The following is a 68,859-nucleotide window of genomic DNA, read 5'->3' as shown; positions in this document are numbered from 1 at the left end:
CTCCCTGCACCCCCTCAGTGCTCCCCTCACCCACCAACTCCTGCCCCAGGCTTGGCCCCAGGTCCTGCCCCGTCCTTGTATGATGCCAGCGGCAGCAGCAGCAGCCAAGGGTGCGAGGCCCACGCGCTCATCAGGGCCTCCACCCCCGGCCAGACACACCCGAGGGAGACTCCGACCCCCAGCTGCAGGAGGGCCGCTCGTGGTGTCTCAGACGCGGGGTTTGACCCCCAGTCTGACGGTGGCGTCTCTCAGGGCCCCGCCTTCACCCAAGGCCTGTCCCCAGGGCTGCCGGGAGGCCCTGAGACCCGGCTGCCAGAGCATCGCGGCCTGGGCCTGCATCCCTGTGCCCCCAGAGCTGGGTGAGCCCTGTGGCTGGGGCAGCACAGCAGGCGCGGCTGGGCGAAAAAGCCCCCTCTGAACCAGCTTCCTGCCCCCCCTGACCAGCGTGAGGGGCTCTCGGCAGGCCGGCCCTCGGTCTCCGGGCCTGGGCAGCATCGCAGCCTTCAACACATCTGACTCCAGAGCTGCAGGCGAGGGGCTGGCTCGGGCCTTGGCCCAGCTGCCTGCAGCCTGGCCCTTCTCACGCCTCGGGCTCTGGACCAGGGCGCACTGTGGGTCCACGCCAAGTGGGTCACAGGCCAAGTGCAGAAGGGCAGTGCCCAGGCTGGGAAAGCCCGCGGGGTCAGCGGGCCACGTGGCCGCCCTCCCTCACGGTCGTCTGAACAGCAGGTTGCGCGGACGCGGGAGCTTGTGGGGCTCATTCATGGGGGACTTGGTTTCTCCCTTCGCACACCCTGTGCCCTCAAGGAAGGGTGTCAAGGCAGGATGGGGGTGGTGACAGGGCCAGACCCCCAGTGCCCCTTCCAGCCGCAGCGTGTGCCCACCCCGTCTGGCCGGGGAAGGCCGCCCCTGCTGCGGGGAGACAGCTGAGTGATGAAGCTGGCAAGTGGGGGGTGAAGGGACGTCTCAAGGGTGGTAAAAGTGGCGGAGGGGTCCCCCCAGGCCAGGAGGGGGCAGGGGCCGCCCTTGGACAGAGTCCTTGTTTGGTCTTTAAATGGTGATTCTTCACACACACCCCCACCCCACCCCACCCCATGGAAGCACAACGTGCTGATTGCAGAGATTCTGGAGACAGAGAAAAGGGTCAGGAGCACGGGACTGGCCTGTCATCCTCCCCGCGCCGCGGGGCCGGCGGGTGTGGGGGGGTAGGTGGGGGGGGAGGGCATTCTCTCTCTGTCCCAAGCTCAACTTGGAAGAGCAGAAAGCAGTCAAGTTGGGGTGGGGGGGGAACAGCAAGGGTTTAAATACAAGAAGTTGGGCCTCCCCGGTGGCGCAGCGGTTGAGCACTGGGTTGCGAAGCTGCCCGCAGCCTCTGCGGCGCTGGTTCGATCCCCGGCCGCCGGCAAGGGTCCCGCATGGCGCGCAGACCTCTCCTGCCGCCCGCTGCTCCCCTCAGCAGTGTGCTTCGGTCCTTCTGCCTGCTCTGCTCCCCGCTCTGGCTCTGGTGAATCCTCTCACCCTCCCGCGCTTCTGACTGTACCCAGTGCTTGTATAAATAAATAAATGTATCTTAAATAAATAAATAAATTCATACATACATACAAGAAGTTGGGGACTCCCTGGTGGCGCAAGGAGTTAAGACGCAGCACTATGAAGCTGTCTGCAGCCTCTGTAGCACGAGCTCCATCCCCAGCCAGGGAGATTCCCACAGGGCACAGCAGACCTCGCCTGTCTCCCTGCTGTTCCCCTCAGCAGTGGATTTCAGTGGATCCACCTGCTCTGTTCCCCACTCTGTCTCTGGTGAGTCTTCTCACCCCCTGTACCTCTGGCCTGTCCCCCAGTTCTTGAATGCATAAATAAATAAATCTTTAAAAATAAATGAATAAATACAAGTCTCCTGGAGAAGCTTCTTGAAGTCTTGAAACAGGGCACCTAGTCGGGGGTCTCCAGGCTGCTGTGGAGTTCAAAGGAAGGACCTGGGGACGGAGGTAGGGCACTAGGGGCTGGGGGTGGGGGTGGAATGCTGTCCTGGAACCCCGGGGGAGCTTCTGCGGGCTCCTAACTTGGGGAGGGACATGATCACACTTCATGTTTGACAGGCACAGGAGAAATACTGTAGCGTTGCAAACAGCTCTCCTCAGCCGCCTAAATCCCTGGCATTAGTGATTCATTCTGTGGGATTCTGCCCCCCTCCCCCTCCAGCCTCTTTTTAAAACATAAATGCTTCTGGCTGTCAACACACTAACTCCTTCCCGTGGACGCCTGGCCAGATCACTTTTATCCTGACTTCTCTTAATCTCCACCTCCCCAAAGAGCCTGTACCCTCAGGGCGCAAAATCTCTCAGTTGCCCTCCCCCTCTAGCCTCCCCCTCCTGCCTCCCCTACACAGTCTCCGCCAGACCCACCGACTTCCCAGCCTCCCATCTGCCTCTCCCCTCCCAGCGCCCCCAGAGGATGCTCTGTCTTCCAGGTCTGACCGCTGAACTGTGGCTTCCCAGCTTCTGGCCTTGACCCTGACCCTGCAGACCCGGCGCCCTCCCTCCCACCCACCCCCAGCCTGTGCCATCTCTCATTGCCCTTTCTCTGGCTTTCTTTACACGGCTCACCTGTTAGGGGTGGGTGCCCTGGCTCTGTTGGCATCCTTACCTGCCCCAGGTGAGCTCAGTCTTGCCCTCACACCTCTGAGCTCCTGCAGGCTCAAAACACAGGGGACACCCTGGGGGCAGCCTGGGGAAGGCTGGTCATCAGTGCACGGGTCCGGGAGAGTGGGCCAGAAGAGGCACCACAGGGACGGGAGTTTGACCTTGGTAGCCACCAAGTGGGCAGGGAACAGCAGGAGTAGCTGCTCAGGGGCAGGAAGCCCCAACCTGGCTTAGAAGAGGCCTGTAGGAGTGAGGGCAGGAGCTGGGGTTGAGGACACCCCCTTTTGTAGTGAGCCCATCGGCAGCTATGCCCCAGGGACCCTGGGATCTTCCTGGTATTTTCCAGCCTCTCCTCTTGGGGTCCCTCAGCTCCTTAGGACCAGGTCCCCAATGGGGAGACGCCGTCAAAGGGCAGGCCCCAGGAATGTGGACGGGCCTGGCCTTGTAGCTTCAAAAATGTTTCCCTGCACCCTATGACCGGTGGTATAGTGCCTCCCTGACGTTGTGACGCTGGGCATCAACAACTTAAAGCCAAGAAAGCACACACAGGCCTGCCCTGGACGCTGGTGGGGTCCTCAGGGGGCGGACAGCGCAGAGAAGCCCGAGGGGCAGCGTGGACCACGTCCAGTGCAGGGCGACGTGGTGTTTTCACTCCACCACGCTCCCCAGTAGGGGCAGCAAGTGGGCTCTGTGGCCAGCTGGTCTCTAGGCGCCCCCTCGACCCCATGGGGCACGTCGCGCAGCCACAAGGAACCACGCAACCCTGCCAGGGCTCTCCCCCAATAAATCTTTATTTATGGACACAGAAAGCTGGCGGTTGTGTCATTTTCATGTGTGGCGAAATATTTGTCTCTTTCTCCATTAAAAAACCCGAGAACTGGCATCTCCCTGGTGGCGCAGGGGTTAAAGACAGCGCTATCAAGCTGTCCGCAGCCACAGCAGCTCAAGTTCCCTGGCCAGGGAGCTACCCAGATGGCCCGGCAGACCTCTCCTGCCTCCCCGCTGCTCCCCTCAGCAGTGGATTTCGTCAGTCTGCCTGTTCTGCTCCCCACTCTGTCTCTGGTGAATCCTCTCACCCCCCGCACCTCTGGCCTGTACCCCAGCTCTTGTATGCATAAATAAGTAAATCTTAAAAAAAATGGGGAGAGCCACTCAGGCCTCACACAGAGGGGTGGGGGGAGGGCTGGACATGGTGAGGGGCGAGGGCCGGGGTGGGCGCGGAGGGTGAGGGCGGCGGTGAGCTGCTCTTTAGCAAAGGACAAACACATTCCAGCCGCACTCAGCTGGAGGCACCTCTAGAAGCAGCATGTCCCCGGGAACACAGACCGGCCCGGCTGTCTCATGTAGGGAACGGCCAAAGGAGAAAACCGAAGAAACACAGGCCCTAAAGGTGGGGGCGCTCTGGGAGGGAGGGCGGGTGACCCTGGCAGGCCCGGGGCTCGGGCGCCAGCCTCCTGCGCTCACACTTTGATGACCCTCCTGTCCTCCCCGGACATGCTCCCGTTTCATCACTTTGAAAGAGAAAGCGATGAAAACACGGGGTTGGTGGCGGCTGAACCCCAACCTGACCAGCATTTATCATCCGCCAGAAAGGGGGGGGGGCCGCCTGGGGCGCCCCGCTCTGCTGAGAGCTGTCCTCGCCAGGCCAGGCGAACTCTCACCGCCTGTCTGCCCTGGCCTGGCCTCCCCGCCTCTTTCATGGCCTGGCCGCGGCCTCGCCGCTGCATCCCCTGTCCACGCGGCATTCCCCCTGCCCCGCCTCCAGCCCAGGGGCTTCCCCTCCGCGCTGCCAGGAAGCTCTTTCTGGGGATTAAACAAGGATGAAACGCTGGGCTGGACCTGACCGAGGCCAGAGCTGCAGGAAGGGAGGCAGGAAGCCTCAGGCTGGAAAAGGCCAGGCTCCGGGGCAGCTTTAGGACGACAAAGCCGAGCAGCTCCGTCCAGGGTAAACGGGGAGGGTGGCAAGCCGCCTGGGTGACCCTCGTGTTCTCTGAGCTAGGGGCCGTGGCTTATTCACCTTCAGGGCCTTGAGTGCCTAGACTGGCCGGCCTCCTTGGCTGTTTGAGAAAGAAACACAACCCAGAGTTCTGGAAAGGCCAGGAAGAGAAAGGAGGCTGACATTTGTGGAGAACATGGAGGCTCACATAGGATGCGTCATTTGCCTAGAAGGAGCAGGACTTGCCCTGGTCTGCCTGCCCCAGAAGTGGCTGCAGCCTGGCCCCGTGCCGCCTAGGGCAGGAGGGCGGCTGCTCCCAGGACAGCTGGGTTTGGATGACTCGCCTCTGGGGGAGAGCTGTTGCCCGTGAGACGCCAAGAGGCTGTTGGACTGTGTGAGAAAAGTAGGATTTGCTCCAGAGAGCGGAGGAGAGTAGGCCCAGGTCCTGGCTCACCACAGGAGGAGGGGCAGAGGCCGAGAGCCCACCCAGGGCTAGAGGCTGCCGGGAAAGTCGGCGTGACCCGGCCGTGAAGGGTGAGCGGGCAGCCACAGCTGGAGTTGGCTCTGCTGGGCTGGCAGGTGGATGCCCAAGTGCTGGGCACTCCGCAGACATGCAGGATGGGCCTCTGGGCAGCAAGGCCAGTTGAGGTCCAGCAACATAAGACCCAGCCCAGGGCCCCCGGACGAGTGGCTGAGATTCCAGCCCTGCCGGTGCTCCTGGCCTGCACCTGCCCGCATCACACTGTGGCCCCAGAGCCACAGACACATTGTCTCTGGGCTTCAGTGACCACACGCCGATGTCTCCAGGGACAGAGGGGCACAGTCGGGCCCTGGTTTGCAGCCGGTGGCACCAGGTTGGCGGCTGCAGTTGGGAGCTTTGGGAGATGAGAGGGCGGGTTTCCTTCCACCAAACCCTCAAACTCAGGGCAGCCTGGTGGGGAAGGGCAACAGAGAGCCAGGTGCCCACCGGGCAGAATGAGGAATGGGGTGCTGCTTGCTGCTCCAAGGGGTTGTGGGAGGCCACAAGGGCATTTTCCCTCTTGTGAAAGAGCGGTTTCTCCTTTTCTACAACGTTTGCTGCAATACTGGGGAAATCTGTTGTTTGTTTGCAGTTGAAACTGTTACAAAAGCACTTTCCATAGCAGCACCCCAAAATGTCTCTTGTACTCGGTGACGCATGCGCTGGGTTGTTTATGGGGAGGAGGGACCACCACACAAAGAGGGGAAATTCAGTTAAAATTCCCAAGTGTGACTTCAGACGTCACCAACAAGCCAACACCCACATTTGCAAAGTGCATCTCTGGCGGGGGGCTTGAGGGGGCACCAGCCAAGAGGTGCATGCGAATGAGGCTTGGCCACCTGGTCTGTGGGGGTGCCACCAATGGTGGGGAAGTCTCAGTGAAGAAAGGTGAGAGGAGGGCCTCCCTGGTGGCTCAAGGGGTTAAGATGCAACCTGCGAAGCTGTCTGCAGCCGCTGCAGCACGAGTTCGATCCCCAGCCAGGGAACTACCCACATGGCGCAGCAGACCTCTCCTGTCTCCCCGCTGCTCCCCTCAGCAGTGTACTTCAGTCAGACAGTCTGCCTGTTCTGCTCCCCACGCTGTCTCTGGGGAATCTTCTCACCCCCACACCTCTGGCCCATACCCCAGCTCTTGTATGCATAAATAAATAAATCTTTTAAAAAAGAAAAAGCAAGAAAGGTGGGAGGAGCCCCAGAGCCACTGCCAAGGGCAAGCTAGCGGCCTCCGGTCCTCCATTTCCCTGTTCTTAGCTGGTGCCAAGGGGTGCCTGGGAGGAAGCTGGGGAGACTGTCTCCCGTTCAAGCTGATCGGAGATGTTTCTGCGCTGGCACAGCTGCGGGGACAGGCTCCCGGGGTACAGAGGGTCAGCCCTGCCGGGGAGAGACTGAGTTGAGTCGGGGACCCCAGCATGAGCAGCCCTGGCAAGGGACCCTCCTGGGGGGACACGTCCCTGGATGAACTCACCCCAGGGCCTGGCTCGGACTCGGACCGCCCCACTCTTGGGGGCCTGGGGCCTGGGCAGGGGTGGCGGTGACCCCCTGCGACGGCCTGGCTGCCTTTGTAAAGCAACAAGGTGACTCTGGCTGTATTTCAGGAATCGGGTGGGGCCACCCGTCCTGGTGACAGTGACCCACGGCTGGGTGCTCTGTGGTCAGCGCAGGCTCCCTCCCGGGCTCCCCCTCTCCCAGAGGACACTGTTTGGCAGGTTCAAGGCGGAGGGTCCACCCTGAGGCTCCCTGCGGCCCCTGCCCCCACCCACGACCCCTTGGGCAGCCCCGCTGGAAGGGGGCTGTGGAGGCAGCATGGGGAGCATTGCCCCCACCCCTTCAAAAGCCACCTCCCAGCGAGGCATCGGCTAACCATCTCGGGCTCCCTGAAGGCTTCCCCTGTGAAGTCTGCAGTGCTCGAGTGGCAACCAGCAAATCCCCCGAGGCCGCCGGGAATTAGCCGTGCAGATGAAAGGCGCCGGTGCGGGAGCAGAGGAAGCCGGCGGGGGAGACGCCTACCTGCCAGCTGCGGGGGCCGGGCGAGCAGGAGCAAGGCCAGCAGCCGGGCGGCCAGGGCGGCCAGGGCGGCCAGGCGGAGGCTGGGCGGGCGCGAGGGCCCTGGCGGGGACCACCGCCTCCGAGGCCCGCCGTCCATCCGGGCCGCCGTCCGCGTCCCTCCTTCCTCGTTAGCTCCGGGAGGGGCCGGCCGGCCTGAGCTGGCAGCCGCAGTTCCCCTCCGAGTCCCCACCCAGCTCCTCCCTGGCTGCCCTCTGCTTCCTCCAGGCCTCACTGGACCTCCCCGCGTCACCTGGACTTTCCGCTCCTCAAGCTGTGAAACCGCCTCAGGCAGGTGGGGGCCTGGGCCACGAGCAGCCAGGAGAGCAGCAGGGGGGGCCTGGCCTCCCCCCCCCCAGGGCTGATGGGCTCTTCCCTCCCGGACCCTTCCAGAAGACGCGGGGCCACAGCGGGCCCCAGGCTCAGCACCGTGACAACAGGGCCCGGTTTCACTGTTGCCCTCGGAAAGGCTCCTGAACGGCCACATCACACGAACTTCCCCTCAGAAACGGCCCAGGGCCTCTTGATCTCGCTCCTCCAAGAACAGGGTCTGGGGGGGCTGTGAACCCGCCTGGAGCTGCGGGCAGGGGCGGGGCCTGGGGGAGCGGGGCAGGCCGTGAGGGGAGGGCAGGGACCACCGCTCCCAGGGGCCAGCGAGGCCCAGCGGATCCTTGTCCTGCCGCCCACCCGCCTCGCATGCCCCCCTCCCCGCAGCTCCCTAAACCCCAGCTCCCCCAGGAGACCCGCAAACTGCTCCCCCACCTGGCCCAAGCTTCAGCGCAGGGCGCAGCTACCTGCTGCCCGGCGGGGAGGGGGGCGGGCAGAGGCGGCAGGCGTGCAGGGGTGGAAAGGGAGGCGGGCACGGGCCTCCTTTCTCCACCAGCGCCCACGAACCCTCCAGATACACGTCGTTCCCCCGATTTTGCAAAGGAGCCATCGAGGCCCAGAAGAGGCCTCTGCGCCCGGCCGGGATGGGCGCGGGGGTGCGAGGTGCGGCCAAACCAGCCACCGAGAGCTGCCCGAGACCCCCCCCCCCCCGCCGGGCGGGAGGGCCGGTGCCAGGGGTCACCCCGCGTCTCCCTGCGCCTTGCACTTGAACAACGAGGGCCGGAAGGCCAGGCGAGGGCTGCTCTGGAGAGACACCTCCCGGGGCGGGGGCGGCGGGACCCGGTATCGACTGCGCATCCGTCACCGTCACCGGGATCCACGATCGCATCGGTCACCGCGGACACATCATCTGCCTCGCGCTGTTCCCTGCTCCTGGCGGGCCGCTCGGCTGAGCACCTCGATGCCAAGGTGATAGACGGCGCGCTGACGTCTCCGCGCAGAGGGCGCCTCGGAGGAGTCGGTCTGCGCCTCTCAGAGTCTTTTTACGACTGGCACTGAGGTGAGTGCCAAGGTGCCCGGGAGGAGGCGCAGCCACCCCGCTGCTGCGGCCCTGCCCTCGGCTCCAAGCCGGGCTCCGAAGCCCCTGCTCCAGACCCGCGCCCGGGGGGCTCCGCCGCCCCCAGGTCAGCGCCGGACACCGCCAGAGGCCTCGAGCGAGCCTGGCGCTGGCACAGTCCGTGCTCAGCGGCTCCTGGCAGGGCTGGGCGGTGAGTGCACCCGGGAGTGGACGACGGGGGACAGCCCCGAAGGGGGTGCTTGACTGTGTTTGGCCCGCAGCAGGCGCCCGGCGTTGGGGTGGCGGGTCTGGGTGGGTGCTGGGGGGCCCTGGGGCTGTAGAGCAGGGGTGAGGCTGGGACGGAGGGGGGCGGGTCCTGGGACAGTGGGTTTGTGAACCGCCCCTCGAAGCCTCACGATGCCCAGGGAGCTGCAGGGCGGAGCCTCGGTGGGTGTCAGTGGGGCCCGGGACGTGCGGTCAGGGCCTTGGAACCAACGCAAGCGCAGCTCAGCCAGAAACCGTTCCAGCAAAACCACCCCTCGCGCTCACCCGAGGGCTGCAGGCGGACAACCCGCCAGGCGCGTCTGCATCGACCTCCCTTCCCTCCCTGGCGGGAGCTTCAGACCAGCAGGTGAGAGCAGAGGCCACAGCTCTGCTGGCCTCCCCAGGGGGCAGCTACCCCAGGGCAGTTTTCACCCAAGGTCACAGCCACGCAATGTGCCCGGGGAAGGGGCCCTCGGACGACCCGGCCTCTGCGTTCCCAAGCACCAGTCCAGCCTCTGGCCTCCGCCCAGCGACAGCAAAGAGGGAGGCCGAGGAAGGAGGGGGTGCTCAGGAGGGCTTCCTGGAGGAAGTGGCCACCCTGAGGAGGAGAAATGGGGGCGCAGGTGTCCCCTGCAGTGCAGAGACGCCTGTCCACACAAAGACTAATGCTGCCCAGGCCGACCACAATCGCTGCCTCAGCCTGGCCCCACATACCCTCATTAAGCGCCTACTGTGTGCTGGGAAGTGGGGGCATAAAACATAAGGTGTAGCTTTGCCCCCAGGTGGCTCCCACTCGGGGAAGGAAACCGACCCCCAACAGGCCTTCTCAGAGCCCCGAGCGAGCCGTCCAGGGGCAGGGCCAGCGGGAGGCCACTGGCCGCCACCCTGGCTCCTTCCTTCTCGGCTGCTCCGTGGCTCCTGTCCAGGCCGCACTGCCTCACAGGAAGCAGAAGTGTGGTGGGAAGGGGCCGCTCCCCTCTTCCCCAGCTGCTGCTGGAGTCACTTCCTTCCTCCCCACAGACGCTGGCCCCAAGAGGGGCCCCCAGTTGGAGGAACCCCTCAGAGCAACCCTGCCTGGAGCCCGAGAAGGGTCATGTCCTGGGGTTCTCTGGGTCCCCCTGCCTGGGGCCCAGGGCCAGGCAGCTCATTTCCCTCCATCCTCTCCTTCAAGTGCCCCCACGTGGAGGCCCCCCCCCCCGCGTTGGTCTGGTTTGCCTCGAGTCCCCCTTTCTGCACCAGCGTCTTCCAAGGGCGGTGGCCCCAGCTCTGGAATGGACTGACCACGAGGCCCCCAACCGTGAGCGGGGCTGGCGATGGCAGACCGCCTCCCGCAAGCCCACCTGGGCCCCATGCCCTGCGCCCTGTCCACCAGAAGGCCGGCGGCGGAGCAGCGAGCCCCTTCTCAGCCCAAGCTGCCCTGTGCTTGCGCCCGCTTCATGCCAATCTCAGCCCTAAAGGCTCCCAAGTCTCGGCTGCTCCGGTCCTCACAGACGCCCCCGAGGGCAGTGTGCCTGGGAGACCAGAAGCCGGGGGTCGGAGGGGGTGGGCACCTGCCCAGGCAGCACGGTGGGTAGGTGAACAAGGACTTGACCTCGGCCAGCAGGGCTGAGCCATAGCCAAGGGAGTGGCCAGTCGCGAGGGGTCCCCCTGCGAGTGCTGACGGGGGAGGCGGCAAGAGCTGGGCCCCTCCCCGGCCCCCGCCCCGCTGAAAACAATCCTGAAAATCCAGGGAAAAACAAAGGAGGCGTCATTGACTGCACGTTCGCCCTGCGCTGCGGCCTTGTTAGACGCGAACCTTGGCGCAGCTGTGTCCCTGGAGAGGCCAGGCGGCTAATTCCTGGGGTCCTTGGGTGCCAAGTGCCAGGGCCTCCGAGGTCCTGCGGGAGGGCCCACCCCCCTCTCGCCACCGGCAGGACAGTCCCCAGGTTGGCCTGTGTCGCTGGCGCCACCTGGTGGTAGCTGAGGGAAGACCCTCGCCTGGGCTGGCTGGCCCTCCGGCTCCCTCCAGGCCTCTTGGGCGCCCAGGGGGCCCCTGAGCAGTCAGCGCAGGGCTCGGGTGGCAGCGTGACCAGGCGATGGGGGCAGGCGGCACCAGGCATGTGCGGTGGGCAGGGGGCGTGGAACTGGGGGCAGGGTATGGCGGCACAGGACCCCCACATTCCTGTCTAAGGTGCACAGGGGCCTCCTGCAGGGCAGGCCCGCTCTGCGCTCCCCGCTGCCCCCTGGGAACAGCCGTGAGCTCCCGGGAACCCGCGCCAGCGCCTGTTATTGGCCGCCAGCAAAGCAGCCCGGGCTTTGCAGTGACAACTGGAGACTTTCCCAGCAGGCTCCCCACCGTGTTCACAGGGAGTTCAGCCAATTAAGGAAACAATTAGCCTCCCCTGGGCTAATCCATGTGTTGTCACCCCACACAGTGCTGTGGCTGTGTGGGACAGAGGCCTCAGTCTCCTGCAGGGGTGGTGCTTGGGGGCGGCTCCACTAAATAGGCAGGTTCCTGGCCCCACCCGATTTTTTGAGGCTTTGGGTGGCCAGGGGCTCTTCGCGCTAACAACTCTGGTTCTCACACTCCCAGGGCAGTTCCTGAAGGGCGGGGCCAGGGTGATGGGGCCTGGGGACTGGGCCTGGAGGGGGTTCTGTGCATCCTGCGCCTTCCCCTCTCCTGCCTCCCTGGAAGACCAGCCTGGAGTCCTGGGAATCTAGACACAGCCCCTCAGTTTGCACCTGAACTCGACTCCTAAGCCAAGGGAGGCGCACAGGGCCCCCCCCATGTACACTATGGGAATGAAACACTCAGACAGATTTGAGGTGAAGGAAAGCAGTTTGCAGAGAATAAAATGTGGTTGAAATAAGATGTTGGCCTTAAACCCTTACAGGCCTGTTTCATGGAGGCCTCCTGAGGAGGGGTGGGGCTCACAAGGGACAAGGGCCCAGCAAGGGGAGTTGAGGCCTGTCTAGAGCCGGAGGAGGAGTGGTTACAGGTGAAAAAACTGTGGGAGGGGCCGCAGCAGGAGGTGGGGTGGGCGGAGGAGAGACCCTCTGAGAAACCTGCCGCACCTGCCAGCAGGGAGCCCTGTCTGCCCGGAGCTGGGCCCTGTGGGGGTGCAGAGGTGGTGACAGGAGCAGGCCGCCTGCTCAGGGGTGCTCCCCAGGCCCCTCCCGCGGTGGGGCCTCCTTCCCAGGAAGGCTCTCCTCTCCCCGTCTCTGCCTGCAGGTTCTCTCACTTTCTCTTCCATTGCCCTGTTGCTGGGTCAGCTCCCTCACGCCAGGTCTGGGGAGACTGGATGGAAGTCAGAGGGCCTGTGTTCACAGCCAGCAAACACCGGGGCCACCACCTCTAATTCCTACAGGAGTCCCAAGTCCCCGCCATGACCCTCAGAGATCTTTGGTTCACTCATTCATTCATTCAACAAACCTCTCCAGAGCAGTGCTCTGGGCCAGGCCCTGTCACGGGTGCCCTCCCTCTGGGGCAGAGCCTGACAACATCTAAGTCAAACCCAGTGGGCTCCCAGCATGAAGGGGACAAAGCCCAGAGCAGCTGAGCCCGCCACGGAAGCCAAGGCCACTGCACTCACCGGCCTCCATGAGAAACTTCTGGAGTGTGAGAGGGCCTGCAGGAGGGCTGGGGCTGCAGGTGGGAGCTGAGAAGCGGAGGCCAGAGAGGGGTCAGCGGAGTCAGGCCCAAGCCTCCCTCCCCGCATCCTTCTCTGTAGGTGAATAAAACGGTTTATTTTCCTGCTAACAGGACCTTGCAGCTCTGGTGGGTCGCGCTGTGGGGGTTTTCAGCCACACTCGGACTTACGCAGCTTTCGGTCGGCCCTGGAGGCCTGGCCTCCTGGAGGACAGTTTCTGAGCGAAGGCTTCCCCCGGGCGCGGGCTGTTCGGAAGTGAGGAGACTTCCCGCATCAAGGGAGGGAACCCGGAGCTGCGCCAGTGCCCCCTCCCCGCCGAGGGGACAAGCCCGGCGTCGTGGGCCCGTGATCCCCGCGCGAGCTGATGGGGTCTGTCCTCCGTGGGGATCGGGAAAGGGCGGCCATTTGGCCGCAGCCTCCCCCGGGGAGCCCCCGCCCCACTGGGGCCAAAGGGAAATCTCCTGCCGCTCTCCCGTGACCTGGATGAACGTGTCCCTGAGCAGCGGCCCCGGCCCGGGGTCCTGCCTGGCCCTGCTCTTGTCACTTGTCATGTCCCCTCCTTCCCTCCATGCCTCTCTGCCTCGGAGCCGCTCACACGCCTGGGGGGATGCGCCTGGGGGGATGCACCTGGGGGATGCACCTGGGGGGATGCACCTGGGGGATGCACCTGGGGGGATGCACCTGGGGGATGCCCCTGGGGGGATGCCCCTGGGGGATGCACCTGGGGGATGCCCCTGGGGGGATGCACCTGGGGGGATGCACCTGGGGGATGCACCTGGGGGGATGCCCCTGGGGGATGCCCCTGGGGGGATGCACCTGGGGGATGCACCTGGGGGATGCCCCTGGGGGGATGCACCTGGGGGATGCACCTGGGGGGATGCACCTGGGGGATGCACCTGGGGGGATGCACCTGGGGGATGCACCTGGGGGATGCACCTGGGGGATGCCCCTGGGGGGATGCACCTGGGGGGATGCGTGCTGCAGGACACGCGGGCTTCAGGACGGAGCTGGCTTCAGCACGGGCGGTCCCCTCCCCCCACCCCCGACACCCCCTGCTCCACTTCTATCCCTTGGGCCCAGGTGGTCTCCCCGCTGGGCCTGGCCCGTGTCTGGGGGTGGGGTGGGGGACAGGGGACACCCGAAACACCCCTGCTGGGCTCTGGGCTCCTGCCAGCCTCCTGGCCCCTGCCTGGCGGGTGCGAGCGAGTCCGCGGGCAGCAGATGAGGAAACCGAGACTCGGAGAAAGGAGGTGACGAGGCTAAGGCCGCCCAGCCGGCCAGGACAGAGCGCCGCCTGCTCGCTCGTGGCCGCTGGCAGCTTCGGGCTGTGCGATCAGGGCCTGGGCTGTGAGTTCCCGGCTTCTGGTCTCCCCCAGCCGCTCCCTCACCTGTGCCACCTGCGGCCAACGACACCTGCACCCTTGCCGGGGCCTCGGGAGGAGGGAGGGAGGGGCGCCCCCGTAGGAGGAACTTGAACACAGCAAATTCATAACAGAGAAATGACTTTCCTTACAAACTTCTAGAAAGCGGATCTCAGATTCTGCAAATGCAGACCGCAGGCGTCTTGGGGGAGACTTGGCGGACATGGAGGGAATCACAAACGCTTGGGGTGGCCTCAGGTGGGGCGCAGAAGCGCTCGGGAAACAAGACCCCGCTGAGCCCCCCCTCCGCCCCGCCGCGGGCAGGCCCGTGTCACAGACTTCACTGAGTCACCCCAGGGACGCAGTGGTGTGCGCAGCTCGGGGGGGAGGGGCAGGAAGGACAGTGGAGCTGCAGGGACAGGCAGGAAAGGCGTCGCGAGGTCACATGCAGGAGGCTGGTGTCGGGAGGGAGGGTGGGGCGCCACAGTAGGCTCCTCCTCTGCCCCCGCCCAGGATTTCCAGGCAGGTGTCTCCTTCCACAGGTGAAGGCAGGGGATTGTGACGCATAGCCACCCCTTATCCAGGTCAAGACCCCGCACCTGCCTTCCAGACCCTCCCCACAGAGTCCTGCATCTCCCTGGGGCCCAGGCAGGCCTCACGGGACAGTAGCCCGTGGGAACACAGCCCACCCCACCCTGGCAGATGCCCCCAGAGAGGCCCCTAATTCCTTTGAGTCCCTCATTTCCTCCTAGCTAGAGTGGGGCTGACCAGCTGCACCCCCCCCCATACCCTGGGAAGCTCTCCTTCCCCTGGGGATGGGGTCTGCCCCCCCGACATGGGCCATCTTTCTAGTAACCCATAATGCTGACTAATATTTGCTTCCCACAAGGCAAGGTCCTGCTGGGCCCTGGGGACACCCACTGAGGCAGCCCGTGGGAGAGGGATGTGGGGAGAGGAGCTGTCTGGGGACACCCCTCCCTGTCCCTCCCTCCCTCCCAACCCAGCCCTTGCATCACTGCCTTTGTCTGCTGGTGCTTTGGATTTTGTAAAAGGTTTTCTGGGTTCTGGGGCCCCCTCCATGAGGAAGCTGCAGCGCGCAGCAGGAGCAACAGAGACTGGCTGAGGGGCTGCAGCAGGAAAAGATCAGGAAGGAGCGGAGAGCGAGCTGGGAGGCCCCAGGGGGCCGGCAGGCATTTCTGCTTACCTCCCAGCACCTGCCCACAGGCGACGCTCCTCTCTTGGGAGAACCCGCGGGACAGGCGAGCCAGCTGGGATCTCAGGGCGCAGCGGCGGACCAAGCACCCCTCTTCTCTACAAACCGCCGGGTTCGGCAGAGGATGTTGGGGTTGGGGGCGGGGAACACGCTCATTGAAAAAACAACCGCCTAAACTAGGTGTGACGCGAGAAATAACTTCCCGGGGCGAGGAGACTAGAGCCACAGGCCACACATTTCAGAAGACGGACAAATGCGTCAGGAACGCGGCCCCAGGCGGCCCTGATCGCCCCTTTGTCCAGCGAGGACTCTGCGGTGCGTGTTCTGGAACGAGGACACAGGTGGACTGTTAACTTCCTACCTGTTCAAATTCAGGGCAGGCCACCTTCTCTCATGCAGGGACTATTACGACCTCCCCAATGGGTGGCGACACCTAGGTTGACCCCTGGGTGCAGGGTCTGTGCTGCCTTTTGTCATCTTTGTTGAGGTGGGTATTTTATCTCCAAGCTGCAAGCAACTGAAGTCATTTTCCACTGTGTTCATTGGATTCATCTTCTTCATGGGTGGGAATGTTCTGGAAGTCATCATTCACCCAGGTACCCCAATAACTGAGCCACACGTGGGTGTAACTGTGAGCCACATGAAGGAGCCCATCATCCCAAACTAAATACACCCAAATCCACTTTCTTTTTTTTTTTAAAGTTAAAGATGTATTTATTTATACAAGAGCTGGGGTACAGACCAGAGGCGCAGGAGGGTGAGGGAATTCACCAGAGACAGAGCGGGGAGCAGAACAGGCAGAACGACCAAAAACACTGCTGAGGGGAGCAACAGGCGCGACAGGAGAGGTCTGCTGCGCCATGTGGGTTTTCCCCCACCGGCCGGGAATTGGCCAGGATTGAACCTGTGCTGCAGGGGCTGCGGACAGCTTCACAGCGCTGTGCTCAACCCGCTGCGCCACGGGGGAGGCCCTCCAAATCCACTTTCTCCAAACGACCAGGGCCAGGCGAAACCTCCCACCGGCAGGCGAGGTGCGAAGCAAGGGAAAGAGATGTATTGAGGCTGAAATGTCTCACCTTCTTCAATATCACAGAACTCTGTCAGCACGTGAACATGTGGCAATCCAGTGTCTGAAAAATAAACAAAGGCTTCGTGTTTACTGAGGCACTAACTGAGCAGGCAGGGCAGCTGCGCCATAACCTGGCTGTTCCTGAGAAAGTGCTGGGAAGAGGATGCAGCAGGCAGACTGGCTGTTGATGGCCCCCAGACAGCACAGCTTTCCAAACGCGCCTTCCAGCCAGGGGTGGCCTCTGCCTCAAGGAGCCTGGATTTGAAAAAAGAGATCTGGGTTGAAGGCCCAGCCCTGTTCTGGTCCTGGTCCCTGTGGGGATGAAGTGAGGGTGAAGGTAAAGGTGAGGGTGAGGATGAGGTAAGGATGAGGTGAAATGAAGGTCAGGTGAGGGTGAGGTGAGGTGAGGATGAGCTGAGGTGAGGCTGAGGTGAGGGTGAGGTGAAATTAAGGTCAGGTGAGGGTGAGGGTAAAGGTGAGGGGAGGATGAGGTAAGGGTGAGGTGAGATGAGGGTGAGGAGGAGGTGAGGGGGAGGATGAGGTGAGGTGAGGTGAGGATGAGGTGAGGGTGAGGTGAAATTAAGGTCAAGTGAGGGTGAGGGTAAAGGTGAGGGGAGGATGAGGTGAGGGTGAGGTAAAATGAAGGTCAGGTAAGGGTGAGGTGAGGTGAGGTGAGGTGAGGATGAGGTGAGGGTGAGGGTAAAAGTGAGGTGAGGATGAGGTGAGGTGAGGCTGAGGCTGAGGTGAGGGTGAGGTGAAATTAAGGTCAGGTAATGGTGAGGGTAAAGGTGAGGGGAGGATGAGGTAAGGTGAAGGTGAGGATGAGGTAAGGGTGAGGTAAAATTAAGGTCAGATGAGAATGAGGTGAGGTGAGGTGAGGGTGAAGGTGAGGTTGAGGTGAAGTGAGGATGAGGTGAGGGTGAGGTGAGGGTGAAAATGAGGTGAGGGTGAGATGAGGAGGAGGATGAGGTGAGGGTGAGGTGAAGATGAGGTGAAGGTGAGGGTGAGGTGAGGGTGAAAATAAGGTGAGGTGAAGGTGAGGGTGAGTTGAGGAGGAGGATGAGGTGAGGATAAGGTGAGATGAGGGTGAGGAGGAGGTGAGGGGGAGGATGAGGTGAGGGTGAGGTGAGGTGAGGAGGAGGTGAGGGTGAGGTGAAATGAAGGTCAGGTGAGGTGAGGTCAGGTAAGGGTGAGGTGAGGTGAGCTAAGGGTGAGATGAGAGGGAGGATGAGGTGAGGGGGAGGATGAGATGAGGGGGAGGATGAGGTGAGGGTGAGGTGAGGTGAGGATGAAGTGAGGGTGAGGTGAAATGAAGGGCAGGTGAGGGTGAGGGTGAGGGTGAGGTTAGGTGAGCTGAGGGTGAGGTGAGGGTGAGGATGAGGTGAGATGAGGGTGAGGATCAGGTGTGGTGAGGGGGAGGTGAGGGGGAGGTGAGAGGGAGGGTCATTCCCTACCCCTGCACACAGGCTGATGAGGAGAGGGGAGCAGAGCAGAGAGAGCCTGTGAGGTCCTGCCTGGGAGAGGCTCTCTCCTATGGAGGCAGCTGCCCTTTTCTGGGGAATGCTGCCATTTGGGGTTCTGCTAAGAAGACCCAGAGCCTGGCTGGTGAGCTCTTCCACCGCTGCAGCCCAGAGAAGGGATGGTGTTTTTGAACGAGGTTCTGAGCCAGACCTCAAGCTGGGCTGTGGCTTGGCAGCAAGCCGGCCCCCTGAAGCCCCGTGGCCCTGGACCCCTCAGCCCTTGCGCAGGCTGCCATCAGCCGCCAGGCTCCCAGCAGGAGGGACAGGCCTCATTTCTCTTCCTCGGGTTTGATGGATGAGGGAGACTCCTCTCCAGCTGTCAGAACTCCAGCCCACACTTTGCCTCCAACCCATCAAGCAGGACCCCCCCCCTTCATCCTGGCATCAAAGGACTGTTTGATCAGCTTCTCATCCATTTTCTGAAAATGTGGTGAATGAGCTTGTTCTGAATCTTTCAGGACTCTGTGTGGCGCGCCCTGGCAATACAGCAGTGTGGCCTGAATCTAAGGTCGGGTGCCTGCCCCAGCCTCTGCTGGTCCCCAAAGGCCCCCACCCTGCCCTGGTCCCCAGCGTCACTGTGAGGGAAGGAGGGTCGGGCCCGAGGCTCCTGGGAGCAGGACCAAAGCCTCAGCCTGTCCTCAGGGTTCTCCCAGCAGGAGGGTGGGGGGGCCCATGGTGGAGAGGAAGGGGACGCCTCTGTGCCATGCCCTGGACCCTGCAGCCCCAGGCTCAGCCTTCCTGACCGCAGCCCGATGGAGGGCTGGGGGGCACTCTGCCACCTCCTTTGGCGGCACACCCCAGGTTTACAAAGCCTTTTCCCAACCTTTTTCTCCCATGAACACGGAACCCTATGGGGTAGAGCTCCCCACGTCTCCAGAGAAGGGGACCAGGGCCCAAGGCACTGTGCCATGTCCATGGGTGAGGGGCCATGGGTGCGTCAACCAATGGAGAAGGCCAAACCCCTGTGTGGGACCTTAGGGGTCAGCCCCGGTGGAGGGGGGGGGGCCTGGCAAGCAGGGCTGCGGGTCGCGGGAGTAGATCCTGGCCCAGGGCTCAGGATGGAATCCCTGAGATCCCAGGGGTGCGGAAGGAGACAGAACGGAGCAGGGCAGAAACCAAGGACTCCGAGAGGGTTGCAAGGGGGCTTTTTTAAAAATAAAAAGATTTATTTATTTATGCACACACACAAGAGCTGGGGTACAGGCCAGAGGTGTGGGGATGAGAGGATTCACCAGAGACAGAGTGGAGAACAGAACAGGCAGACTGTCTGACTGAAGTACACTGCTGAGGGGAGCAGCGGGCGCCACAGGGGAGGTCTGCTGCGCCATGTGGGTTGCTCCCTGGCTGGGGATAGAACTCACGCTGCAGAGGCTGCGAATTGCTTCACAGTGCTGTGCTGTGCTTAACCCCTTGAGCCACCAGGGAGGCCCCAAGGGGGCTTTTCAGGAAGGGTGACTGCAGCTGTGAGGCTTGTGCCCTGTCAGCTCAGGCCGCCTCCCTTGACCCCTTCCCCTGGCAGAGCGGGCAGGGGGAGAGGCAGACCCGGAGTCAGGGGGCACTGCAGAGCCCTCCCCCCATGACCACGCAGGCTCGAGCCTCCCGAGCTGAGAGGGTTGAGTCCTCTTCCCAGAAGACTCACGCTAGCATTAACCGGGCTCCGCGTCAGTGGCCCTAGTTAGCAACAGGGTCTGCGGCTATGTCGCTCCTGTCACCTCAGGATGAAATAAATCCAGTGTCTTGTGTCCTTATGAGCGGAGGGGACACAGACGCAGGAAAGCCGTGAAAGTGGCGTCGCAGACCAGGAGCTCCTGGGCCCCGGGCCTGGGAGAGCCTCCCTGGAGCAGACCTGCCCAGCCCTGCTGCCCTCAGAGGGAGGGCGAGGCCTTCAGTGTCTGGTGCTTTAAGCCGCCAGTTTGCGGTACTTGGTCATGGGCCCCAGGAAACCCACAGGCTGCAAACAGGACATAAAGGCTGGGGGGTGCGGGGGCAGGGGGAGCGGCCGGGAAGTCCCGCTCCAGCGTGCGGCCTCCACACCTCCTCGGCCACAGCAGTCCCTCTGGCCCCCAGCCCACCCTGCGGCGGTTCTCCCTGCTCCCGCCTCACCCCCTCTCACTTCATGTCCACTTCTGGTCGCCAGTGCCCGGGGCTGCAAGCGCGCTGCAGGCCTCTCTTCCGAAAACACGAAAAACCACAAAAGCCTGGCTCAGCGGTACTTTTCCAGAATCGAGCCATTTCTCAGACACTCCTTTTAGCAAAATTCCTTGAAAGAAGGTCCTTATTGGCTGTTCCCCCCGCACCCTGCCCATTCTCTCCCAATCCCATTCCCGTCAGCTGGAGGCCCCCCCAAATGCTCTTCTCCAGGCCCAGCGACCTTCGTGTTCGTCCGCAGCCCTGTCCCAGACTGCACCCCGCCATCAGCCACATTTTGCCACACACCCCCTTCTCCCAGGAATCAGCAGGGGACCCACCGCCCGACAACCAGAGGCCCCCTGGGCTCAGGGCAGGTGCTTCTGAGGAGGCTGCTGGGCTGAACCCAGCCCTGCCACCTCCTGGCTCTGGGACCCTGAGGGGGCTGCAAAGCCCCCCTCTGCCTCATTTTTCTCACCTGTAAAGTGGAGACAGTAGAGATCATGACAACCCTCTTGCGACTGTCAAGCAAGTCAAGTATGTGTAGGCGGCACCTTCTGAACCGGCTCGGTGATCCTGCCTCCTGGTGGTCACACCTGTGCCACCCTGGCCTCCAGGGTGGCCTGGATCTGCTACCCACCGCCAAGCACCAGCATGTGGTAGACTCGATGGGGCGTTGTGTCGGAGATTAGGCTGCAAGAGATGGAGACGTGCTGAGCCTCTCCTCCTCCCTGCCCCACCCACCTCCCTTCCCTTTAATACCCCATGTGCTTAAGCAGAGGGGAATCCTTCGGGGATAAAAATAGGTCCTGGGAAACTTCGTGGCTTGGACATCACATTGCTCAGTCAGGACAGCGGGCTAAAGGGAGACTGAGGCACACAGGAGGGGTTGGCCGGGGTGTGCACCACGTGGGCGGTGCCTGCCTTACACGGAAAGAGGGGGGAACCCCCTGCCCGTCTCGTCTGGATGCTGGGCCTCGTCTTCCATCGGGGTGGCAAGTGAAGCCTGGCCACTGGCTCTGGAAGGTCTAGCAGCTACGGGGCTGCCCATGCCGGCGGGCGTAGGGACTCGTCTCTGTACCTCAGTGCTATTAAAAGCTGAGTGCAGACCTCGGGTGGTTTCCTAAGAGCTAAACAGTAAATGACCCAGAAATATTTAAAGAATTTGCTTGACGGGTCTTGCTGGTCCTTTGCGTCCCGCAAAGGTAGCGAAGTGATGCTCTCCCCTCGTTCCTGTCGAGGGGATCCTTGAGAGAGGCGCCAAGAGAGGTTTGGAGGAGATGAGGCCCCTTCTACCAGAGCAGGCCCCTCCCGCCCCGGCGCGGATGGCGGCCAGGCAGGACGTCCCGGGCCACGAGGTTTCCCAGCCGTCCCCGCCCCGGTGAGGCGTTGGGAGGACCCAGCAGCGGGGCGCGAAGGGTGACGCACGTCACTCCCAGCCACTGCCCTTGAGAGGCACGTTCTCCCCCCTCTGCCGTGCCATGGAGGCAGATGGCGAGGACAAAGCCCTGGAAGTTGTGGCACCGAAAGAAGGACACCCCCGAGCCCCCCAGCCCCCGGGTCCCCGAGCCCCCAAGTCCCAAGCGGGGACAGCTGCCGCCACCCACACCGCCGCGGGGTCTGCCATGAGGGCGAAACGTGCGTTTTGTGTTAAAGCGTGAATCGTTGAGGGTCGTGGCGCCGGCTGGCAGGTCCCGGCCTCTCGCCTGGAAACCCAGCAGAGCGTCGAGCAAGACGCCGCCTCGCAACCCAGGACAGGGGGCCCGGGAGGCGCCTCAGGTGGGCGCTTTTATCTGAAATCGATTCATGGGGATTAAAGGCCTTATGTTTCCTGCCTTGTGACATCGCTGGCACCAAGAACATTAAGTAAATAAATTAACAGGAGAACGGTTGGCCCAGGCCTGATCCAGAATCCCCCTCAGCAGCCCGCGGGGGCGACCCGGGAGCCCCAGCCCCAGCCCCGGCGGCCGGGCTCTCCTGAGCGTCGCCAAGACCCGCGTCCCGAGGAAGAGCAGCCCCCGCCGTGTGGCCCAGACCGTGTCTGCCGCCTCCTGCCCGTGACGGGCGCTCAGACACTCGGGCCAGGAGGGCGGCAGCACCCGGTGTCGGGCCTCCAGCAGCGGCCCCGGCCCAGGACGGGCCCGAACGTGCCCCAAACCCCCTCCCAACGCCCCCCAACCCCCTCAACACCCCCCAAACCCCCAACACCACCCCCCGCGCCCCCCCTGCTCCCAGCGCAAGGCCAACCTGCTCTTGTCTCCGTTCCCGCCAGTCCCGGGCTGTGGGGGCGTCCCTGGCCCGCTCTCGCCAACAGCAAGGCAGCGGTTCCATGTGTAAACGTTAAATATCTTCCCAATCAACCCAAATGAGGGTGTGTTGCCCCCCTTGTCCCCCCCTCGGCACCTCCCCTCAAATTAACGCTATTAAATTCGAGCGCCATTAAATCCTACCTGGTTCGTGGCCCCGATAGGTAGAAGGATCACCCGCGGCCCCGAAGAAGGGACTGGTCTGTCAGCGGAGCTTTGCTCCCCACCCTGCCCCCTACCCCCGCCCCCTTATTCATTCCTGGCGTGGGGAGATCCCGAAGGCCAGAGCCATGTCATCAGCCCGTGGAAGTCTCCAAGGCCAGCCTCCCCGCCAGGCCCTCCGCTCCCAGGAACAGGCGGCCCGTGGCTTCCCCTTCTGTGAGGTCAGAGGCGAGGCGCGCACAGGAGCCGCGGACTCCGCTCTGAGTTTGGGGTTCAGAAGCTGAACTGTGCTAGTCTCATTGCCTCAGGCTGGCTCAGAAAGGAGGGGCGAGGGCGAGGGCAAGAGGGGCTCCCCAGGCGCTCCCTGGCTGCCTGCAGGTTCCCTGCCTCCAGCAGCGTCTGCCCTCAGTGTTTTCACTGCTCCTGCTGGGCCCGGGCGCTTCTGCCCTCCCCACCCCGCCCTGCCAGGCTCTCTGGCTCCCCAGCTCCTCCTCTGATAGAGCTGTCAGTTTTTATTGCTGATGGGAGAAATCATTTCCCTGCTAGCTGAATGCTAATTGGCCCCATCCCCTCTCGTTCAGCAGCTAGCGCTCAGCTCCCTGCTTCCCACCCCACCCCCAGGGAAAGGTACCTTAGGAGAGAAGCATTCCAGAAAGACAAGGGAGGTGGTTCTGGCAGACTGCTAATTGCTAAATCAGAGGTTCAGGAGAAGCTAAAGAGGAGCGCCGGGGGAGGGCCAGGGGAGTGCCACGAAGCCGCGCCTGGGTGATTCTGCATGAGCTTGTGCCCGCGACATGCTCGTGGGCAGGGCTCCTACAAGCCGAAGAGAGGTCAAGTTCAGAGGGGGACCCACGCAGCCAGCTGGTTCTCCCTGAGCATCTCCAGGCTGCCTGAGCATCTCCGGGCTGCCAGGCACTAAGGCCAGACCTGGAGGGCAGAGTGATGGAGTTGCAGGCGGGGAGACACACCCACAGCCTGGAGCCCCGAGCATGGCGTGGCCAGAGCCGCACAGGGGTTCTCCAGGCAGGGCTCACAGAAGTCAGAGAGCCTTCCTGGAGGAAGCCAGGGGGCACTCAGCTGTGTGGGGAGCCAGGGGTCGGCAGCAGGGACACCTGGCAAGTCCCACAGGCCTGGAGCGGGTCCGGGTCACGGGGAGGGCCAGGCCACAGCAGGGGCACGGTGGAAAGCAGTGTGTGCTTAAAAGAAAGAAACTTTTGGAGGTTTCATTTATCCGCCCCACTCTAAATGTCTGGTGGCTCCTCGGCATCTACAGAGCTGCGCGCCCCTTGGCGTCGCCTGACTCTCCAGCGGGCGCATCGGAAGCTCGGGAACTGGGTGCTTGATAGGCGCCGGCCTGGCCACTGACAGCCACCCCAGTTTCGCAGCAGAACAGAAGGGGCTTTGGAACAACAAGCCTGGCCCCTCGTGGAACCCAGAACTAGAAGCGGGACGAGCAGCACCTGCGCGTGGGGCTGGGGCTTGTGGCGCGACAGGGTGAGATTTATGCCGTCTTAGTAGGCGTGTCCCTGACAGAAGGACTGGAACACTCGGGCCATTTTTTTTGCTGGCTGGCTACTTAGTGGCAGTGACACAAATCGGTATTTAGGGTGAATGTTGCCTATTTACAAAGAAAAATGGACAGAGAGTTCACATCGCTGCAAAAAAATCAGAATTCTGAAACCAGAAACAGCACCGAGCACCAGCCGGTTATTTCATGGGGCAAACCCCAGGGCGGGTCAGCCCCAAATAAAAGGCTGGACTCTGTCCTCAAGGCCCTGCAGGGGCGGAGGTGCAGTCACTGCGAATCTTAAGGGTAGGGCAGGTGACTTGTCCAAAGCCAAGGACCAGAGAGGGCAGGCTGCACGCCTGCAGGGGCTCTGGGGCAGACGGATCTGATCTGAACAGGATGCTGTGATGACTGCATTATTTTCCTTTTTTTTTTTAAATTTCAAGTAAGAAACAAGGATAAACATAAATCAAACCAGCTTTCACCACAAAAGGGTGTCAGTTCTGCCAAAATCATGCCTACAGTCATGTGAAAAGCCCCTCCCTACAGACAGATAGAACCAATTGAACAAACTGCGAATGCAAGGCCCAGTTAGCAGCAAGAAAGAGCGTCTCTAGGGGCCAGAACAAAGCTAAATGCCAGAGTGGTGATCACCGGATTCGACCCCACAGCAGCGGGGCCCGGGGGTCCGGGGGTGGGGGGCAGAGAGAGGTGGGAGGGTAATCACTGCCAGTAACCTGGGCCTCAGTGTGAGCTTCCACACTGAGATGAGATGCTGAGACAGGAGATAAGAGCCTCAGCTGATAGGAGGCAGAGGGCTGAAACTGTGACTTCTTGCAAAGCCAGACTCCTGTAAGGGCTGATCTCTCATTGAAAAGGTGTGCAAGGAATAAAATCTATCCCCTGGCACAGGGAGATAACAAAGAAGCTTGTCTATTACAGTTTGTGCATAGGCCAGTGAGGATTTAAAAAGGATCCTCTGAAAAATTCGTGCCTCAAGCTTGTGACTTGAGTGGGCTTGAGGTCCAGATTTATATTGCATGCAGGGTCTGGGATTATGTCAAGTGAAAAAAAATTGGTCTGAGGCTGATAACCCTGAGTGATGCAGTAAAGCAGATGCAAAATGACTCTGGAGGGGCCCGCTTTCAGCTCAGGTAGCAGGAAATTCCCACGGGAAAACAAGCTCCTTCAAAGACGAGCTCATAATATCCAATCCCTCTATATACAGAGGAAGAGGCCATCCTGGACCCCTCAGCAGGCACCACGGACCGGAGGGTTAGAGCCCTCAGACTTGAGGCAACAGAACAGCAGGCCAAATTGCTGGTAAGAATGTTTGTGATAATTGAAGGACAAAATGAAAATTCAAACTTTCAAGAAAATAACACTATAAAAACAAGAATAGACAGACGTGAACAATATCTATGGATGAAGTGACAGGGTGTCTGAGATTTGCCTTAAAAGAATCTCATGGTGGGGACCTGGGGAAGGAATGTGGATCAAACAAGACAGATATATGCTAGCAACTGTTGAAGGTGACTTAAAATATATTGTCTCGAATTTTGCATACATTTGAAATGCTCCAAAATAAAAGTGAAAACAAAACAAAACCAATCTCCAAACAGAACTTCTGGAAATAACAATATAAATAATGAAACTTAAAACTCAGGACAGTTTTATGGCAGATTGGACACCGACAAAGAGAGAATTGATGAATTGGAAGATATAAAGAAATATGTAGACTGCAGTGGAGAGAGAGAGATACATGAAAACTTTACAAGAGCGATCATGAGTCACAGAAGATGGAACAGAAAGGTACATTGCTCATTTAACAGGATTTCAAAAAGATTCTAGAGCAAAGGGAAAGGCGGTATTTAAAGAAATAATGGCTGAGCAGTTTTGAGAATTGATAGAAGAACCTAAATGCTTGGCTTCAAAAAGCCCTAAGCAATAGGTAAGAACAGATTCACACGTAGGCACACAAGATAGAAACTCTAAGACACAAAAGACAAAAATATGACTATAAAGGCAACCAGACTACCTACAGAGGCAACAATTATACTGACAGAAGACAGCTCAACAGCAACTAAAAGCTCAGAAGACAACTAAGTAATATTTTCAAAGTGCTGAGGGGAAATAATTGTCAACCCACACTCCCATGTTTAGCTAAGCTATTCTTCTAGGATGAGAGCAAGAGAAGGATATTTTCAAATCAAGGCAGAGACAATTTACCTCGCTCAGACTCTCTCTAAAGGTGCTAATAAAGGATGTACTTCAGGAAAGAAGAAATTCAACCCAGAGGGAGGAAGTGACATTTGGAAACAATAAATTGCATTTATCAAGTGCTTGCAGCGACCAGGCATGTCCTCTGCTCTCCCCTTGGTTCACGTAATCTTCATAACCGCCCCAAGAACTGGGCGCTGTTATTATCACACCCCCTTGACAGGCGAGGAATACGAGCACAGGAGGTGAAGAGCTTGCCCAAGGCCCAGATCCAGGCGCGGGAGAGTTCCAGAGTCAGCAAAATCATCTCACCGGAGTCAAAGTGTTTCCAGATCCCGACAGATCTTAAACCTCAGGTTTCAGAAATGAGACATTGGAATCCCCAGGAATTCTTCAAATCAAAAGTCATTCTTAAAATACTTCCAGTGTTATTCATACTTTCCACCTAATAACCTAAAAAATATATTTAACAGGGCCTCCCTGGTGGCGCAGCGGTTGAGCACTGGGTTGCAAAGCTGCCCGCAGCCTCTGCAGCGCCAGTTCGATCCCCGGCTGCTCCCCGGCCACCGGAGGAGGGTCCCGCATGGCGCGCAGACCTCTCCTGCCGCCCGCTGCTCCCCTCAGCAGTGTGCTTCGGTCCTTCTGCCTGCTCTGCTCCCCGCTCCGGCTCTGGTGAATTCTCTCACCCTCCTGCTTCTGACTGTACCCAGTGCTTGTATAAATAAATAAATAAATAAATCTTAAAAAAAAAAAAAGAGTAAAAAAAAAATTTAAAAAAAATTTAACAAATAAGAAATATGCGACTATACAGGTGAGTGCAGATACCAAAAAGATGTAGAAGAATCCAAACCCTGAATCCACACAAGTCGTGATGACGACAGTCAGGTGGGGGTCTGAATGCACTCTGCCATAGGGGTGTCGGGACAAACTGTTTTACAAATGGGATGGAATAAAATTGGATTCCTCCTTTAAGCAGATTAAAAATCAATAAACTGGGCCTCCCTGGTGACACAAGGGGTTAAGCACTGCACCATGAAGCAATTCACAGCCTCTGCAGCACGAGATTGATCCCTGGCCTGTCAGGGAGCAACCCACATGGTGCAGCAGACCTCTCCTGACTTGCCCGCTGCTCCCCTCAGCAGTGTATTTCAGTAGATCTGCCTGTTCTGTTCCCCACTCTGTCTCTGGTGAATCCTCTCACCCCCTGCATCTCTGGCCTCTACCCCAGCTCTTGTATGCATAAATAAATAAATCTTTAAAAATAAATAAATAAAATTTTTAAAAAATCAACAAACTGGGGCTTCCCTGGTGGCACAGGGGTTAAATCTCAGTGCTCTCAAGTTATTGCCAGTCACTGAGGCCTGAGCTCCATCCCCAGCCAGGGGGCAGACCTCTCCTGTCTCCCCGCTGCTCCCCTCAGCAGTGCATTTCAGTCGATCTGCCTGTTCTGCTCCCCACTCTGTCTCTGGTGAATCCTCTCACCACCCACACCTCTGGCCTACATCCCAGCTTGTATGTGCATAAGTAAATAAAAATTAATCTTTTTAAAAAAAGAATTTTCACAGCAGCACTGCAAGTAATAAAGGAAAGTGGGATAAGCTCAGTGTCCTCTGCATGGAGACAAAGAATGCATCGTGGTCCCCAAATAGGCTATAGAGCAGCAAAAATAAACTGCCACGACGTGCAGCTAAGAGCTAAGTCTCCAAAACAAAAATTGCAAAAATTGCAGGGGATCCCTCCATGCGACCATTTTCATTAGGTGAGTAAACACCATGTATGGCTCGGGGAGGTGACACTTAACGAAGCGCACTATTAAATAAGGAGGTTTGTTACATGCAATAACAGGAACAGGATAGAATAAGTCTGAATTTTTATACACCCAACAACATGTCAAGAATTGTCAGACTTACAAGGAGAAATTGGCAAATGCTTTGTGTTCGTTTGGATCATCCAAGAAACAAATGCCAAGACAGAATTATCTGCACAGGAGACCTGCTGGAGGGAGGCTGGGGCGGGGGGGTGTGGGGGGAGTAGAGCAGCCTGGAGAGGCTTCGCCCGGGGCCACAGGCCTGAGCTCTGCACAAGGAGAGAGGGAAGGAAGCACCTCAGAGCGCCTGGACTCTGTGAGCTTTGGCCAGCCCCAGGGGTGGCCCCCACACCAAGCTGCCCAGACAGGAGTGCAGACCCGCGCTGTACGCCCCGGGGTGTAGCCGCAGGCTGGGAGGCCCAGGGAGGTGGGGAGGTGGTTTTGGTGTCTGGGCGCAGCGGGTCCACCGTGCCCCCGCAGCGCAGTGGAAAGCGAGCAACGTGTCCACGGCCAGGCCGACCGTCACAGGCGCCAGACGGGCCTCCGCTGTTGCCGGGCCAAGCAGGCTGAGGACAGATGTTCTCCGCACCGCGCGGACAGTCCCAGGCCCCTCTCCCCAGGAGCCAGAGAAGCCGCCTGCAGAGCCACCGAACGCTCCTAAAACTGCACCCAAAGCCATTCTCAACCCAAACGGGGAACTGGCCGCGCTGAAAGATGAGAAAGCGATCAGGAACTCCTCCCCATGCGGTGGTCTGGAAATTGAGAAGCGGGGATCACACGCTGAGCCAAAGATCTCCTAAGGGGCATCAGAAAACAATGAGCACAGAAATAACACCAGACCAGACGGGACCAGGAGCAGGCCTGGAGGCCGCTACCCCGAGGCACGGCAGCAAGAAACACCCCAAGTTACTGGGTGCCAGGGCTTCCAGCCCGAGGAGAGGAGGATAATTAAACAAGAAAAACAAAATAGGAAGGAAACACGGACACCGCACAGGTAAGCACGGGCATGAAGGAAACTCTGAGTGGAAGAAACCACGGCAGGGCCTGAGGAGACTGAACAGGCCGGTCTCTGGTGAGAGCGCCGGGATGGACAGGAGGTGGGTGTGGGCGTGGACCAAAAGAAGGTCCCTGGCCAGAGACTACCCCCCAAAATAACGGATCTCCCACACCTCGTTCTACAATGCGGCGTTCATGTGCAGCGTCGGCTGAAATACAAACGCTTTCTGCAGCGTGTGTGTGTTACCAGCCACACAAACGTGTGTGCCTGTCACTATCCACACTGCACGAAACGTGACCGGCTGACGTCATACAGAATGCCCCAGAGCCGCCGCTGGGAGCTCTCTGGCCTCCACCCCCTTGGTTAGGCTGTGCTTGCGCTCAAAATGCCCTCCCTCGTAGGCTGAACTAAGAGGCAACCCCTCTGGCTGTCACTGCCAGTGGCAGGATCCACACTGTCTTCCTTGTTAACAGAACCACAGTTCTGTTCAGATTAAAAAGATATCCCATTTAAAATGACCACAGCTGGGGCCTCCCTGGTGGCGCAAGGGGTTAAGCACCGCACTATGAAGCAATCCACAGACTCTGCAGCACAAGTTCGATCCCCGGCCAGCCAGGGAGCAACCCACATGGTGCAGCAGACCTCTCCTGCCTCACCCGCTGCTCCCCTCAGCAGTGTGTTTCAGTCAGTCTGCCTGTTCTGTTCCCCACTCTGTCTCTGGTGGGTCCTCTCAACCCCCGCATCTCTGGCCTGTATCCCAGCTCCTGTATGCATAAATAAATAAATCTTTTTTAAAAATAAAATAAAATGAACACAGCTGCCGTATTACGCTTTCAGCTTCCTTGCATCTCTGGGTGACATGTGACACAGAATAAAGGAGAAGTAGAGGTTTGAAAGGCATATTTCGGGGAAGATTTTTGATCTGTCCATCCATCCATTTACTCCCCCCACCTACCTATTCATCCATCTAGCCCCCCATCTACCCATCTGTCTATTCATCTGTCCATCCATCCATCCATCCATCCATTTCTCAGCCTATAAAGCGTCAGGCACAATATTTAGATACTTGATAAAGAAAATGAGTGAGGGCCTCCCTGGTGGCACAGGAAGTTGAGTGCAGCGCTGTGAAGCTGTCCGCAGCCTCTGCAGTGCCAGTTCGATCCCCGCCAGCCTCGGAGCAACCCACATGGCGAGCAGACCTCTCCTGTCTCGCCCGCTGCTCCCCTCAGCAGTATATTTCGTCAGTCTGCCTGCTCTGCTCCCCACTCTGTCTCTGGTGAATCCTCTCACCCTCCTGCACATCTGGTCTGTACCCTGGCTCTTGTATAAATAAAAAAAAAGAAGAAAGAAACTGAGTGATATTTGTCCTCCAGCCTCTAGGTAACGATAGTCTGTTAGTGTCCATACATTTTGATAAGTGCGATGTTAAAGGTAAAAGGGGAATACATTTTTAATGTGTTAATATTTTTTCCTTCTCCTATTCAAACAGAGGCGGGGTCTGCCTCCGGGAGGGGGTGGTTTCCACTGTAGGGATGTAACAAGGGAAAAAAAGACCTTTTACCTTTGAGTGCTAAGACTGATGCTGTGTCTTGACAAGGAGCTTGGTTCAGACAGGAAAGGATTTTCTAAATTTCAAAGTCTCCACTTTAAAAGACAAGAACCAGGCTGGGGAACTTAATTATAAACCACCTACGAGGTCAGAGGCCACGGCACAGGGCACTTCCCACGGGTAAGCAGAGAGGAGAGGTCAGGCCTGAGGGCTCTATTTCCATCCTCCAGGTCAAAACACCCACAGGAAGGCCCTGGGGTGAGCATGGCCCCAGCACCCCAGGGCCTGCCCAGCCATCACTGGCCCTTCAGGCACTGCGGGAGGAGGCCTGGGCTGGGGGCGGGGGCCAGAGAGCCTGCTCAGAGGGACGGGCTCTGGCCAGGGAGCCGACCCTCTTGGGAAGGAGCGGGGAGAAGGAGCCCCATCAGGGAGTCTGGACCTGAGTGTACTTGAACTTTTATCTTGACTCTGAGTTAACTCGGGAGGAGTTTTTGAAGTCCGGAGACTGAGGTAGCTTTGATTAGCAAGTTCACAGTGTTTTAAATTTTTTTTCTTTGCTGCCATTAGCAGGAGAGCAGACTTGAGAACCAGGCCGACTCAGCTAGAGATCATTTTACTTACATTTCTGGGCGCTCGCAGAGTCTCCCACCCAGGGAGCCGCGCAGGGGCGAGTGGGGCCAGCGGGCCAGGCAGGCGTGGACGGCTCCGCGGGCGCCCGGCCGGGTAGACGGCCCCGCACGTGGGCTTCCGGCTCCACGCCGCCATCTGGGAAGTCTCAGTGCTTTAATCTTCGAATCTGCGTTTGCAAGGGAAGTCCGATGAGACCTGGAGGTCTGGAGACTTGGGTTCCCCGGCCCTCGGAGTCCGTGCCCGCGTGCCCCGCTCTGCGACCAAGTCATTTGCAAGCGCGCTGCCCAGAGCCCAGCACCCCGCCTCCTGGGGTGCCGTCTCACATCCCCAACAGGACCTACTTGTTAGGTTTGTTCATCACGCCCCTCGCCAGGCAGGCTGGGTGAGAGAGGGGCTTGTCATGTCTGGTTTGCTGCTGGGTCCCTGGTGCGGGAGCTGAGGTTGGGGTGCTGCCGTGAATGAGGCGGTGGGGAGGGCGTCGCTGGGTTTGGCACCGAAGCTGACATCTGTGTGAGCGTCTGGCGGCAGCTGTAACAAATGCCCCCAACGTAGTGGCTTCCACAACACAGCGTGGTTATCTGACAGTTTGGGAGGTCACAAGACAAAAGTGGGTCTCACCGAGTAAGATGCAGGAGACTGCAGAGCTGACTTCCTTGGTGGAACTGCAGGGGACAGTAAGTATCCCGGCCTCTCCCGCTACTCGCAGCGCCCACACTCGGCTTCTGGCATCTTCGTCCATCTTCAGAGCCCACATGGTGGTCAGGTTGTTCTCATGCTGCCCTCTCCTGCTTCTGAACCATCTGCCTTCTTCAGCTCCAGGTCGGGCCCCTCATGATGACATGGTCCTGCCCAAATGATCCAGGATAATCGCATTCTTTTAAAATCAGTTGATTAGTAAACTTCATTCCATCTGCAGCCCTAATTCCCCCTTGTCACAGAACAAAATCTATTCACAGGCCCTGGGGGTGATGAGGGGGGCAGCTCGGCGGTGGGGCAGCATTATTTTGGATGGTAGGGTGCTACTTGGATAGGGCAGGCCAAGAAAGCTTCTCGGAGGAGGTGGCACTGAAGCAGTGACCCGAAGAGCCAACCATGGGAAGTGTTCCGGGCAGAGGGCGTCAGAGCAGGTGTCAGCAGAGTGACTCCGGTATGTGAGCGGGGTGGGGCGGTCCCAGGGGAGGCTGGGGAGGGAGGCAGGAGGCCGAGCAGACACCATGGCTCCTCTCCCGGTCACGGGCAGGTCTGAGTCCCTCGTGGATAGCGCACCAAGCTTGGTCCTGCCTGTGAGGCGGCTGCACTGGAATTCTTGTGGGTTTATTACCGAGCAATGAGCTCACCACTGACTTGCTTAGACCAGATTATCATGACACCAGGGCTTTGAGAAAAGAAAGAAGCTTTATTACACACCAATGGGCAGGGAGACAGGAGATAAAGCCAAATCTGTCCCCCTGGTTAAGAGAGGGAATGAGAGGGGGCCTCCCTGGTGGCGCAAGGGGTTAAGATGCAATCTATGAAGCTATTCGCAGCCTCTGCAGTCAAGTTCCATCCCAGGCCAGGGAACTACTCACATGGCGCAGCAGACCCCTCCTGACTCGCCCGCTGCTCCCCTCAGCAGTGTATTTCGTCAGTCTGCCTGTTCTGCTCCCCACTCTGTCTCTGGTGAGTCCTCTCATCCCACACACCTCTGGCCTGTACCCCAGCTCTTGTATGCATAAGTAAATAAATCTTAAAAAAAAAAAGAAAAGAAAAGAAAAGAAAAGAAAAGAAAGGGAATGAGAGTATATAGATTTGGGGACTTGGGTGGAGAGCAAAGGAGTTACATTTTATTGGCTGAAAGGGAGCGGTGGAAATGTGGACTTGGCTGAAGTTCATTGGCTAGTTACAGGGTAATTCGAGTTAAGATCCCAGCTGCCAACACCACTAACCTGGGGGCTGTGGAGGTTCAGACCTCTCATAAGAAAATTGAACAGGGCCTCCCTGGTGGCACAAGAGGTTAAGACACAACCTATGAAGTTATCCGCAGCTACTACAGCATGAGTTCGATCCCCAACCAGGGAGCTACCCACATGGCGCAGCAGACCTCTCCTGACCCGCCCGCTGCTCCCCTTAGCAGTGTACTCCAGTCAATCTGCCTGTTCTGTTCCCCACTCTGTCTCTGGTGAATCCTCTCACCCCCCACACTTCTGGCCTGTACCCCAGTTCTTATATGCATGAATAAATAAATAAGAAAGAAAGAAAGAAAGAAAGAAAGAAAGAAAGAAAGAAAGAAAGAAAGAAAGAAAGAAAGAAGGAAAGAAGGAAAGAAGGAAAGAAGGAAAGAAGGAAAGAAGGAAAGAAGGAAAGAAGGAAAGAAAGAAAGAAGGAAAGAAAGAAAGAAAGAAAGAAAATTGAACAAGGAAGCAAGACGGACTACATGCAGCCACGGCTGGATGAGAATTCTGCCGGGCGCCAGGGAGGCTGCGCTGACAGAGGCTGAACTGGGCCAGCTCTCCACGGGAGCCAGGAAAAGGCCTGAAGGGGGCCGTCCACCACGAGAGGGCATGGCAAAGGGACAGTGTTTTAAGCTGGCCTGGACTACCTCATGACCCAGAGATAGCGGGGCACGTCTAGGTGGGTTCTGTGCTTCTTCCAATGTCACATGTCTCAACAGCACCCAGTGGTGTGTGTTTTGGCTCAGTGAGACCTAGGTCGCCGTAATAGCCCCTTTTGTTGAGGTGGGGTGCCTTGGTCAGTCTGGTGGGGCAGGTTGTTAAACAAGGGGTGAGGCAGCGCCCTGCAGCTGTCATGTAGCCCACCTGTTCAGGCGGGGTACGGGCCAGCTCCCCCGGCTCGCCTGCGATCTCAGGTCCCAGCAGACATGAATGTTTGAGGGATCTGTCCAGCCCCCGACACCTCCAGTGCCACGACGCCTCCCTTCCCAAGAGTCTCCAGCCACCCCCAGCCCCTCTCCTTGAGCTGTCCTCACCGCCTTCTCAGACCCGCCTTCCGTGGCCGGGCCCGCACACATGCCAGCCCTCCGCCCACCCTCCCCGGCCTTTGCCGGCAGCCACGCTATGTTTTACCCATAAGTCTTTCTACACTGCGGTTTCTCAAGAGACTGAAGACAGTTTAAATCCCCAGACACCTCCTTTCAGGTCTATTTCTCTCTGAAAAAGCGCTCACCTTAGAAAACCTGGGTGGAACCTGAGTTTGATCCTTACACCAACTAATGACAGAGACTCGCTGTCCTAAATGGTCACAGCCTCCCCAGCTGCCGGCTGCCTCCGTGGGGCGCAGGGTCTGAGCGCCGCTGGACTCAGCCATCACTGGCCATCGCTCCAGGGGGCGCCCACGCTGTCCCCGCCAAGCAGGAGGCCACCGGCATCTGCCTTTGGACTAGAAGGATGGACGGTCACAGCACTTGGCCTTTCAAGGAAGACTGGACACTGCCCCGCCCCTTCCCAATCTCCCACGGCCTCAGCCTTCAGCACCCCCTCCAGGAAGGGCTCTCCACCAGCTACACAGGGTGTTTGCAACAGGCAAGTGCCCCCTTCCCGTGAGCCCGGCCTGGACAAGAGGTGCCCGGCTGTGCCACCCAGGCTGTGCCACTCAGGCAGGGAGGGGGTGTGGAGAGCACCGCCCTGGAGGTGGGGGACAGTGTGTATGGAGGGAGAACTTGGCAGATTGGGGCACACCCCGCCAAACCCTCAGAAGCTGGCCTGGGAGCTCAGCACCGTTCAGCTCATCTCTTTCCAGCCGTCTAAACTTGCAATGGACTGTGCCCTGATGCCCTGGGCCGGGGAGGCCAAGCGCGGGGAGGGCGCCTCTGGGGTCTGCGCCCCGCGTGTCCTGCCCGCGGGTACAGAGACCCTGGCACCGCCGCGGGCCACCCTGGCACCGGGAGGACGGTGGGAGACATCAGAAATGCCTCTCCCGGAGCTCGGCCAAGCGCATCAGTGCCCTTTGGAGAGCACCTAACAGCGAGAGCCAGCGCAGCTCAGCTCCACGTCCTCACCCGCCCGGGGTCCCCCACGCCCCAGGTCTCCCGGGACCCGATCCCCGCAGCTGCCCTCTGCGCTCGCCCCTGTTCCTCTCAGTTCGAAGGCTCCTCTGCTCTCCCCGGCGGCCCTGCAGCCCGCGGGGTCCCGGGTGCCCGGGCGCTGGATTTTGCTCTCAGCGCCTCGTGCCTCTGGCACCCCATTGAGGACCTGAGGTTGGGGCCCCACGCTGGCACCAGCATGCAGCTCCCAAGGGAGCGCCCCATTCTCAGGCTTTAAAATTTCCTCTTTAAAAAAAAGGCACCGGCGATTCCAGCCCGCAGGAGCCGCAGAGGCGAGCCTGGAGGCAGCCCTGCCAGCCTTACCCGCAAACCAGCCGGGCGGCATCCGCGGCGACCCCGGGCCGCAGGCAGGTGCCCGGCCATCTGAGCGGTCTGACCCTTTGGGGAAAGCCAGTCCGAATTCGCTAAACGTCCCCACTAAACAAAGGGTGACAGATGCAGTCGTGGCAAAATGACCTCTTGAGAATCTTACCTGAAACTAAGCCAGCGGCTGTGAAGAAGCGGGTCCCTCGGATGATCTGGGCCGGTTCTGTCTAGCAGAATGGAACCAAGCGATGCTTCCACCTTCCTGGAGCAACACGGAGGGCCAAAGTAAACAACTCCAGCTTCTCCAGCTGCACAGAGGAGTGAAGACTTGTCGTGCAGCAGGACGCTCAGGGAGAGACATTTTTCTTTCATGCACTAAACATGTAAGCCAGTGTAAGGAGAGATTTGTGGCGAGACCCCACGGTCAATATTTGTCTATTTGGAAGCTAAAGAGCCTTCTTAACCAGAGGATTCCTAACCATGCCTTTGACCGCCTCTTACCCAGTGGCCTCTGCCGGGAGAGCTTTCTCAGAATATTGAGATCTGGACCTAAGATTCGGGGAGGCAACATCAACCCTGCATTTAAGACCAGGAGGCGCACATTCTAGCTGGGCTCCCCCCACGAGCTGCGGGCTATTTAGTAAACACCGGGGGGAAAAGTCACAGAGTCACGACGCCACGGCCCAGGGACAGCCTGTCAGGAGCAGATGTTTGTGAGTTGTTTTTTTTTTTTTTTTTTTTTTTGTGGGACCCTCCCCAGCGGCCAGGGATTGAACTGGCGCTGCAGAGGCTGCGGACAGCCTCTCAGCCCAGCGCTCAACCGCTGCGCCAGCGGGGAGGTCCTTTTTGTGAGTTTTACATTCAAAATGGATCCTCATGCAAAAGAAACACTTTCCAGAGTCCTTCTGCCTAAAATGGTGAAAGACAGAAAATGTGGGTCAAACTGTTTAAAATTGTCACCCACAGACGGCCCCGGGCAGCCCCATGTGCTCCCCGCCAAGTTGTGGTTTGGGTCCCTTTCATTTTCTCTTTGCAGAGTTCTCCGCCAGCGCTCACCTCCTGGGCACGGGAGCGGGCGCACAGGGACCACAGGCGGAGTTGGCGACAGACCTAACCATGAACACAGGTCTGGGTGCTGCTTCCACTAGGCCCTGCACGCCCGCGGGGGTCACACCCCTCTATCCGACTGCACAACCAAGGATGTGAGAGCTACAGGGTCTCTAGCAAGTCAGGTCTGCATGCAAACTTGTTTTAAACAATTGCTAAAGGTTTCAAGAGCTTTTAAATCTGGTCTGATGTGTTTTTACACATTTTTTAAAAGATTTTCTTTTATTTATGCATACAAGAACTGGGGTACAGGCCAGAGGTGCGGGGGGCGAGAGGATTCATTAGAGACAGAGTGGGGAGCAGAACAGGTGAATCCACTGAAATCCACTGCTGAGGGGAGCAGCGGGCGAGTCAGGAGAGTCTGCTGCGCCATGTGGGTAGCTCCCCGGCCCGGCCCGGGGATTGAGGGAATTGAACAAGTGCTACAGCTTCATAGTGCTGAGACTTAACCCCTGCACTACCAGGGAGGCCCCTGGCTTGATGTTTCATAGACCATGAAGACTGGGTGTCGGTTGAATATCTGATTGGATGGTGAGGTCTTAAAGAAAAAACATAACCCAGCACTCGGGCTGCAGGTACATAAGTGCTGAGCTGGTAAATGCTGCCCGTGTGAGGCCATGTGGCATGATCCGGCAGGCAGTTCACACACCAAGTGGTCTTTCACGCTATTTCCTTGCATCCTAGGGCTTGGTGCCGTATTTCTTAAAGGACGAGTATCATGTAATAATAATACTAATTACAAATGTGGGTTTAACATTTCTATAAACCCATAATTTTAGGGGAAAAAATGCTAACCTAAATTTAAGATCAGGAACACATAACAACATTTCCTAGAACTACCAACATTCCGTAACACACAGTTTGGGAAATGACATTTTCACATAAATCCAGCAAGTTTTAAGAGTATAGAAAATTTTTTCTTCTCCTCCAAAGTTTAAAAAAATCAAAGCAAGAATCCATGGGGCCTGGTCCAGGAGAGACGCCTAGAGGGCGACTGGGCATCCTGCTCCTTGCGGGCGGCTCGGCACAGAGTCAGGACCTGCATGGCCCGCATCCTCAGGCGTCCCTGTGCGCCTGCCGAGCGGACGCCAGAGCCTGACCGTGAAAGCGACGCTGAAACCCCCGTGCTCCCGTGGCTGGCGGCTCAGCTCCCCGGCAGAAAGCAGCCTGCGCTCGCTGCTCCGCAGCTAAGAAGCACGTGAGGCGCTGTCTTTGGAAAGAAGAGCTACGACCCACGTCCTAAGTAAACACGCCCCCTCTTCTCTGGCCTGCCTCTGATGCTGCAGGAAGGACTAGAGGATCATGCCAGCGGTCACCAACCCCCCACCTTGCCCTTTGAAAAGCTGCAAAGGAGAAAAGGACTTTGGCACCTTGAAGGTGGCAACAACAGTCGCGGCCCCGCAGCAGGGGCCAGGATGGCGCGTGGGAGCAAAGAGCCAGTCTCAACCTTCCTCCTGAAGCTTTACACACACACCCTCGCAAGCCTCCACACAGGCCGCAGGGCCATCCAAGGGCACGGGGCCCCCTTAGGAATATGCCCTGCTCCCCGCTCCATTCGGGAGGAATTTCTCCTAACCCAAGATTTAGAATTTCTGATGCACGAATTCCAGCTGAAATGTTTGAAGTAATAAGTCACTTTTCAGTGAAATCAACGATCCCGTACATTCCTGCTCCTTCTGTCTCCCCCACCCCCAATACAAAGCCACACTGAAGTTCAGAGAATAAACTTGCCCCAGGCCCACGGTTTGATCCAGGAAGAAGCCTGATCCAGGCTGGCAGAGCCGGTGCCACTGGCCGTGACTCACTCATTCTCGGCTCCGTATCAAAGGTCTACGAGGTGCCGGGTGCATCGAAGGCCTACTGGGTGCTCGGTGCCTGGGAAGTCAGCACAAGCGAAGAGCTCACCTTGCAGAGCTTCCATTCCAGCAGAGGGAGACAAATAACGGGTAACAGACGGGCGAGCAACCAGACCTCACGTGCGGTATTCAAAACCTTGGCTTTCTTGTCATGATTCCTTTTGGGATTATCAACTGCAGAAGGTTTCTCGGGTACCGAGGGGATGCCCAGATGTCCCAGGGAAAGCACAGAGAGCTCGAGGCAGGTTTATTTACACACTGAGTGGGCACCTGTCCCGGGAATGTGGTAATGAATGAAGGATCCAGCATCCTATGAGCTACTCCCCCAACCACACATGGTGTGTGTGTAGGGGGGGGACAGGCCAGATGCACGGGAGGGTGAGAGGATCCACCAGAGACAGAGTGGGGAGCAGAACAGGCAGACGGACTGAAATCCACTGCTGAGGGGAGCAGCGGGGAGACAGGAGAGGTCTGCTGCACCCTGTGGGTTGCTCCCTGGCCGGCCGGGAATCAAATTCATGCTGCAGAGGCTGCGGACAGCGTCATAGTGCGGTGCTTAACCCCTTGCGCCACCAGGGAGGCCCCAGCAAAGTTTTATTTCAACTGCAGATGTTAGTTGGCTGAAAACAGTTTTGGGAAACAGCCATGAAGGCAACAGCCAATCTGTTTTCAAGTCGAGGATGGGGGTGCAGCGGGGGATGGCGAGGGCGCTGAACGGTAAACATTTTCACAGTTTTAGTCTAAAACTTAGAGCCGTGAACTCCTCCCCCAGGACCGGGTCTCGCGCTGCCTCTAAGATGACGCCATCAGCTGAGGCGCATAAACATGGCATTGGGATGACTAACTTGCACATTCTTTGTGAGCATTTTTAAAATTATTATTATTTGTAATGCAGTCTCCATTTCATGTTTGTAGATGGATTTTAAAAAACTAAAATAGAAAGACCACAGAAAACACATCAGATAAAGACAGATGAAAGGTTTTTATGATTCAGTTGGAAGAAAGGAGGTTGAAGCAGATTTAATTAATAACTGCCTTCAATTATTTGAAGGTTTATCATTCAGGTGTTAATGACATATTGTTCTTGGTTTCCAAATGCCAGAAGAGGTGCTGTCCTTAGCTATAACACGAAGGACTGAGGCCAGAGCTTGTCAATGCTGGGAGCCTGAGGAGGAAGGTAAAATCAATTCCTATCTGGCCCTTTATTGCTCAGCCAGTAAGCGTGTTATTTTCCATGATGCAGATAAAGTGTCTTATCACTAAATGGGTCACACTCAGAAGTCCCTACATTACTTTGATGAACCTTAATCTATCAACCGCTAGTCCAACTTGGAGATAGTTTCAGACTAAGCAAAGATCCAGGATGCCCTTGATGCCATCAATTCAACCTAAAATAAACGCACCGTCCTCAACCCCACCTGTGAGTCCAGGGTATTCTGAGGACACTGTTGATCTCACAGTGGGCCCCGGGGCTCTCTAGGGGGCCTAAGAAGCAGAGGTTCAAGGGGCCTCCCTGGTGGCAAAGGCGGTTGAGCGCAGCACTGAGAAGCTGTCTGCAGCCTCTGCAGCGCCAGTTCGATCCCCGGCTGGCCAGGGAGCTACCCACAGGGCGCGGCAGACCTCTCCTGTCTCACCCGCTGCTCCCCTCAGCTGCATATTTTGTCAGTCTGCCTGTTCTGTTCCCCGCTCTGTCTCTGGGGAATCCTCTCACACACACACACACCCCCACCTCAGGCCTGTAAACCCCGCCCCCCCATTCTTGTATGCTTAAATAAATAAATCTTAAAAAAAAAAGCAGAGGTTCATGAATCAAAGCACAGATGAAACAACTTACAAAAAAGGCAAACAAAACCAGACTATGCATCTGTCTTCTGCGCAGAAGCGAAGCCCCATTCCAAAGCGACACGTGTACTTGTCCACAGCGGCCCTCAGACTGTGGGGAGGCCAGACCATCTTCAGAATCGGACCCTGAAGTGATCCTGGAGCCAAACTGTCCGGAAAACACAACAAATACGAGTCCTTCTTCCCCTTTCTCTTGAAATTAAAACCAAACCAGTAGCAGCCTACGTGGGCAGGGACGGGCGGCCGGACGCTCTCGGGCCCTGCCCAGGTCCCCTCCTGGCGCTGGAGGGCGCGGGCGAGGGCTGCGGGAAGGCGCAGGCCGGCAGGGTGCTCCAGGCCCACCCACGACACACAGTCCTCCGGGGGCACGGGTGGGGCCAGTCCCGAGGTCCCCGCCGCCCCAGGTCGTGCCCTTGTCTTTCCCCCTTTTGACTGAATTCACTGTAAACCCCAGATGGAGCGCGTGGCCACCTCGGCAGCCCCCCCATCCCCAGCTCCGTGAGCTCCTGTACCTCCAAACCCGCCAAAGTGGGGCTGTGGTGAGTGGCTGGAGAATCTGGTCTAATCCAAGCACCCCCACCCCCGCCCCCGCCCCCCATCTCTGCCCCACGCCCCGGGACAGGTTAAAATACCCTCCGCTTTCCTCAGCTGCAAGCGCGGGCGCTGGCATGAGAACGCTCGCTGGGGCTCGTCCAGAGTCTCTGGGTCTCGCCGCCTGCAGCCTGGAGACTGTCAGACTGTAAATGGCCACATGGCTGTCCACACAACCTCCCCCCCCAGAAGGAAATTCCTTGCAACGAGGAACAGAAGCCCAGCGACAGACCTTGGTTAGCAGCAGCTGGTGGTGGTCCAGAACCTGGCGGTGGCCACGGTGGCCACGTGGAGGAGAGAAGGGAGTCCCCCACCCCCGCGGACCCCCAGGCCTTGTTGAGCAATGGGGCAGCCCAAATCTCTGCCCCAGGGCAGGAAAGAACTAGGATTCAAAGGGACCCCCACAGGCCACACTTGCCCTCCCTCCCTCAGGACTGATTACACCAGCGCCTCCTGCTGTGCTCCGGAGAGACAGGCAGCCCTGATCTCTGCCAGATTCTTTCTTTCTTTTTTCAGATTTATTTTATTTATTTATGCATCCATGGCTGGGGCTCAGGCCAGAGGTGCAGGGGATGAGAGGACTCACCAGAGACATAGTGGGGAGCAGAACAGGCAGATCTACTGAAATCCTCCTGCTGAAATCCACAGGAGAGGTCTGCTGCGCCATGTGGGTCAGCTCCCTGGCCCGGGACAGCTGGATAGCGCTGAGACTTAACCCCTTGTGCCACCAGGGAGGCCCTGATCTCTGCCCGTTTCATTTAGCAAACAGGAGTTGCCCGGGGCCAGTAAGGAAGCAGAGACTGGAAATGATCACTGGCATCTTGCTACAACCATCAGCTTTCCTTTGAACCTCAGGTCTCTTGACTCAGGGCGGGTGACCCAGGGAAGAGAAGGGGGTTTGAGATGTGTGTGCAGAAATCTTGTTGGGTCACGCACTCAGGCCCGACGAGTTAGAGAAGCCACACCTGGCACCTGGCAGGTTGAACTTGCATGCCCTTGGGAGCCTCGGCCTGTTCTGCGGGGAGCGAGGGGCTGGGATCGAGGCAAGGCTGGCGGCCCCGCAGCCTGTGCAGACTGGATCCGGGGCAAAAGAACAGGGAGAGCAGCCATGGTGCCCCGAAAAGGCATGCTGTGGATTTGGGGGTTAGTTTGTTGAGGAGGAAAACAGAACACAGCCCTCTCCTCCGTCAACCCCCTTCAGAGGGGGAGGGGAGGCCGGGCTGGGGGTGTCTTAGAGCAGGGGGACAGGCAGGACAGGCTGGGAGCCAACTCAGCTGAGGACAGGCAGGTCCTGATGAACCCTATAACTGTGCAGTGAGGCGCCCAGGGCTAGGCTGGCTGCCAGCCAGGGACGGGGTGTCTGCAAAAGGCTTCAAATAGCTCCAGAGGGCTTGCCAGCTGCCCTGGGGTATCCTGCTCACTCGGAAGCCACTGGCAACGGGACAAGGGCACCGCAGGGGCCGGCACTTCCGGCCCCCCACAGCTGTAGGCGTTCAAGTGTCTATGTGCCCATGGCCATATCAGGCCAGGCCCTGGCAGCAGGACTCAGCTGGCCTTGCCTGCAGCCATGCCCCCTCTTCCTCATCCTCCTCCCCGCCCAGGCCAGACATCTGCTGAGTCTTGAGCCTTAGTATCTTGAAGCACTCACTCCCATCCTCCATGCAAGGCATTTTGGGGTCCCCGGCTGTGGGAGCCGGGGACTGGAGAGCTGTCCTGAGGCTGAGCCCACCCAGGTCACCCTTTGTCAGGGCGCCTGTCACTGAGCGTGCACCTGTGTTCTCTGTGTGACGACACCTGCCAGGGGGTTGAAAATGAAATAGAAGCAACCCCCCCATACCTCCCAAAGGCTGACCTTTATGGCAGAGCAGCTACCAAAAAACTGGAGAACAGAGACCCCCAGACACCCTAAAGCACTCTCCTGGGCACTTGAAGGAACCAAAAGGAAAAATGCACTGTCTGAGGTACACTGGTCTCCCCGGGCTTGTGTAGTATTTAGTCTTTCATATTGATTCAGTTAACAAAGAATTTTCCAGGGTCTTTGACAGGCCTTTGCTGTCCCATCACCTCACTGCTGCAAAGCCATTCACCCCAAACTTCATAACAAGGAACTTGCAGGGTCTAGAATCGAGAAGTAAAATAAGAAATGACTGACCACATAAAAAATGAAAAAAAAAAAAAAACAAAAACCTGCATGGTAATAAATAAGTTCAAAAGTCAAATGGTAAGTTTTTTGGGAAAAAATATGCAACTCGTCATGTAGGAAAAATTAATCTGTAACTGATATTTCAGAGTTTTGAGAAATCAGGGAAAACAGAAAAAATATGGAGAAAAATACTTAAAGCCAGCTCATTTTTTTAAAATGCAAATAGTCCTTCAGCATATAAAAAGATGATTAGGCCCACTTATAAGAAAAGATAACTTCCTCACAAACACCCCGAGATACAATTTCTTATCCACCAAATCAACACCATTCAAAAGGTGGAGACTCCTCTGTCGGGCAGGAGAAGCACAAGCCTGTGGCACAGGGTGGGGTGCAACCCGGGACAGTCTGGGCACCACAGAAACGTCTAGTAACATTACGAATGTGCTTGGCTCTGCTCTCCCGCCCCTGGGGAGTCTACCTCGGTTATCACTGACATGTACGACTTGTTGCAAATCAAAGAATGGGGGGAAACTGTCATTTTCCCTTTATAGAGGAACAGGAAAACAGAAATGGGGCGTGTTCACACAACAGAAGGTCACACGGCGTAAGAAAGAGAATGGGAATAAAAATAAAATTTATTATTAAAAAAAAAAAGAGAATGGGAAACCTAGTGCTTGTCTGTGAAGGTGGAAAAAGCGCTTGGTGGGACCCGCACACACCGCCCGCTCCTCTGGGGCCAGAGAAGTGGACAGTTGTCCACAGGCACATTAAAATGAACCAAAGAATCCTAAGAACTGAATAGAAGTTTCTGGAAGAGAGCGGCGGGAGTGGGGTGAGCAGGGGCAGGGTGAAAACAAGGGAACCCCCTGCACGTGGCGTTTCCTCTGGGACCAGGTAGGCGCAAGACCCCTTCAAAAACACGACACTGGACACAGCTCGGAGGCGGGCCCCCCGCCAGGCCCGCCAGGCGGACACAGCACGACAGTTTTCAGAAACGTAGATTTTTCATGATTAGGATCCAAGTGCGACAGAACAAAGCCGCGTGAGGACGGCTGTTCACCGTTTCTCAGCACAACGAGCAAGTCCAGATCCTAAGCCAAGTGTGCTCACCCGGGTTTACACACCCCACTCTCAGGCTCTGGGGTGAGGTCGGGGCCACAGAAGGGCTGGGGCGGCGCCGAGCCCCTCGACGGCCCGGCCCTGCCGTCCCGAATGTCCCCGCTGCGCGCGACCTTGGTGCAGGGCCAGCAGCCGGCCTGGCAGGCTCGGGGCACCAGACGCCCCCTCCCCGCAGGGCCCGGTCCTCTGGGGCCGGCGCGGCGGGGCTTCCCGCCAGGAGCGCCCCTGCTGGGGAGGAGCCTCGGCTCTGGTGCTCAGGGGACCTGACAGCACAGAAACGGGCGAGAAAGGACTGGGGCCTTGGAGGACTCCGCCCCGGAACCCCGTCTCCCGCCCCGGCCCGCCGGCTCCCGCTGCATGCACGAACAGACCCTTTTTTTAAAAAAGGCCTGAGGAGGGACGTTCTTAGCCCTTCTCACCCGGTGCCGTCGGCAGCAGTCGGGCGCCCCCGCCCCCGCGCCCGCGGGTGCCAAGGGCCAGGAACGCTGGACACGGGCCGCCCCGGGCGCGAGGGTGCAGGCAGCACCGGCCGGGAGGCAGAGCGGCCGTCCCGAGGCCGCCGCGGGCTTCCTGCGGGCGGTGACCCCGGCGCGGGGCTCCGGGACGGCGGGGCCAGCGCGGGCGCGGCCCCGGGCAGCGAGGACCCAGGCGCCCGCTCGCTGCCGCTGCTCCCAGCCCGCGCGGGGGTGCGCGGCCCTGGGGCTGCCAGGGAGGGGCCCGCCGCCCCCGTGTCCGGCGGCGCCTCCGCGGCTCCCCGCGACGCCGCCCGGGGCGGCCGGGGCTGTGGACGCGGTGTGGCCACCGCCCGGATCCCCCCCGCTGGACTCACGGCCGCGCCAGGCGGGCTGGGCGGCCTCCCAGGGCAGGCGGCGACTCCGCGGCGCGTCCCGTCGGGTCGGAGCCGAGGGCCGGGTCCCGCCCCCCCGGGCTCCACCCGCGGCCAGGCCCGAGAGGCGCCCCCGCGCCGGGGCCAGGCCCGGCCAGGGAGGGGGCGGGGCCTTCGGGGGCGGGGCCTGGACGGAGGCGGGCGGGGCCTCCGGGGGCGGGGCCGGGGCCTGACCCCGAGGCGGGCGGGGCCTCCGGGGCGGGGCCTGGACGGGGAGGGCGGGGCCTTCGAGGGCCGGGGCCGGGTGGGGCGGGGCCTCCGAAGGGCGGGCACCGGAACTTGGGGCGCCCCTCCCCCGGCGCCCGGGCGGCCCTGCAGTGACGGCAGCCGAGCGGCCGCGGGACCGGAGCGATGGGTGAAACTCCGCCCTGGGCCCTTAGACCGGGGCGCGACGGGGGGGCCTCGGGCGCGCCCCCGCCCGCCCCGTGGCCTGGGCCGCGGGGGACGGCGCGGGGCCCGCGGGGTTCGCTCTCCGCGCAGCCTCCTGGGTGGCCGTTGGTGGGAGGGCGGGGCGGCAGGGTCCCCGGAGACCCCCGGCTCGAGGAGCGCGCGCGCGTCTGCGGTCACGCAGGTCCCCCCGGGCCGGGAGGGCCAAGTGGGGCAAAGGTCAGCGCCGGGGGGCGGGGGGGGACCCGCGCGCGGGGGGCTGGGCGCCTGCCCGGACCTCGGCGCCCGCGGGGACCCAGCGCTGGGAGCAGGGGAGCCCCCCAGCCGCCCTGGCCCGCAGCCGCGGGGCGCGGGAAGTGCCGGCGGGGTGACTGCCCGTGGTCGGCAGCCCCGCGGGGAAGGACGCGAGCCCGGAGGCTCTGGTCACTCGCCCAAGGTCACACGCCGTGAGGCAGAGCCCGGGCCTGGCCAGCCCCCCGGAAAGTTCTGCTATGAATCCCTTCAAGGCGCTCGCCCCGGTGTCCCAGTTTCCGTCCCTCTCTTCGGGGTGTCCGGCCCTCCCCAGCCCCCCAGGGCAGTGGGCAGCGGGCCCTGCATGGGGCACAGGTCCAGGGCAGGGGCGGCCGCGGGCTCAGGGGCTGCTGGCTGCCCCCAGGTCTGCTGTCAGAGCTGAAGCTGGCCGTGCCCTGGGGCCACATCGCAGCCAAAGCCTGGGGCTCCCAGCAGGCGCCCCCGATTCTCTGCCTGCACGGCTGGCTGGACAACGCCAACTCCTTCGACAGACTCATCCCTCTTCTCCCGAAAGGTGGGGCCGGGTGGGGGTGAGGGGGTGGCGGGGTGAGGGGCGGGGAAGGAGGAGGGCCAGGAAGAGCTAACCTACACCTTCTCCCACCCCCTTCTCTCGGCATCAGACTTTCATTATGTTGCCATGGATTTTGGGGGTCATGGGCTCTCGTCCCATTATAGCCCGGGGCTCCCGTATTACCACCAGAACTTTGTGAGTGAGATCCGAAGAGTGGCGGCGGGTGAGTAAGGGGGGTGTGTGTGGCGGGGGTGCTCGGGACATCCCCTCTCGTCTTCGGAACGGGGTGCAGCGCTGGCTTGGGTGTAAGGGGGCCTGGCCCCAGTTCTGCCAGGAGTTCATGGGTGACTTTGGGGAAGTTGGGCCCATCCCGATGCGCCTCCTGTGTTTTCAGCCTTGAAGTGGAGCCGGTTTTCCCTCATAGGCCACAGCTTTGGTGAGTACACGGGGCCACGACCCGACTGGGCTGGGGAGCTGGGCCTGTGGCGGAGGGAGAGGGGCTGGTGCCCTGTACCGCGTCTCCCCTGCATTCTGGGACCTGCACGGAGAGGGGAGGCCACTGCCCGGAGGGACACAGGTCCGTACACGGCCGTCGCCCGAGCTGAGTGTTCAGGTCTGATGAAGAGGCCACATGGCCCAGGGAGGGAGTCCTGCTCCGCTAGTGCGGGGGCGTCTGTCCCTGGGGAGGCTGCACAGGATTGGGGGGCTGGAAAGGGTGAAAGAGTGCCAGCCAACTGCTCTTTTGCCCTGCAGGTGGCATTGTGGGCGGAATGGTGAGTAGATGACCCTGCGGTGACCACCTCTGGCCACCTTGGGTGCCCCCGCAGGCAGGGTGGGGAGAGCCGGTGCAGGGAGGGGAAGTTCCCGGAGCTGGGAAGCGCCTCAAATCCTGAGTTTCAAGCCCATGATTCATTAGCTGGGCCTGTTTGCTTTGTAGAGGCGGTAATAGGGTTGTGGGGACACCGGCTGAAAGGGTGACAGTTCCCAAGGGGGTTCAGTGCCTCACCCTCCCTGTGGCCTCTACCAGGGTACCCCGAATCTGGCCCCTCCCTGGAGCTGTCTCAGGAAGCACTAGTGTCCCGGGAGCGCTTGGGCGCCTTTGCCTTCTCCCTGTCCTGCTCATTCTCGTCTCTGTGTCACGCCTCAGTTTTCCTGCATCTTCCCCGAGATGGTGGACAAGCTGGTCTTGCTGGAGTCAGTGCCGTTTGCTCTGGACTCCCAGGTAACAGCGGGGCTCCTGGGCATGCTGCCGCTGGGGAGACCTGGGGTCTGGGGGTGCCCTCTGCCCTGTCTCCTTTGGGGGGTCCCATGGAGGCCAGAGGTGCAGGGGGTAGACAAAGGGATCAGACCCCCGAGGCTTATACCCCCAGAAATGGCAAGGAAAGGGGCGCAGGGGCCTCTGTCACCCTTGGAAACGCCGTGTGTGGCCACAGAATCACAGTGACTGATGGGGTGCGAGGGCAGGGACAGTGGCTGAGGAAGCGGGGGGCACACAGCGAGCCCACGCCTGCCCAGAGTGCGCGGGCCCTGTGGGACCCAGGTCTCCCTGCGTCACTCACCGAGTTGACAGTGGTGCTCCGGGGTCTGGGCGCCTCCGCGTTGTCTGGGCGAGCGCCTGGTCCTCCCTGTCCCCCCGGGGTTGAGGGGGGCATGTCACTTCGGCGGCTGAGCCAGCAGTACACCATGGACAGGCCCAGGCAGGACTGGAGGGCGTGCTGGGGTGTGGGGCCGGGGTCCCTGAGCTGCCCCCAGCCGGCCGTCCTCGCCCCACCGTCTGGAATGAGAACGCGGCCTAGCCAGCCAGGCTGGTCCTGCGTGCCAGCACCGGGTCAGCAGGAATCCTGCTCGGCAGAATGAGGGGCTGCTGGGTGCAGCCGAGATCCCTGCCCACCCAGCGGAACCTGCCATCTGCAGGAAATGCCCAACCTCCTGACCTACAAGCGGAAGGCCATAGAACACACACTGCAGCTAGAGGCGGCCCAGAAGCCCTCCCGCGTGGTCAGCCCGGCGGAGATGCTGCAGGGGTGCGTGCGGGGGGCAGGCCCGGGCAGGGGTGTCTGCGGGAGCGGTGGGAGAAGTCTCAGGGGCCGAGCGGTAGCGTCCATCTCCTCAAAAATCCCCCAGCCTGTTCTCTGTGTTTTGCTAGGCGTCAGGCTTCCTGGCACTGCCGTCCCCAGCGGGGGCATCTGCCGTCATCCTCGCCCTCTCGCCGTGCCCTCCCCTTCTGATGGCCCCGGCCAGCCCCTGCTCTCCCTGCAAGCAGGCCCGGGCACGCTCGCACGCGCGCGCACAGCCTCTCTCTGCCTCCCCCGCCTTTTCTTCCTTCTGCCAGGGCCTCCCTCCCCTCCTGGCACTTTGCCGACTCCCCCCACTCCTCCTTCGCGCCTCGCTGCTGCCCCCCCAGAAGCCTGCCCGGCTCCCCGGGGAGCTGCCCTTTCCTGCCTATAGGTGACCACAGGCCTGTGGGTGGTGACCACATGGGTGGCTTTTGTCTACGCTTCTGGAGTTTGTGGTCATGGCCCAGTGCCCAGTAGGTCACCGCTCTGTAAATCGCTGTCGTCTCAGGAATGGAATCGGGCACGCACCGGCACCCTCGCGCTGCTGTCAGCAAGCACCCCGTCCTTCGGGTGCCTCCGTCCCCGCAGCCTCTGCTCTTTGTCAGCCTGTTTTTTTTTGTGTGTGGGACCCTCGCCGGTGGCCGGGGAGCGAACTGGCGCTGCAGAGGCTGCGGGCAGCCTCCCAACCCAGCGCTCAGCCGCTGCGCCACCAGGGGAGGCCCTCGTTGTCAGCCTTTTTGCCCCAAAGCATTGAGCACCTTTTTTTGTCCCCAGGTTCCTGAAGAACAACAGTCACGTGGGGGAGGAAGGAGGGCAACTCATCCTGCAGAGAGGAACCACGCAGGTGGCCAAAGGTGAGAGACTCCCCGTCCACGGCCGTTGCCACGGACAGGCCTGTGTCATCCCTGCTGCTCCGGGGCCGGTGTGACCCCAGCGCTCTGCAGAGCTGCCCCATCCTCCTGGCGTCCCGTCTTCCTCCCATTTAGAGCTGGAGAAGCTGACTCAGAAAGGCCTAGCGACTTGTGCCGGGTCCTGAGAAAGCGTGTCCACTGGGGAGCTGGGTCCTAAGTCTTGGGACTAAATGTTGGGGACCTTGGGCAGCCTCAAGCCCGGGTTCTTCACACTTTGTTCTCTGATAAATGCAGCCGGGAAACCTTTACTAAGGGTCTGCCATGTGCCCAAGCCCAAGCCAGGCTGCAAGGGCTCATGGGAGGGCCTGCTCCAGGAGGGGGTCCAGAAGCAGCCCCGGGAGGTAAAGTAAAAGTCCGAGGGAGACAAGGGGCAAGATGGACCATGTCCACCCTGTGCTGGGCAGAGAACAGGGTCCAGTTCCTGACTCTGCTCTTCGGCCATCTCGGACAGGTCTCTTCTCGCTTAGGCTCCGCTGGCTGTCTCGGGGGGCCAGGTCTGAGACTTCTGTGCTCAGGGGCTCAGTGCATCTAGCGAGGGGCTGACTGTGAATTCAGTGTATAAAGTACCAGCTGAGGCAGAGTAGCTGGCAAGTAGTAGGGTTAATCTGCGAGGAGCGAGGCGTGTGGAGCAGAGGGGGCTGTGGAACTGGAGACCTGCCTCGAAGGGCGGCCCAGCCGGGGTTACTCTGTGGGCTCTTGGGTCTAGTGTGGCCAGAATTTCCAGTTACTCGGGAGAAGCCAGAGCTGTGTTGTGTTTTTCTTCCAGAAATTAACCACATACTGTGAGATAAATGGGGTGCGCCAATGGCTCTTTGGACCTCGGGCTGCCAGTTTGTGGTCTCTTAGGGGGCAAGGGAGTTGTCTTAGTTACCGTCCCTGAAGCCTCCCTGCAGATCCATGGTGGAGAGAGGAGATGAGGGCAGAAGGCCATGGACCCGGGCTTCCCCGACATGCCCACACGGGTGGCCCATCGAGAGGGCCCAGGCGCAGAAGTGGGCTAATCTGGACTAAGACCAGCTCCAGCAGACAGCAGATTAGGCCAGGCCGGGGCCACGTGAGGTGGTGATACAGACGCTGAGCAGTTGTCATGGGCGGGGGTGTTGCTGGAAGGCGGGGGTGCCGGGGGCAGGTGGCTGGATCATTCTGTGGGGAACTTCTGCAGCAGTCGGGCCGTTTGGGGCCCGGGGTTAACCTATAAGAAGACCCATCAGGCTCCCAGGCCTCTGGGTGCCTCCTTGGTTGAGGCGACCCCAGGGCAGCCACTGTCTGGGCTCCTCCCCTCACAAGTTCTCCCCACCAGGCCCCCAAGGCCCCGTTCCAGGCTGGAGAGGGCAGAGCGCCGCGGCAGCCGCCTCCCCATCCCCGCGTCCTCGGAGTACCTGAAGGTGGAAACAGCAGACACTTATTTTCTCACGGTTCTTGAGGGCAGAATCCCAGGACCTGGGTCAGGACTGGTTCCCTCTGAGGCGTGGCACTGACACGGGCCTCCGGGGGCCTGTGGCTCGCGTGGCAGCCCTCCCTGTGTCCCTGCAGAGTGTGAGGTGAGAGAGTAGGATGGGGGAGGGGTCCGATGTGGCGGGGCCTGCAGTTTGCTCTTCGGAGCGGAGTGTGCCGGGCTGGCTGGCTTTGGAAGGTGACCTGGGGCGCTGAGGCCGGTGAGGGTCACAGTCCAGGAGGAAGGTGATCCAAGTGGAGGCAGCTGCCGGGGAAGGTTTTGAGGCACAAGCTGGGTCTGGCTCATGGGGCTTTGGGGGAGCCGAGCAGGCCCCTGGCTCATGACAGAGGACAGTAGCCGGTACCCGCCCACGCTGCCAGGGATGCTCGGGCCCAGCATGTTTGACCTGCGTGGTTTAAACACGAGCATTTGGCATGAGGGGGACTGAGTAGGTTGCCCATATTTTATGTAAAATGTTTTATGTAAAAATGGAGGTTTCGTCTCTTGCAAACCGGGAGCCCTGACAACACATTCTGCTGGCCCCTTGGGCAGCAGCCAGCTGGAGAGGCGCCCCACCATGTGAGCAGCCTGCAAGGGGCCTCTGCTGGCCTCTTGAGTATTCGGCAGAGACGGGGCGGGAGCAGGTGGAAAGGTTTCCCGAGTTCGCACTGCCTCTGACTGCGGGTCCTGGGAAGCTCCTGGCTCCCGCCCAGCAGGCATGTGCCAGACAGAACCAGCCTGGGGTCACCCTGGAGGAGGTGGGGGGTGGGGAGGGAGGCCCTGCCCACTGGGGCATGTCCAGCTCTGTAGGGGGGGCAGCCTTGGGGTGGGGGCAGGTCAGCAGTGGGCATGGTGTTCACGCCAGAAGCAAAGCCGCTCTCCGAGGGTTTTGCTTGGAAGTGGGGAGCACCGGGTGGCATCTGCTGTTCTAGACCAGCCTGGCTGTGGTTTGGGACCCTCGGCCCACCCTGGCCCAGGCTAGGGTAAGGGCGTCTCACCCTCGGCTTTCCTGCTGCTGTTGACTGGAGTTCGGGGGTCCCCAGGACTCAGGAGGACAGAAAGTCTCCTGCCAGGGATGCCCGCAAACTCGAACCCCTTAGGGAAACCGTTGCAAGATGGGTGTCCCCTGGGCACAGAGGACACCTTCTGGCGGCTGAGGGGCATCCCCACCTTATGCTGGGGGTTCTTAGCCTGATGGGCAGGTGCCCCGACTTCATTAAAAGAGGAAGGTCTAGTTTCTAGGAGACAGACCAGTAGGAGGTGATCGTCTACCTGGCAGTTGCCTGAACGAGCTGTTGGGGATGCGGCCCTGGGGGAGCACAGGGCGGGGGCGGGGGGGGGTCAGAGGCCAGAGAGAGGGCCTCGTGGGGCACACTGAGCAGCGGGGATTCTATCCAGGGGTGGTGAGGAGCCACCGCAGGGTCACGGGCACTGAGTGGAACCTGGCAGAGTCCAGTTCTAGAACAGTCTGGATGGGGGACACGCGGGGCTGGAATCAGGGGTTGGTTAGGAGGCAAGAATCAGCGCGGGGGCCCTGGGCCTGGACAGTGGGCCGGCTCCTGGCTAGAGGAGACCCCCCCCCACTGGCGACTCCACCTCCAGACCTCTGGGCCTCCCACGTCGCTGACCCGCCCTCCCTGCGGTTCTGATGCGGTCCGCCTGCAGTCAGCGTAGACCCCACGGCGCAGGGGCTCGTCCCGGGGTAAGTCCCGGTCACCGCTGAGCTCCTGGCCAGCGGCCTATAGATCCGGGACCTTCACCCACACCTCGGCCGCGGTAACAGGCCGCAGCGGCTCAGAGGGACAGGGAAACGCCGCTTCAGGTGAACAGTGCCCCCCTCACAGCAGACGGGAGACGCAGAGGGCGAGGTGGGGGGGGCTGTGGAGTGTCCCTGCACCTCGCCTGCCCTCCGACCTGACCCCTGGGGCTTTTTATGGAGGCTTCATCAAGTGGGCCAAGGATCATGGACTCCCTCGCCCCTCCCTGGAGGATGGGTGGGTGAGATGCTAAGCTTCTAGACATGGCTGGACCTTCCTGGGGAGCAGCCCGCTCCTGACGCCACCAGGAGCCCCCAGAGCCCCCGGTAGAATCAGAGGCCTCCAGTCAGGCCAGGGCCAGGACTCACGTGCCTCCTCTGAGCCACAGTGTCGGTCGGAGACGGCGGGAGGGGAGGCATGGCGCTTGCTTTCGGGAGGATTTTCTTACAAAGTGGGTCTTTTGTGCATCCTTTCGGGGTTTTGAAACCCTCAGCTGGGGGAGGGGGAGACGCCTCTCATGAGTGACTGGCAGGCAGGGCCATGAGTCCCCTCGGCAGGGAACCGGAGGCCCGGGAGAGAAGGCCGAGCGCCAGCCTCGCTCCCGGATGTGTGGGGCCGCTGCCCTAGGACCAGTGGCCGGACCCCTCAGCCAGGAGCGGCCCTGGCCTGGGACAGCCGCCGCCTGTGCTCACTCACGGAGGCCCTGGCGCAGCCGGGGCACCTGGTCACAGGAAGGGCCAAGGCCTCAGGGCAGAGAAAATGGTCTGGAGGTCCCCAGACAGCTTGGAGGTCACCCCCCCACCGAGATAACTCCTCCACCTTTAGGTCTTGCACAGCCCAGGAGCAGCTAAAACCAGGCCTGGATTTCTCCGTGAGGCTGGGTGGGGCCCAGGCAGGGGCTGGAGTGTGCCCAGGGCTGAGGCGCCAGGGGCCCGGCCCGCTCCCTGGGCGGAGAGGATGTACCGGCGCCACGGCCAGGAACTCTCCCAGTTACATGGTCCTTCTAAGTATTTTGCGTCACAGATGCCTGATTAAGAACCTCTATCAACAATTAATCATCTAAATTTATCTTCTAAAAATTCCATAATCTCTCATTAGAGGGGAAAACCTAATAATTACGGAAAATAGCTTTTCTTAATGTTTCCGTAATTGTTTCTTTCTCGGAAAGCCACTCTGTGTGCAAACATCAATTTTCCAGCTGGGTGACCCAACCCGCCTCCCCTGGGGGAGCCCTCCCCAAAGTGCCCCCCCACCCCGCCCCATGACAGGGCTTCAGGGCTGGGCAGAGATGCCAACCTGGTTGTCATTTTGGTTTTTAATTTAATAGTGCTTTCTGGGACGGGGCTAGAAGGTGGCTTTAAAACCACAGTCACAAAAGTATGTGTGTTTAGCTGGGCCTCAGTCTGTTCCCAGCCCTCCTGTTCCTCAGCTCAGCGCAGGGAACCCCCGTAGGGTCTCATCCTTCCAGGGTTTCCTTCGGTAAATGCAGACACCATCCCTGCCGCCTCTGCTCCGCCCCGGTGAGGCCCGCTCGGCAGCCTCCTGGTGTTGGACCTGCCATAGACCCTGGAGCGGGTCACAGCCTTGTGCAGACGTGGCGTGATCCCCCCTGACTGGGGGGGCCGGGGTACCCAGTCCTGCCGAGGGGGCCATGTCCAGCCTTGGCTGTGTCGGAGTCCGGCCGAGGCGGCGGCACTCACGGCCCCGGAGGCGGCTGCGCTCCCTGCACGGGTGCGGGGCTGCTTTGGAAGGCGCGCGGGGACCCGCAGGGCTGTCCCTCAGCTGCCTGGCCTGGGACAGGTGAGAGGCCAAGGCTGCCCCCCAGCTCCCATGGGCGCTATTTTGCCAGTGCGCTCGGTGAGCAGGTACATGCAGGGGGGGCCTCACTTGCATTTTCTCGTCATGGGGGGGCTGCGTCTCCCTCACCTGTGACCTGTGCTCTTGCCCAACGACGACGGGGTGTCGGTCTCCTCCAGTCCGGGACTCCTCAGACGTGGGGTGGGGGGAACTGCGTCACAGGTACTTTCCCCGACTGTTGTTTGACTCTGCCTTGAGTGGCTTTTCTTGCCCGCAGGGCTTTTAAACGTCCTCGACTAGGTGTCCTCCCTGTGCTGGAGTCGACGCCTTGGGCGCTGCGGTGTGCGCTGGGGTTTGCTGTTTTCCCAGATGGCTCCGCGGTTGCTGATGCCGTTATTAAAAAGTCTGTGATGGTCCCCAGGGAGGGGCTGCCCTGTCACCCCCTAAATGCCATCGGTGTGGGTTCCAACTCTCCACCTTCTGTCCGCCCAGCACTTGCCAGCACCCACATTTGGTTTATTGAACCCCTACGTGCATTTTAGTAGCTGCAGGACAGCGAGGCGAGGGAGTCGGAAAGAGGAAGACAGATGCTGGGCGCTTCCGCGCAGGGGGCTTAAGGAAGCGCAAAACCCAATGGGGCGCCTGAGGTTAAGAAGAAACGGTGGCAGGTCTCCCTGGTGGCGCAGGGGTTAGTCTCAGCGCTATCAAACTATCCGCAGCCACTGCAGCATGAGTTCGATCCCCGGAAAGGGAGCTGACCCACAGGGCGCAGCAGACCTCTCCTGTCTCCCCGCTGCTCCCCTCAGCTGAGGATTTCAGTCAAATCCACCTGTTCTGCTCCCTGCTCTGTCTCTGGTGAATCCTCTCCCCCACCACCACCTCTGGCCTGCACCCCAGCTCTTGTCTGCATAAATAAATTTTAAAAATCTTAAAAAAAAAAAAGAGGGAGCAGGTGGCAGAAAGGGTCAAGGGGTCAAGGGGATGGTGTGGGGAAATGAGTGAGGAACGAGATCAGTGGCCTAGGTCGTCGAGGAGGTGAGAGTTACAGGCGGGCTGCGTCTGTGGCAGCTGCAAGGTCCTCCTCCCCGCAGTGGGACCTTTCCAGGAGACACGCAGAACCACGCGGGACAGGCTCCTGTTAGGGCCCTTTCCAATCTTCCTGCGCGTTTATTTTTCCACGTGCACTTTAGACTCGGGTGGTTTAGCTCGAAACCACTTGTGGGGTTCATAACGTATGTTTACACTGTGACTGATAACCGCCCCATTCCTGCACGCAGGGAAGCCACAGCAGGCCCCTGCACCACCCCCTTCTTCCTCACCCAAGCCCCGTGCTAAATCTGCTCTTTCAACCTGCAGCGCCTCGGAGCAAGCCCGCGCTGGGTGGCAGGCTGTGTGGCAGGCTGGGATTGGGAACCCAAGCCCTTTGCCCCTGGAGCAAGGGTGGGGGGGTGTGGGGGGAAGTGGCTAGACAGTGCCTAGGCGGGGAGAGGTAGGTCGGCAGGGGCAGAGATCCGGAGTGTGTGTTAAGTGGGGGACTACGAGGCCTGGCCGGGCAGTGCTGAGGCAAAGACCTGCAGGAAGGAGGGCGCGGCCTCCCCTAGGCAGCCAAGCGGCCTGTGTCTCCCAGTCACCTCCCCCTCACTCCCACTCCAGTGACCGCCACTCTGGATGACACCCCTGTAGCCTTCCTCGAGGGGACGCTGCCCAGGCGTGGAATCGCGGGTGTCCGCCCCTCCTGGGTGGGCAGGGTGGCAGAGAAGCGAGGCTGGCCTGCTGCTGGGTCCCGCAGATCTCGCCAGCCTTTTTTTGGTCTCATTTCTTTCGACAAGTGAAGGCAGGCTGCTGGGAGCCTGCTGCCCTGCGGGGAGCTGGAGTCTTTGGAGAGCACCTGTTGACTCTGTATGCGGAGTGCCAGGACTTCGGAAGTTCAGTTCTGCAAACAGAACTTCTTCCCAGAACTGACTCCTGTTCTCTGAGGACGTGCTGGCGTGTGCTCCCTCCCACCCTGGTAAACTTGTTTTCAGCAGTAACTCATTAATCTGTATAAGCAAAGCCACAAGTGCGTGCTATCTTCTCGTTCCTTTGTTCAAGTCTTTTATAAAGCGTGAAAGGCCGAGCTGCTCTCTTGCTCTCCCCAGGCTCCCCCTGCTGCAGCTTCATTTAGACTCGAGTCTTCATTCATGGCAGAGAACTTCACTGTCCTGGCACAGCAGGAATCTCAGCTGCTGGGCACTTCCGGTTACTTAAGCTCTGACTGATTATTTTAAGGTTCTCAGAGACCCAGAACTAGGGCTCCAGGCAGGTCACTGTCCCCAGGGCCCCTCTGTGGGCCATGCTGGTGGCTCCTCTGTGGGCCAAGCTCTGTTCCAGCTGAATGCCCAGAGGACGGCTGAAACCCCCAGAAGACGTCAGGCTTGAGGGGTGCGCCCCGGCTGGAAGGCCGGGCCCAGGGGTGCGGAGCGAGTCCCCCACACGCCCTGAGGCCCGCTCTCTGCTGTTCCAGGTGTGGTGCTGAACAGAGACCGCAGGATCGCCTTGGTGAGTCTCCCGCCCTGGCGGTACCCCTCAGCCCCCTCCTGTTTGGACCGTTGTAACGTACACGTGGTGTGACACTGATGCTTTTTTTTTTTTTTTTAAGATTTATTTATTTATACAAGCGCTGGGTACAGTCAGAAGCGCGGGAGGGTGAGAGGATTCACCAGAGCCAGAGCAGGGAGCAGAGCAAGCACGCTGCTGAGGGGAGCAGCTGGTGGCAGGAGAGAGCTGCGTGCCATGTGGGACCCTCGCTGGGGGCTGGGGATGGAACCGGAGCTGCAGAGGCTGCAGGGCCCCCGGGGGAGGCCCATGATACTGATGCTTTTTAAGCCTTTCACGAGTATTCAATTCAGGGGCACTGAAGATATTAGCCCCCGCTGAGCGGCCGCCACAACCTAGCTCTTTTCTGTCAACCCTGGAATCTGCTCTGGGGAACCCCTATAAATAGGGGGTGAGTCCTGCGATAAAGGCCTTTTTTGTCCGGATTATTTCACACGATGATGTCACGTGTCTTCCGTGGCACCACCTGGGGCGTGTCCGGCTCCCGCTCTGCGCGCGGGGCTTGGGTCGCTGCCGCCCGTGGGCCGCGGTGGACATGAGTGGACACTTTTCTGTTCAAGTGCATTTTCAGTTCCTGTGTCTAGACAGCGGGAGGGGGATTGCTGGTCACAGGGTCGTGGTTGTCCTGTTTAACCCCTGGGGAGCCCCCACACCCTCTCCACAGTGGCAGCACGGCCCCCCGGCCCCCAGCCTCCATTCCTCGCCACGTTTTCACACCTGGAGACACGTGGGAGATGCAGCCCCACACTCTGCCTTGGTGACCCGCACAGAATTGAGGCAGGCCTGGGGGACCCCCTCAAGCCTCAGCCCCAAGGTTGTGAAGAGCTTCAAGGCTGTGCCGGAGGGAGGGAGGGGGCCCCTGCCTGGGGAGGTCCCCACCTGAGTTGCGTTCCAGCGCCCCCTCCTGTCGGCCGTGGGCAGTGACGCGATCACAGACTTGGTGGGGGGGCAGTGCTTCTGTTTTCACCAGGGAATTAACTTGGGTGCTGTGAACCCCTCCCTGGGGTGGGACTGCCTCTCCGCCTGCCCTCAGCCGTGGGCTCCCCTCAACTGTGGGCTTCCCTGTGAAGACACACGCTGGCTCCTCAGTCAATCTCGTTGCACCGTGCGGGTGACATGGGAGCCTGTTTCTAGAAAAGCACTCAGGGTGTTTTAGCCCTGAGTTTTAGCAAGAAATGACTTGTTGGGGTTCAGGGCAGAACAAGGACAATGAGTTTTTGTGGCCATGACCTTCTGGCTCTGTGTGTGGTTTCCTGGGAATGGAATATTCATGCCCACAGCAGGGCCGGTGGGGGTACTCACTGGTTTCGTCTCTCCAGCCAGAGCACTGCTTCGACTTCGTCAGCAAGGAGCTGTTTGTGCACGCCATGAAGCAGCTGCAGGCCCGCGTCCTGCTCATCAAGTGAGTGAGCCGCGCGGAGGGAGGCCTGGGGGGCTGGGAGGTCCGTCCTCCCGGCGAGACCACACTGCCAGACCACACTGCTGTTTTTCCTGGGAAAGGCCCCCGCCCCACCCCTGAAGGCGGGCCCAGGGAGGGGAGGCTTGGACAGCTGGGGTGCGCCGCCCCTCTGAACAGGTGTGTCGGGGGCACCCAGGTGGCAGACATTACAACTTGGCCCTCATGCGCTCCAGGCCCCCTCTGCCCCTCAGGCTGCCTTCCCCACCCCCAGGGCTAAGAACGTCTTTTAGGGTGGCTTTAGGGTGACCCAGTCCCACAGCTCCACGCCGTACCGCACCTGGCTGGTTGCAGCACGCCCGAGGCAGGAGCTGTGGCCTCCGGGGACACCCCTGGGCCTCGGCACCCAGCACAGGGCCTAGAGAGGCCAGTCCAAGCCGCCAGCGGGCAGTGACAACCAAGGCGTCCGTGAGGGGTCAGCCCGCGAGCACGTGGTCTCCCCACCATGTTCTTGGCGGCACAAGGAGGGAGACCCTGACCCCACCCCACGACGGGCCTTGACAACGCGCAGAGTGAAAAGCCAGGCAGAGTACAGGGGCGCGGGGTTCCACGCACATCCAGGCCAAACAGGGAAACGAGGTCAGCCGGCGCGAGACTAGGAGCTGGAGCACACGCGCTGCAGCTGCACACGCAAGGGTGGGTTTGAGATGAAACTTTCTAAAATTGATGCTGGCGACGGCCGCACCGCTGAACAGACCGGAAGCTGTGGGACCCCGCTTCTGTCGCGCGGCCACCACGTGGCTGTTTTTAAAACGCCTATTAATGGAATCGTGTGTTTAAACGGGAGGGACCAAGGACGAGGCCCACGCCAGGGCCTGCCTGGCCCCCAGCTCTGCGCCCAGTGGTCCCCCCAGCAGGACAGCGAGGCGCCGGGCGGGGCCTGGCCGTGTAGCCAAGTCAGGCGAACCGGTCCTGAGGCGCCGAGGAATCAGCACCAGGCTGGACCCCGTTTCTTCCCGTTCAGATCAACCCAAGGATTTTATGCCGTGCGGAGAGAGAATGACGACAAGAGGGAAGCCGTGAGCTTCTTGCTCGACACGCTGAAGTCGACCCTGAAGGACGTAGGTGCCGGGGTCTGGGAAGGCGTCAGCCACGCAGGGCGCCTCGCCCCTCTGCCCTGCCCCAGGTCTAAGCCCCCTCCCTGCTGTGGTCACAGTCCCTGGAGATCTGGGGTCACATGTCAGGAGACAGACTGTATTGGCAGAACCTTCCAGTTTATTGTCCTCACATACACCCTGGACCAAGTGCAACTCGGCCAGGGGAGGCCCCCAATTTTATAGGGTCCTAAACAGGAACAGATGACCTCACACCACCCATCAGGGCTGCTGGCAGCAGGGGTGGGTGAGTCTCCAGGGTGGAACTCGAGCTGCCCTTGACCTTTGCCCCCATCCCTGGGACACCTGGCATTTTAGGATCATCTACCCACACGCACCTGCCCCTGCGGGCCTCTAGCGCTGCCTTAAACGGGAAGCCGCCTGGTGGGCTGGGTGCACCCGCAGAGCCTAACGGTCCTGTCAGGCAGAGCCCATTGCGAAAGGTGCTCCGCCTCGTGTGATGATCAGAACCAGCAGCCCCGACCCCCCATCCAGCCGAGCTCTGCTTCAGTTTACAATGGCCCAGAACCCCAAGTTTGCACTCTTGCCTCGCAGTCAGGCCTGTCCACCCACCAAGCCGCTGCAGCTGTGGCTCAGCCACCGGCCCCATCAGCAAACCACCGCGGCAGTGGTCACGGAAGAGCGGGGCGCAGAGGGCCCGCCAGCCCTCTGGGCGGCACCTGACTGTGCACCCTCCCTCCTCTAGCGGTTCCAGTTTGTGGAAGTCCCGGGCAACCACTACGTCCACCTGAACCAGCCCCAGAACGTGGCCAGTATCATCTGCACCTTCTTACAGAGTCCGTAGCCCCGAGACCTCATGCCTTCTGCCCCGACTCCCTCCTCCCGAGGCCCCAACCAGGCGGGGGGAACGGACCTCCCTGGTACGACCCAACAGGCTGGCAGAATCCAGGGCACAGTTGGTGGAGCGAGAACGCTGAGATTCTAACTTGACTGATTCAAGGGGAGACATTGCCAGGATCGGGGGGAGTGGAGGGGGTGAGTTGTGTGTTTGTGGCTGAATCTGCAACACTGGCAGCAGCTGGAAGGGGCCGGGACCCCATGCACAGCTCAGGGGCTTTTGTAATCAAAAATAAACTGTCCCTGTGTTCTTCCTGCTTCCGAGGCCGAGGCACACACGGGGGCGGGGGTGGGGGGGTGTCAGACGCCAGGCCGAGAGGAGGGGGTGTCAGACGCCAGGCTGGGACAGGACGGGAGGGGAGGGGAGAGGGAAGGCGCCACTTCCCGGGCCACGTCCTCATGCTGGCTGGGCCTGGCCAGCACCAGGTACAGGACTGCTGAAGCCCCAAACCACAGGTGACTGTCCCCTTCGCCCCTGAGGCGTGGCTCAGATCTGGAGATGAGCCAGGACACGCCCCGGGCCACACGTCCCTGCTGGCGCCGCCACCGCCATCCACTGCCCCTCCCGGGCCACGGCTCAGTAGGGCCGGAATTTGCGCTGGGCCCGCATCAGTTCGATCCTCTGCTTGTCCTCCTCGAACTTCTTGCGCAGCTGTGCCAGATCTGGGGGTCGGGGGAGAAGCAGGGTTGGACCACGCACTCCCTACACCTAGCTGGGGAGCTCAGTGCCCTTCCCCATTCTGCGTTGGCAAATAGTGAGGAAACAGGACAGTCAGGGGGGAGGAGACAGCAGGCCTGAGCTTCCAGTGAACAGAGCGCGAAGCGACACTCCCTACCCCAGCCTGCACACCAAGGGGAAGGCAACAGGCTCTAGGGGAGCCGGGAAACCCCCCCATTGCAGCAGCCAGCCTGGGGGTGCCAGGAGAGGTACAAGGCTCCACCCAGAGTGGAGATGGCAGTGACCCAAGGGTACACGGGGTCAAGAGATCAAGGGAAGGCAGCTGATGAAGGGCTGCGCGCTGGAGCGCGGGGGAGAGCACCTTCCCCGGCCAGGCGGCTGGGTAGTGGGCTCAGCACCATCACTGCCAGGCAGGCCACAGGCTACGGTGCCACGGACACCCTAATACCGTGCCACGCTCTCAAACTGAGTCTCGCCCCCCACCGCCACGGCTCTCACTGGAGGCTGACAGGTTCCCGCACCACCACTCAGACTCGGCGCCTCTGCACCTCTAAGGGCCCCAGGGGCCCCCACCCACTGGGCAAATGCAGGTGCCTCTGGGAGCCACAGGACCACCACCCGGGTGGCTGCTGGGACTTGAACTGCAGAGCCCAAGGGGAAGTCTCTGCCTGGAGAGACCCCACCGCTCGGGCTGGTAGCCACCCACAGGCCTTGTGGCCAAGGGCAGGGGGCAGGACGGGGCCTGGACACGCCCTTACGTTCCATCTTGGTCTCGCGGTGCTGCCAGGCGTAGAAGTTGAGCAGCTCCTTGCGGGCGCGCTTCCGCTTCTCCCTCTCCAGCACGCGCAGGCTGGCCGCCTCTGTCCGGGGGAGTACGGGCCGCCGGCCCCGGCGGGTCACCTTCACCCAGCCCTCCTCGTCAGGGACCCCTTCCTCCTCCTTGGCCTTGGCCTCCTCCTGCAGGGAATGGCCGGGGACGGGCCGGCCCTGGGGTCAGCCTGCAGCCCAAAGCGCCTCTCCCCTGGACCTCCCTGGGCTCTCTGGCACCCAGAATCACCCCAGTGAGCCCCCAAGCCCACATCTGTGCCAGCGCAGCCTCCTCTTCCACCCTCCAACCGTGCGTTCCCTACAGTCTAGAGACCACATGTCACCAGGCAGTGGCCCCAGATCAGCAGGGAAGGAAGCCTGGACACAGGCTGGCGAGGGACAGGCTGCCGCCGGCCCACTGGGCTAGGGAGCCCAGCGCGCACAACCCCCTCTTCCTCACAGCCACAGGCCAAGTCCCACCTCGGCAACCTTCTCGTCGTAGGCCTGCATGAACGTGTCCACTTCCACCCTTAGGGCCTCGGGGTCCGGCACCGAGTCTGTGTAGTCGCCAATCCACTCTGAGCATTGGAAAGGGCGAGGAAAAGGCGTTTCCTCAGGCAGACCCTCAGGGCCCCACTCAGAACCCGCCAGGCTAGCTGGCACCTTCTCACTCGGGCTCACAGGAACAGGGAACGGTGAGAGAACAGCCGTGTGGCTCAGGGTTCGGGTGGTAAAGCAAATTCTAGTAGGGGAAGCTGGGCCCTCACCTCTCCCACCCGCTCAGGCCTCCCACACCCTGAAGCACTCACAGACCCTGCGGCTACAAAGCCTCCCCCACCAGCCCAGGGTGCCGACGCCGAACCCGACCCAGTACTGACTGTGCACGCCGCTCTTCACGGGGTGCGTCTCGGTGGAGATCAGCAACGGGCCCTTCAAAGCCAAGGCAGCCACCACCCCGCCCGGCTTCTGGAACACGACATAGGCTACCTGGAAGCCCTGGGCAGGGAAGACACATCAGAGTGCTGGGGACCCCCTGCACTCCCTGTCACCCACCGCTGCACAAGCGCACCATCCGCAGCTGGGCTTGTCACTGGACCGGGAGGACCACCAAGAGGCTGTCCCGTCATCTGGGGAGCAGGCTTATCCAACCTCTGTAGAAGGGACCTGCTCCCACCTCTTCCCCACGGAGAGGCAACAGCCCTTTCTCCAGCTCCAGGAGGCGCGCAGTGAGAGCTGAGGCGGGGCCAGGAGCATGGACAGACGCACAAGCGCCACTGCGCCGGGGCGGGGGGGGGGGGGGGGGCCCTGGGTTCATGGGACGGGGTCTCCATGGGAAGAACAGTGGCCCGGACTGAGTCGTGAGAACGAGCCACCATTAGTGGAAGACAAAGCCCTCCCGCACGTCTTGAGGATGGGCCTCGGCTGGCAAGTGACGCTGGCCACACTGCACAGCTACCACCTGCCCCCCCACGCCCCACAGCACCCCCTCCGCCTTCCAGCAGACCCCAGTGTGGGGAGGCTTACCGGGACAGGCTTGGGCTGAAAAAACTTCGACCTGGGCTCCTTGGGGCCCTCGGCAAGATCTGGCTTCTCCTGTAGCTCCACAGACTGGACAGGGCCGCACCGGGAGAGGAGGCGGGCCAGGCACTCCTGCAAGGGGAGCAAGGGGAGCCTCGACGGGGTCCCAGCACATCCCCGGCGGGCTGCTGGGGTCTTAGCACCTGCATCTCTGCCTCAGGGCAAACAGGGAGGCCTGGGCCAGCCTGTCCTCTAAATGCAGCCTCCTGCTCTGAGGAAGCACCTGGGAGACCTTCACGTTAAAAACTGGGGGGAAAGCCAGGCCTCAGTGCACTGGGAGGGAGGAGACAAGCAGACCCAGCTTGGGGCTGCCGACAGGACCCACCACGTGCCTGTTCTCCTCACCCAGCTGAACGGAATTGCGCTCGCAGAGGCCATCTTGGGGAAGCTCAGTCCCTAGCAACCTCTATAGGTGAATGATTGCAAAAGCAGGAGCAGGTTCTAACTGGGCGCCCTCCCAGGTTGTCCACCTGGCGCTGACCACGTGGGGTGGGGCACGGAATGCCCGGCTCTGCAAATGCGCCTCAGCCAAGGCTAAAGTGACATCTCTCCTCGTGGCGCTCCTTCCTCTCTCTAGCACTCGAGAATCTTTCCGAGAACAGACTTCCTTTTTGAAACAAAACTTCATCTATAATCCAGCAATTCCCTTAGTTGCTCTTCTGTAAATCTACATAATATTAACTTTAACAGTTTTTTGGAGGAAAAAAATTTAATGGACATGGATGGCAGATCTAGAGGTAACTTTATTTTCTTCAACTTTCCTTATTTCTCACTATGAACATGTGTGACTTTCAGAATTGGGGAAAACAACATGTAATTCTGCAGTTCTGGATAATAATGAAAACCTTTGGGCTCCTTGGATTGTTTTTCTTAGTACAGCTTTAATAGGCCAATTTCCTGGGCCTCCCTGGTGGTGCAAGGGGTTAAGATGCAACCTATGAAGCAATCCACAGCCTCTGCAATACGAGTTCGATCACCAGCCAGGGAGCAACCCCCATGGTGCAGCAGACCTCTCCTGTCTTGCCCGCTGCTCCCCTCAGCAGTGTGTTTCAGTCAATCTGCCTGTTCTGTTCCCCACTCTGTCTCTGGTGAATCCTCTCACCCCCCACATCTCTGGTCTGTACCTCAGTTCTTGTATGCATAAATAAATAAACCTTTAAAAAAATAAATAAAAGGCCAATTTCCTGCCACGAGAGAAGCAGGCCTCTGTGCAACGTCCGTAGGGCTTCTTATGAGCTGCTGCCACCTCACTAGACTTGGTGGGGCCAGTGGGAGCCCAGCGCGGCCTGAAGCCCTGACCTGAGCCCACCAGTTCCCTCCCAGGCACCAGCTTACCTCTGTGCAGTACGGGGGCACATTGAGGACAAAAAGGGTCTTCTTCTGAGGCCAGGAAGACTTGGTGCCTTCTCGAACTCTGTGCTCTCTCACGTAGAGGTAATGAGAAGCCTGCTGTTTTTCCGAGAACTTGATGGGAATGGCTGGAAGAGAAGCAGGGGTGGGAGGAAGAGTATGAAAGTCAAGTTCAGGCTGTTCCTGGCCAGTTCCATCTGTCTGTCCATCCTTCTCTGAGCTCTTCCCGTGCCAGGCCTGTGGGGAGTGCTGGGTAGGCTGGGAGAGCCAAGAAACCTCTGCCCAGGAGGAGTTCCCTGGCAGGGGTGGGAGAGGCCATGTAGAGGGCGGATGTTACAGGTGGGGAGAAATGAGAGAGCACACCTTACTGCTCATGGGGTGAACCCCCAAATCCTCACGGGGTGTGGCTGGAGGCCCTGCAGGACCCTGCCCATCTGTTACTGCAGTAAGCCAAGGCCTGACCAGGAGCACCACCCCTTCTCTGCCCATTCTCCGGGTTTCTGGCTTCACTCCTCAGGAGAAGCTGAGGTGCCAGCCTCATCCCCAGGGCCGCGCCACTTCCCTCAGGCCCTGAGCGACATTCGTATGATCTTGTGGGTAACGGCCCCCATACGTTTTAATCCGCATAAGCCCTAAACCGCAAACCTCGGGGCTGTTCCTATGCTCCCCACCTTCTGAGCACAGAGGTGCGCTCAGGGCGCCCACGGGTCAGGAGAGCCAATGAACTCATGGAACAAGATGGCATCAAATCCCGAAGGGACAGGGAGAGGCAGAAGGGGTGCCCCAGAAGGGCGCGGCTGGTTCAGGAACCGAGGAAGGGGCACAGCAAGTGCCACACCCTGCCGGTGTCACCTGCGCGCCGCTCCGGCGGCACAGACAGAGCTCCTGGGCAGCAGCGGCCCAAGCCGGCTGGAGACAATCAGGTTTGTGTCGGGCGCCCACGGCGGCGCCCGGAGGGGGCCGGGGCCGGCCCGAGGGCGTGAGGCACGCTCTGCTGTCGTCTGACCTGAGGCGACCCGCGGGCCCCGCGCGGGGACAGGAGGCGCAGGCAGGAGAACCAACTCGGAGGCCCCTGCCATGCTGGGGCGGGACGAGGAGGCGCAGACGGGGGAGACGCGGCGGGCTCGCCTGGCGGGGCGGGCGGGACCCCCCGGGCTCGGCCCGGGGAGCGCGGCCGCCGCAGCGCGGGGCACCGCGTGGGTCGGGGGCTCCGGGCCCTCACGACCCGCCGGGGCCCCCCGACCCCCGAGCCACCTCCCCGCGAAGCCTGGCCGTGCCCGACCCCGCGGCCCGGGGCCCCTCACCCGAGTAGCCCGGCGGGCTCGGGATCCGCGCCTCAGAGTCCCGCGCCGCGCGCTTCCCCCTGCGCGCCACCATCTTGCCGGCCGGAAGCCGCGGGGGCCGCTGGGAGTTGTAGTCCGGCCCCGGGGCGGCGCGTTTCCCTGGCGACCGCGCCACGCTAGGGGCCGGCGCGTCAGCTCGGTTCCGAGCCCGCCCTCCCGCCAGGTCCCCCTGCGGCTCCTTCCTCGGCTCAGAAGAAAGTCGGCGCGACGCGGGAGTCAGCGTGGGCGCGGCCCGGCGGTTCGCGGAGCGAGCTCGGCTTTGCCCTGCTCGTTCGCCCGGCCCACCTGCAGCAGTGGACACTCCGGACACGGGCGCGAGCGCTGCAGCCCCAAATCCAGGCTTCCTGAGAGAGAAGAAAACAACAAACACGCCAGGAGCAACATATAAAGCAGAGCTGTCGGTGCAAAGTGAAGAGGAAAATGGAGGATGGGAGGAAAATGTGATGAGGGAGGCGTCGCCATTTTAAATGAGGCGAAGGCCTCGCTGAAGGGAGGTTTGAACAGATATTCGAAGGTGAGGAAGCAAGGCATTCCCGAAAGACAAGAGGCTCTGGGCAGGGCACAGAGCGCGGGCCCGGAGGCGGGACCCTCTCTGTCGTGGTAGAGAAATACCAGGGAGGGCCTGTGGCCGCGCGGGCGGGAAGCACTGGCCAGGGGGGCCCAGGGAGACCTCCACGAACACTTGTTACCCTGAGTGTGGTGGGGGCCACTGTGGGATTTTGAGCAGAGGGGAGTGGTGTGTGAACGGTCCCTTGGTAGCCCTAGTGCCCCTAGACCTGAGGCCGAGGGCGGGAGCAGGCCCGCTTCCACGCCGCTGCCAGAGCCGGGAGGAAAGAGCGTGCCTTGTCGCCAGAGGTGGTGGTGGAAGTGGCGTGGTCGATCAGGGTCTAGGCAGGTTTTGGGGAATCCTGACAGGGTTTGCTAGCAGACTGTTATGCAGGGTGAGAAAGCCAGGAACACTGCTAGGCTTCGGGGTGTGACAAACGAGCAGGATGGTGGTGTCATTTATGGAGATGGGAAGACTGTAGGAGACGCGGTTTTGGCACAGACAGGGTGGGCAGATCTGAGTTCACCAGGGACTGGGGTGAGGTGCCCATTAGGCATCACGGGGCGGACGGACGTGAGACTGTAAAGATCGGAGGAGAGGTCTGGCCTGGGGAGATACCCACGGAGCTGGCAATGGATGGGTGTTGGGAAAGGCGGCCAGAGGGGGTTCACCCAGGAAGCGAGTTCGAACGGGAGAGAAGCCCAAGCCCTCTAGACATATCTGGCAACCAAAGCCCATTCAGACCATGTACCCAACAGCCCTTGGAATCACTGGTACCCCCTTTTCCCTGTGAAGGTTGCTCACTGGAAATGGTTGTTGGTCCCTTTGGCGAAGGATTGGTGGCACTGCCACTGCAAGCGTTTGCTGAGGCCTTAGAGATTTTCCACAAGGGACCCAGCCTCCCTGTCAGTGTGACCTCTAGGTCTGAGGACCCACTCAGGCCTGATAATGGGGGGCTCCTAGAGATCTCCCATCAGCAGTTGCAGGAGCCTCCTCTCCAGTGCTTTCCATCCTATAAAATCCAAGCGGTACAGGGGCTGCTATGGTCCCTGGGAGTAGCCTGGCCTCCTAGTCATCAGCATGGAAGCTGCAAGCTCCCTGGTTGCCACTCTGCCTTGCTCCTGTCCTGGTCAGTACATCAGCGAACCTCTACTCTGGAATCCTGTCATCCCTGCTGATCCCTGGGAGCCCAGCTCCAAGTATCCACTCTGCCTCGGAGGACAACACGCAGGCTCTTGGACTATCAGTGCCCAGCACTCGTATTCATTGCTCTTTCCAGAGTGCATCTATGCTGCACTTCCACCTCGCTGAGCCTTTTGGACTCTGAATACGTTGGCCATAATGATTCTGTGCTCACCTTATTTACTGGGGGCCACCATTTCTTCCATACTTCAAGGACCAACCTAGCAGCATATCAGAACTGGCTTAGTGTGTCCTTACCAAGGACACCACATCCCAAGTCACAGGGGAGCGTCTCCAGAGGCCCCACCAGAGACAGAGTAGGGAGCAGAACAAGCAGATCTACTGAAATACACTGCTGAGGGGAGCAGCGGGAGACAGGAGAGGCCTGCTGCACCTTGTGGGCAGCTCCCTGGCCAGGGATCGAACTCAGGCCATAGAGGTGGTAACACTGAGATTTAACTCCTAGGCCACAAGTGAGGCCCTTTTCCTTCTTTGATTTTTGGGAATAATTTAAGTGGGCATAAATTCTTTCAAGTTTGATAAAATTCAAACTTAAAAGAGTCACCTGATCCTGAGATTTTGTTTGGTAAGAGATGTCTGATTGTTTCAATTTCCAGAATTGTGGTTGTTCAGGTTTTCTTCCTGCTTCACTCTTGGTAAACCATATTGTTCTTAACATTTATAATTACTTCAATATTATCCAAATTTATATATTTGATCATAATCATCTCATAATCCTCTGCATTTCTCTGGCATCTGTAGTGATTTTTCCTTCCATTTCTTTTAGTTTTCTCTTATTAGCCTAGACTCAATTTTATCTTCTCCAAGAACCAACTTTGTTTCACTGATCTTCTAGATAGCCTGGTTTCTTTTTCTTTTTTTCCTTTTTTTTAAAGATTTATTTATTTATACAAGCACTGGGTACAGTCAGAAGCACGGGAGGGTGAGAGAATTCACCAGAGCCAGAGTGGGGAGTGGGGAGCAGAGCAGGCAGAAGGACCGAAGTACACCGCTGAGGGGAGCAGCGGGCGGCGGCAGGAGGGGTCTGCGCGCCATGCGGGACCCTCCTCTGGTGGCCGGGGAGCAGCCGGGGATCGAACCGGCACTGCAGAGGCCGCAGGCAGCCTCGCAACCCAGCGCTCAACCGCTGCGCCACTGGGGAGGCCCTAGATAGCCTGGTTTCTAATTCACTTCTTCCTAATTTTTTTATTTCCTTCCTTTTAACATTTGGTTTTGTTCCTTTTCAGTTGCTTTAGTTAAATTGTTCATCTGGGATTTGTCTTGCCTGTACTGCAATTAACTTAATTCACCTTTTGCTGCACCCCCTAAATTTTGATAGCTTGTAGCCTCTTTTTCCTTGGCTCCAGGTAATAATCCAGTGGGTGTTGAGCAACATGTTGTTTAAGCTCCATGTTTGAGGTTTTTCCTGCTTATTCTCGTTTTGTTATC

At 60.0% G+C, this 68,859-nt stretch overlaps 2 protein-coding genes across 2 annotated transcripts; one reads left to right on the top strand and one right to left on the bottom strand.

The window, feature by feature from the left end:
- Positions 1-10,102: 10,102 nt before the first annotated feature.
- SERHL2 (serine hydrolase like 2) lies at positions 10,103-59,987 on the top strand (the record flags this gene model as incomplete). Its single annotated transcript, XM_084254886.1, has 12 exons — positions 10,103-10,355; positions 45,728-45,967; positions 46,074-46,187; positions 46,359-46,400; positions 46,718-46,737; positions 47,112-47,186; positions 47,879-47,988; positions 48,796-48,875; positions 56,425-56,459; positions 57,836-57,918; positions 58,937-59,033; positions 59,773-59,987. 12 exons carry the CDS (start codon positions 10,103-10,105, stop codon positions 59,869-59,871), a joined length of 1,248 nt encoding a protein of 415 aa, XP_084111012.1. The 3' UTR covers positions 59,872-59,987.
- Positions 59,988-60,501: 514 nt separating this feature from the next.
- RRP7A (ribosomal RNA processing 7 homolog A) lies at positions 60,502-65,727 on the bottom strand (the record flags this gene model as incomplete). The annotated part of the gene is made up of 7 exons (XM_084254629.1): positions 65,643-65,727; positions 64,324-64,466; positions 62,935-63,060; positions 62,289-62,406; positions 61,891-61,988; positions 61,362-61,560; positions 60,502-60,587 (listed from the first exon to the last, which is right to left on the bottom strand). The coding sequence occupies exons 1-7, from the start codon at positions 65,713-65,715 to the stop codon at positions 60,502-60,504; spliced, it is 843 nt and encodes a 280-aa protein (XP_084110755.1). The 5' UTR covers positions 65,716-65,727.
- Between the last annotated feature and the right edge of the window lie 3,132 nt (positions 65,728-68,859).

This window comes from Talpa europaea, assembly GCF_964194135.1.
Source record: "Talpa europaea genome assembly, chromosome: 15".
Taxonomy (NCBI): Eukaryota; Metazoa; Chordata; class Mammalia; order Eulipotyphla; family Talpidae; genus Talpa; species Talpa europaea.
The sequence above is the reverse complement of the archived record's forward strand: the minus strand, read 5'-3'. Positions and strand labels throughout refer to the sequence as shown.